Source organism: Emys orbicularis, chromosome 13, assembly GCF_028017835.1.
Source record: "Emys orbicularis isolate rEmyOrb1 chromosome 13, rEmyOrb1.hap1, whole genome shotgun sequence".
NCBI lineage: Eukaryota > Metazoa > Chordata > Testudines > Emydidae > Emys > Emys orbicularis.
In genome coordinates this window covers 6,444,499-6,498,252 of record NC_088695.1, presented here as the reverse complement: position 1 = coordinate 6,498,252, position 53,754 = coordinate 6,444,499, and the positions used below count along the sequence as shown (strand labels likewise).

The 53,754-nt window shown below is 52.6% G+C and overlaps 2 protein-coding genes across 2 annotated transcripts; both read right to left on the bottom strand.

The window, feature by feature from the left end:
• Window positions 1-24,856: 24,856 nt before the first annotated feature.
• On the bottom strand, window positions 24,857-32,234 carry LOC135888211 (zinc finger protein 585A-like). The gene is made up of 6 exons (XM_065416021.1): window positions 32,201-32,234; window positions 28,654-28,767; window positions 28,214-28,335; window positions 27,699-27,865; window positions 26,545-27,614; window positions 24,857-24,957 (listed from the first exon to the last, which is right to left on the bottom strand). Exons 1-6 carry the CDS (start codon window positions 32,232-32,234, stop codon window positions 24,857-24,859), a joined length of 1,608 nt encoding a protein of 535 aa, XP_065272093.1.
• Window positions 32,235-41,489: 9,255 nt separating this feature from the next.
• Window positions 41,490-45,226, bottom strand: LOC135888210 (zinc finger protein 485-like). Its single transcript, XM_065416019.1, has 6 exons — window positions 45,151-45,226; window positions 44,718-44,831; window positions 44,345-44,398; window positions 43,707-43,924; window positions 43,271-43,625; window positions 41,490-41,590 (listed from the first exon to the last, which is right to left on the bottom strand). The coding sequence occupies exons 1-6, from the start codon at window positions 45,224-45,226 to the stop codon at window positions 41,490-41,492; spliced, it is 918 nt and encodes a 305-aa protein (XP_065272091.1).
• Window positions 45,227-53,754: the final 8,528 nt, after the last annotated feature.

Below are 53,754 nucleotides of genomic sequence, written 5' to 3'. Positions count from 1 at the left end.
AGGCTCCTGGGCTACAAGAACACAGCCAGGGTCGGGGAGGTAAGGACACTCGGCCAGGGCATGGCACAGCTCTGCAGGGCAGGTGGCTGCCTCCTGGAGCCACGCGACGGAGTGGCCGTTCTAGGCCAGGATTTGGAGCCTGGTGCTGGGCAATCTGCTGAAGCCTCACATCTGCTTGGTTTCAGGTCTTTGGCAAATTCTTCTGCGAGGGGCAGAGAAGATTCTTCCTGCAGACAGCAGTGCTGGCCATGCACGACCCCCTGCTGCGTGTCAGCCAGGCTGGGCTGCTCCTCACTTACTCCCTCCTGGGGCAAGCCCAGCAGCTGATGGGGAACAAGGTGAGCAGCTGCATTAGACTCAGGAGATTGGGGCGGGGCCCAGGCCTCATTCCCATCCTCTGGCCATTCGCCGGCCTGGCAGCAAGGCGACTGGTGGGGAATGAGAGTGAGAACAGCTGCTCCTGGGAAGGGAGATGAATTCACCTCCATGAGCAGGAGGGAGCCAGCTTGTCCCCGGAGCAGTTCCAGCCCAGCTCTATAGCAAGGCTAATGAATGACAAGCATTGCCTCAGCACGGACGTCTGTTCTTGGGAAGGGCAGCAGAGTCCTCTACGTGCCCTCTGCGAGCCTCTCCTGTCACCCGCGCCACCACCCAGAGTTGTTCCCGTCACTGGCAGCCTGGGAGGCCAAGGACTGAGGGGTGATGGCGATTGACCGGGCAGTTCTGAGGCACATGGGCGGGGGAAGCTCGTCCTGCTGCTGGCAGGGCTGGACTCGCTCTAGAGAGAACGGGAGGATTCACTTAGCAGGGGCTGCTGATCTGCCCCATTCACCAGGGCTGCCATTCTGCGGCTTCAGCCTCAGTGGCTGGGATGACTTGGGGAAAGGTCTCAAGCTCCCCACATCCCACTTCACTGCTGCCAGAATCCCTCTGCCCCCCGCCCCGCTAAAGCCCCCTCCCTGCCCAACCTGGGTGGGGGTGGAGGAGAGGGGTCGGAGAACTTGAGCTGTGGATTGGCGGTGGAACAGCTGTCAGGGGCACTGGGCGGGAGGTGTCAGGAGCTCCCCCTACAAGGAGGGGGGTTGGCACTGGAGGTCCCTAGAAAGACTCCATTCTGGGAGTCAGGAGGGGGACTCCATCCCTCAGAGGTGCGCGGGTGCTGGGTGGAAATGCTGCTGGTCCCAGGTGCCCTTAATTCCCCCTGATTCCGCGGGGCCTCTGAGTCTCTGACAGGTCCTCGTTCCCTTGCAGCAGGAGGACGTCACGGCCAACATAATGGACCAACTTTACATCATCCGGCACTTGCGCCAAGTGCCGGAGGCGCTGCAGGAGTTCTGCCTCCAAGGCCACCAGCAACTCGCGCTCCCTCTAAACGGGGAGTGTAGTGAGACTGAGTGGCCTCCCTCCGAGCAGGAGAGCGAGGGCCCCCCTACACGCCCCTTGGAGGGCGGAGACTATATCGCCCCACCTCCCTCGCCTGTTGGACTGTTTGTTGCCTGGCCACCGGGGCCTCTGGTGCACTCTCTTGAGACTGAGTGGCCTCCCTCCGAGCAGGAGAGAGAGGGATCCCCTACACGCCCCTTGGAGGGCGGAGCCTATAGCGCCCCGCCCCCCTCACCGTAAGGACCGGGGCGTGGGGCCGGAAATATAAAAGGCCGGCCCTGCACCACAGTTGGGGGACAGCCTGCAACAGAGGAGGACACTTGGCCTGTTCTCCAGAGGCCCCTAACCCTAACCCTAACCCCAGGCATGGACGAGGCCTGGCCCGGAGTACCCACTGCAGTTTACCCCAAGGAGCCGGAAGAGGCCTGGAGGCCACAGGTACCAAACCCCGGGGAGGCAGGAAGTAGCCCAGGGGCAGCCCAGGAGCTGCTGGCTGCAGAGCCCGGCGCGACTCAGTCGGCGTGTTGCGGCTGGATCCCCGCCGACGCAGGGGCAACCAATCCTGCCCCTGCCAGCGCCTTGGGCTGGGACGCGGGGGAGGAGGGTGGGACCGCGTCCCCCTGCCACCCCACCCCGGGTGGCTGACCCCCTACACGGTACAAGGAGGCTGTAGCCCAGGACAGGAACTCTTTGTTGGCTGGCCAGGGGGGCCCCGCCCAGGCTAGAGCCAGCCCTATCAAGTCTGTCTGTTTGCTGGCTGCCAGGGTTCCACCCAGGCCAGGGCCCGCCCTGGAAGTTTGGTTGTTTGTGGGGTGCTTGGGCCCCGCCCAGGCCTGAGCCACCCCCGATACACTGTGTTGAGGGGCTGACCACTTGAGCGACCTCAGCCCAGCAGCGGCGGCTCTACCATTTTTGCCGCCCCAAGCAAAAAAAAAACCAAAAAAACAACGCTCGGACTGCCAAAGAGAGCAAAAAGAAAACCAAAAAACCCCCAACCACTTGGACTGCCGCCACCCGAACTGCCGAAGCAGAAAAAAAAAACCAACAATGCTCAGACTGCCGCCACCCGAACTGCTGAAGTGCAAACAACAAAAAAGTCGCCTGGCCTGTGCTGCCCCAAGACTGGACGGAATGCCGCCCCAGGCATGTGCTTCCTCCGCTGGTGCCTGGAGCCGGCCCCGCAGCCTGGTTGGGACAGCTGATCGCTGAGGTGGGGCGGCTGCTCCACCCCCATGTGAGAGGGCGCTAGAGTAGGCCAGAGCGGCTGCACAGGCTGGCAGCCAATCAGAGAAGGGCCAACTGAGAGCCAATCAGGGACGAGATTAGAGCCAGCCAATCAGGGCTAGGCTAGGCCCTATATAATGGCTGCCAAGGAGAGCAGCAGGTAGTCTGTCCCAGAACTTCATGGGGGAAGGTCTGTCTCCAGAGCAGGAGACCAGCACCTCGGGCTGGGCAGTACTGCACCTGGCCATCCGATGGCCGAGACAAATTGTAACCGGCCCTTGAGACAAGGGGCTAGACTTTGGGGGTTGCGGTTGGCCACCGAGGCAGGTGCAAGGACTGTTGCTAACCCCCGCCCCCTGGAATGGGGTGAGGATGGACTAGTGGGCACTGCTGGAGGGGCAGTGGCCTGAAGGACACAGTCAAGCGGTGAGCAACGCGGGGCCAGATGCCAACGGAGGACAAGAGACGGATGGGACGCTGCCAGCAGAGGGCGTTCCCCATGGACTGAGCTAATTCCCGGAGTGACCAGCGGGAGGCGCCATGGTGGTGAGTCCCAACCCCGTCAAAACTGCCCAGCCCTATTGTGGGCCCACTGCTACCCTGCAGACTCTGGTCCAGACCAGACTGGGCCAGCCGGAGTGGCCTCCCTCTGAGTGGGAGAGCGAGAAGGAGAGCTAGTGGAAGGGGAAATGGAGCCCCCTGGCACTCACAGAAACTCTCTCCCCTCTCTGTGGAGCAGGGTTCTTCCCTCTGCCCCCCAAATTCCTTCATATGGGGCAGGACCTCTTTCCCTTGCACCCACTCCCCTCCCCTCTTTCCTTGGTCTACCCCCCTCCCATTCCCGCTGCGCCCATGCAGAGCTCTCCCTGCCCCATGTGGTGCAGAAAGGCCCTTGTGTCAGGGCCACAGCCCCACTGGAGCTCGGAAAGCTCCACTTTTGAGGAGGTGGGGGTGGGACAGAGGCTCAGGGCTAGCTTCATCTCCTGCCCTTTATTCTCCCCTTGGCCCTTCTATGGGGTCTCTAGGTGTGACAGGAATAGGAGCCTCCTTCCCAGCTGTCTTCCAGGCCCTGGGATCTGGCACCGCCTCCCAGACGGGCGCATCCTGTAGCTGAGCCACGTCAGGGAGCAGTGGAGACAGGTCACCTCGTCCCATCCAAGCAAGCAATGCTGGCTCTCAAAGAGGCTTAGATGGAAGACCCCAGTCCCTCATGGAGGTAAGAGCCATTTACTCCTTGGGGCGTGTGGGTCTCTTGGGGGAGAAATGGCATCCCCGATGCATAGCCTGTCTGGGAGCTTCCTCGGTCCCTGGCTCCCAGTTCTGGGACAGAGCCTTCGCCATCATCCTACCACCCTAGTTTTGTTCCTAGGAAGGGGCTCTCCAGAGACGTCCTCGAACCTGGACTCCTGAGAGCATTTCTGGCAGGAGACTCCAGCCCCTGGGGCATGAAGAGAGCATCGTGTAGTCTTGATCACCTGGCATCTCCGGTCTCCAGCAGAACGAGCAAACTCCAGTTCCAGGCCCTGGGGCCTGTGTGTCCTCAGTCCCTCTGGAAACCAGGTTTGAAATGGGGAGCAAGGACCCCAGGCCACGAACAGTCGGAGTGGGCAGAGCAGGCCTGTAACAGGGTGCTTTCCCCTGGGCTGCACAGCCTGGGGCCTAGCCAAGCTGATTATAGATTGAGCCCTAACTGAGAGGCAAAAGGAGAGGCCAGCCCCTCCCACCTCCCCTCCCCCTGGAGCGTCGCTAAACTATCAAAAATGAATACAGTGGAGTCACATCTTACGCGGGGGTTAGGTTCTAAGGTCAGCGCATATCAGGGTTCCTTCCCCACTCTGAATTTCAGGGTACAGATGTGGGGACCTGCATGAAAGACCCCCTAAGCTTATTTCTACCAGCTTAGGTTAAAAACTTCCCCAAGGCTCAAATTCCTTTCTTGCCTTAGTAGCGCTGCCACCATCAAGTGATTGAAATATTCAGGGAGGGCCACTTGGAGCCCCACTTTTCCCAAATATCCCCCCAAGCCCCTACACCCCCTTTCCGGGGGGGGGGGGGGTGCTTGAAAATAATCTCCTCACCATTTGGTACTGGTGAACTAAGACCCAAACCCTTGGGTCTTAAGAACAATGAAAAATGAATCGGGTTCTTAAAAGAAGAATTTTAATTTAAAGAAAAGGTAAAAGAATCACCTCTGTAAAATCAGGATGGTAAGTACTTTTGTTGTTCTGTAAAGACTCAGAAACAGAGAGGATTTCCCCTCTAGGCAAAACTTTAAAGTTAGGAGTGTTCCACCAACCCGTTGCCACCCGGGATCCCAGCCGCCGGCCTTGCTCAGCCTCCTGCCGGCCTCGGTGAATGGAACCCCTGGCCAGTAGCGGGTTGAGCGGGGCCGGCGGCTGGGATCCCGGCTGCCAGGAACCGGTGGACAGAACCCCAGACCGGCAGAAAGCTGAGCAGTTCAGCCCGCTACCGATCTGGGGTCCCAGCCGCCAGCCCCACTCAGCCTGCTGACGGTTTGGGGTTCCATTCACCCAGGCCAGCAGGAGGCTGAGCGGAGCTACCGGCTGGGACTCCGGCTGGCAGCCGGCTGAGCAGGGCCGGCAGGGGGAGCCGGCGGACAGAACCCCAGACCGGCAGCAGGCTGAGTCCGCGGCCGGTCTGGGGTTCTGTCCACTGGCTCCTGCCAGCCGGGGTCCCGGCTGCTGGCCCTGCTCAGCCCACTGCTGGCAGGGCTGGCTCCAGGCACCAGCATTCCAAGCAGGTGCTTGCAGCGGCAGTCCGCAAGGGGCGGCAATCCGTGTGTTTTTGCCGCTCCAAGCAGCGCGCCGAACTGCAGCCGCGGGGGCAGTCCGTGTACAGTTAGGGCAGCACGCGCGTTTCCACGGCGGCGGCAATTCGGTGGCAGCTTCTATGTTCAGCTGCCTGCGGGGGTGATTCGGCAGCTTCTGTCTTCCAGGTGAAGACAGAAGCTGCCGCCAAATTGCCGCTGCCGCGGAAACGCGTGTGCCGCCGTAACGGCACACGGACTGCCCCCGGCATCTGCGGCAGCAATTCGGCACGCTGCTTGGGGCGGCAAAAACAGTAGAGCCAGCCCTGGCTGCTGGCCCCACTCAGCCCGCTGCCGGCTGAGTGAACGGAACCCCAGGCTGGCAGCAGGCTGAGCGGTGGCCGGGACCCGCAGCCTGCCATTTAAAAAAAAACCTCAGCTTGCATCCCACCTTTGGCATGCATGTGTTAAATTGAGGACCCGTGTTCTAGTGTATACAGCGTACACTGTGTGTACTGTACTTTATGATTTTCACTATACGCAATTTTCCTGTTACACGCTGACGTTAGAACCTAACCCCCGCGTAAGATGTGACTCCACTGTAGTGTAAAAAAATAAAAAATTGGGGCACTGCTTTTTGGTGTCCCCAAATCTTGGTGCCCTAGGTGGCCGCCTAGTTCGCCTAGTGGTTACACCGGCCCTGGAGGCCAGGGCCCCAAGAAGTTAGAAAGAAAGGAGAAGGTGTCCTCTGACACAAACCGCCATGAGGCAGGCAAGGTGGAGGTGGCAGGGCTGGCCATGGACTTTGCAGACCCTCCAGGAACACACCTTGTCGGGTGCTGCGGGGAGGTGAAGGAGGAAACGGTTGGCCCAGAGATGAAGCAGACTGAAGTAGGGACAAACACAAGAGTGGAGCAGTCCATGGTGGGCTCTCCGACCCTGATGGAAAAGGTTTTGGCGGATGCAGCGGCAGTAGCAAAAAGGCTACAGAAGAAGCTAAAGGCTTCAGAACAGGCTCTGCAAGCAGCTGTTAATGAGACTGAGCGGCTGCAGGAAGAGCGCTGGGATACTGCAGAAGAGGAGGATTGCCTCTCCATTCTGGGGAGCGAGCTGGCAGTGGAGCTGGAGACACTGTGGGTGCAGGCGGTACAAGCACGCAGCCGGTGACAGCGACGAGATGCCGAGGGATGAAGCTTGGAGAAGAATAGAACTTGCCCTCATGTGGGCCAGGTTCTAAGGAGGAGCATATATGACAGGGGGGCTTGGCCTGTGGGCAATAAAGCCTGGAGCTAGGCCCAATGGATTACAGAGTGAGCTCCACCTGAGGGGAAGGCCAGGGGAAACCGCAGCAAAGGTACAGGAGCAGGCCTAGCTGTTCGGTACAGGGCCTTGGGGCAGAACCTAGAATCCAGGGTAGGACTGGTTCTCCCATGGTCTCTAAGGAAGGGGACGTACAAGGCCAGAGAAAGGGCTACCAAGGCCGGCAAGGGCAAGTCGAGCCAAAGTCAGGCTGAGGAAAAGCCCCGAAGGGACGGAGGACCTTGTTTTGGTTAAAAACATGTTTGGACTCTTGGTTTGGGACGAGCAACCCAGGAAGGAGTGGACTAAAAGACGGTCACCTGGCTGAAGGGCTGAGTTCCCAGGCAAAAAGCTGCCTGAGTGCCCTAGCGACTCTGGCCAGGTCACTCTCCCCCCTGGTGCCTCACTTTCTCTCTTTGAAATGGGGATCATCCTGTCCCACATGAAGAAAGTGTTTGAGCCTCTGCTCTTGCTTCCCAAATCCCTGCCCTCCTTGCCCCACACAGGCCTCTGCCCTGTTCCTCAAACTTCCCTGCCCATGTTAGTGCCTGGGTCGCCTGCAACTGCAAGGTCTCATGTCCAGTCTCCTGCCAGCAAACTGAAACCACCCCTAGATCCAGAATAGGAATCGCAGTTCCTGTGCGCTGCCCTGAATGGAGTCTAGACCATGGGCTTGGGGAAGGCCAACACTCACATCCAGGTAGATCCTCAACCTACTCCTCTGTCCCAGGAGCAGGAAGGCCTCTGGTTCCAGCTCTCTTGGTAGCTGGAGCTGCGGTGGGCCATTGGGCCACCCGTAGTCAGGGCAGTCAGTGCAGAGCAGTGTTTAACCAGTTACCAATCCATGAGAGGACCTTATGATGTACCGGTAGAGCACAATAATTCTTCATTGAATCAGCTGATTCAATTGCTTATTCTTTGGGGTTCAGACCCTCTGTTCTCCCCCTGAGGTGACAGAACCCTGACTATCACATCTGTCTTTCAGGCTCTGTCCCAGCCTCTCACACAGATCTATCCTGCAGCCAGCCCAGCTCAGGGAGCAGTGGGGACAGGTCATCTCATCCTGTCAAACCAAGCCACATGGGTCCCATTGAAGCTCAGATGGAAGATCCCATGCACCTCCTGGAGGTAAGAGCCATTCACTTGTCCTGCCACTTGGGGGTCTTGCAAGAAACGGGGGGCTCCTGCTACATATCCTGGTTGGGAGCTTTCCCTGTCCCCGGATCCCGGGCCTGGTACAGAGCCCTATTTCTCATCATGATATCCTCATTTTATTCTCAGAGGATGTGTCCAGGATCCTGCTGCAGGAGGTTTGAGCAGGGAGAGAACTCACTGTCACCACCCAGGGGTCTTCAAACCGGGTCTGCAGGGTTACCTCGGACCCATGAAGTTCAGCCCCAGTTTGAGGCTCCACTCCTGAGGTCCTATTGGAGGAGTCCCAGGAAAGCTCACTGGCCCCCTGGCCCTGCGTAAGACAGCAGCAGGAACACAAAGCTGACTGAACACCAGGCCTGCTCCCGGTTCTGGACCGTGTGCTACCTCGTTCTGCTGCCGCTCCCCTGGCTTGATTTCCTGGCATCTGATTTGTGGTGGTGATCGCAAGTTTGTCTTTTGCTGCTGATCGTCCAGTATCCTGACCCAGCTGACTCTCAACTCCTGTCATGTGAGTGTAGACTCTGGCTCTGACTAGTAGGTCTGGCTGCCCTTGACCCAGCCGGGACATTGGCTTTTGTACAATTTCTCCAATGCCCTTTTCTGCTCTCCAGCAAGATACACCAGTCCCTTGGCTCCCAAAGTCCTAGTTGCCCGCTAGTCAAGGGCTGAGGAGTAGTGCTTGTATTGCCCCCACCCCGGCTGCTTTTCCTATGGGAATCTCCCTAGCGCAGAGGAGAAATCTGCTCTTCTCTTAGGATCAGTCCCCCCCTGGCCTCAGCTCAGCTCCTTTGTTTACCTGGGGCCAGGGACGACTTTTGAAGCCCTCAGCGTGTGGGTGGAGGTGGGAGCAGAGGCTGAAGCTCCAGCAGTTTCCACCAAAGAACACCACCGTGTCTTTCTATGGTCCGGCTAAGACTCCCCATCCGTCTTGGAGCTGAACACCAGATGGGAGCTGATAGATTGTCTGTGGTGGGCCATGTTCTTGTGTGGGATGGAGCTGTGTGCCAGAGAGGGCCAGGAGCAGATGCACCACACCTGGCCGGGACCGGGCTAAACAGCCTTTAATGCTAGGGGAGTCAAACCATGGCCACAATACAGACTCCCTGGGCATCCACGGAGACTGAATCTGGGCCCTTCACCACCAAGAGCACAATTCCTTCCAACTTGAGTCATGACGCTGGTGACCCCTGCCAGCCCCTCTGAGGGGGGTCAGTATTATCCCTGTTCGCTGGGGCATAGGGATACAAAGCAACTGGCTGCAAGGTCACACACGACGTCCCTGACAGAGGCAGGAAGGAACTGTGGGAGTGATACCAGTCCAGCTCCAACCACTAGACTCCACCCACTTCCAAAGTCAGAGAACACAGGAGCCCTGACTCTGACACTAGGCCTTAAATGACAAGACCAACCTCCCTCCCACTCAGGAAGCCATAGAAGGGACCATTTGCTGAGCTCCCCTTGGCAATGCTGCTGTCAGCGACCATTGCTAGTGGGTGCCAAGTGCCTGAGCAGGGAACTGCTTGAGAGCCTCCTAGAGACTCGCAGGTGTTTGACTGTGACCCTCAGGGAGCCATGGCAAGAGACTCTCCGGCTCTAACAAAGGGTTTCTGTTCTCCTAGACAGTCAGCCAATGAGGCCAGTTTGCAGAATGTGGAAGAGCCCTTTGGCGAGGGGTTGGAGGATTCACCATGAAGGTGGCAGCAGCGGCAGTGCCTGGGTCCCCATGGGCCAAGCCTCCACTCCTGACACTCCAGGCTAATCTCCCCCTGCTCTCAGTGGGGCTTGGCTTTAGCTGCTGCGCCTGTGAGCCTAGACCAGGGGTCTCAAACTCAAATGACCATGAGGGCCGCCTGAGGACTAGTTCATTGGCCCGAGGGCCGCATCGCTGACACCCCCCCTCGCTGTCCCCAGCCCTGCCCCCAGAGGGGGCAGGAGGGGTATGGCAGGGGCTCAGGGCGGGAGTTGAGGTGCAGGGGGCTCAGAGCAGGGAGTTGGAGGGGTGAGGCAGGGGGTTGGGGTGCAGGGTGCAGTAGGGGACTCTGGGCAGGGGGTTGGGGTGCAGGACGGAGTGTGGGGTGTTGCAGAGGGTGGGGATTCAGACGGGGCTCAGGGCAGGAGGTTGGCTGCAGAAGGGGTTGGGGATGCAGCAGGGGGCTCAGGATAGGGAGTTGGGGTGCAGGAGGGAGTGTGGCAGAGGGTTGGGGTTCAGACAGGGGGCTCAGGGCAGGAGGTTGGGGTGCAGAAGGGGGCTCAGGATAGGAAGTTGGGGTGCAGGAAGGATGTGGGATGCGGCAGGGGGCTCAGGGCAGGGGGTTGGGGTGCAGCAGGGGGTTGAGGTGCAGGCAGGAGGCTCAGGGCAGGGGGTTGGGGGGCAGAAGGGGTGGGGGATGCAGAAGGGGGCTCAGGATAGGAAGTTGGGGTGCAGGAAGGATGTGGGATGCGGCAGGGGGCTGAGGGCAGGGGGTTGGGGTGCAGCAGGGGGTTGAGGTGCAGCAGGGGGTTGAGGTGCAGGCAGGAGGCTCAGGGCAGGGGGTTGGGGTGTGGGGTGCAGGAGGGAGTGCGAGGTGTGGCAGAGGGTTGGGGTGCAGGCAGGGGGCTCATGGCAGGGGATTGGGGTGCAAGACGGCATTGGGCTCTGGCCCGGAGCCGCTTCCCTAGAGAAATAGCCCCGCAGGCCGTGTGTTTCAGACCCCTGGCCTAGAGAGAGCACTCAGGGATTTCCATCACCCTGCTCAATGGCAAATGCAGCCAGCCAAAGAAGTGAAGACGAATGGAAGTGAAGGAGTAAAGCTGGACCATCCGCTGAGCTGCTGCCATCAAGTGAGCAGAGCCGGGGAGAGAAGAGGGAGAACGCGAAGGTGGCTGGCGGCAGTAGGGAGGAGAAGCAGTTTGGGAGCCGGGAGAGGAGAAATAAATCGTTAATGACAAATGCTGCAGGCTCTCTTGTGTGGTGAAGGGTTGACAAGGGGTCTCTTTACCATCACGCTAAACTTTAAAATAGCTGTGTAGGATGGGGGGGGGGGGGGTCTATAAAGGTAAGAGGTCACTCTAGGGGCTTGAAGTCCCAGAATCTCGGGCTATTGCCTCCTTCTACCAGCTGATCTGAACCCAGCAACTCCCTCAGATGGTAGCAGTAGTGAGCTCTTGTCCTCCTTTTCTGGACCAGCCACCAGAAAAAGCACACAATACATGTGGCCAAGGCAATAGAGGCAGTGTTGCCTGATCATATGGCTCTTGTGGGGGAACACGGCAGGTTACTCTGGACTAGGTAGGAGCCACATGTCTCCAAACCTGCACATTCCGAGGCTCCAGAGACCTCTGTCCAGATCCCAGAGCTTCCTCAGAGTCCTAAAGAGCCAGATGGAATCTGGCCTCTCTCCCCGCACCGCAGCAATCCAGAAAAAGTTCTGTGTAGACATGTTGTGTCCTCTCCTACCACACTCCCCTGGTGGCGACTAATGCAGTCCCAGAGTCCAGGCTCGGTGTCAGGCATTCCTCTGGGCTGGGACAAGCGGGAGGACGTGAGCTGCAATGGATCCTCCTGTGCATGGGCTGAGTGGGCAACCTCTCTCCTGCCATCTCTGCTTTCCAGCCCACAGGCAGGAAGGAGAAGGTGATGCACTTACCCCAAAGGCGGGGGTGGGAAGAAGCCGAGTGAAGAGGCGATCAGAGTGTCATCCCATAGCATTCCTCCTAGAGTCTCTCCAACCACCACCTGGCTCCTTCCTGCCGTAGGCCGCAGCCCCTAGGCTCCACAGGGAATTTCTGAATTAACCCTCTAGAAAGCTGCCTCTGACTTCCGACAAGCTCTCCCACGGCCCTGTCACGAGAGGTAAGGAATAAGGTCCTGCCTCCCCCAACTGCTCGGGGGAATCCTCTCCGAGAATCAGTGCAGGGCTTTATGCAGCTCAACAAACAGATCCCTATGTGTGGTGGTGTCAAGAAGCTGCACCCCCCGGGCAGCTCTTTTTAGAGCAACATTAACTCCCACAGGGATTTCTGCTCTAAATGCTCCAGGCCTGAGGGAAGGATTCTGTGGAAAACAGGCCTTTCCCTTGCTCCAATCCAGGCTCTGCTGTTCTGATGCTGCAGAGGCTTGAGGGTTCCTGGAGAGCATGCTGCAACGCCCGCAATCCCATGGGGCCTCAGCCCTCGGGACATGTTCTCTTTCTCCCCCAGCACCTTGCAACGGAGGGAAGAAAGGGACACGGGAGATGGAGTCTCTCACTGCAGGATGGGTTATCTGTAAGCCAGGAACACCAGTGTGGACGCAGGGGAATGCTGTGCTGTGGTGTATGTGCCCTGCAGGATATCACTCGTGAAAGGAAGCAACACTGCTCTTGGCAGCGGCATCTGGGCAATAAGGAAGAGGAGTTGGAAATTCTCCCTGGGGAGGGGAAATGGGGAAACCCGGGGGGACGATGCGTATGACTGGAATTTTCCTGTCGCTGGTTACAGCCCATTGAGGTAGGGGAGAGAGGGTACAAAAAGTGGTGAGCAGGGAGGCGGTTCTCAAGCTGTGGGTCAGGACCCCAAAGTGAGTTGCAACCCCATTTTAATGGAGTCACCGGGGCTGGCTTAGACTTGCTGGGGCCTGGGGCCAAAGTTAAAGCCCAAGCCCCACTGACTGAGGCCGAAGCCAAAGCCTGAGGGCCTCAGCCCTAGGCAGTCAAGCTCAGGTTGCAAGCCCCTTGTCTGGGGATGAAGCCCTTGGGCTTCGATTCTGGCCTCCCCACGCAGGGTGGGGGGACTCGGGCTTTGGCTTTCCCCCCGCACCTGGGGTTCGAGAGGGCTCAGGCTTCGGTCCCCCCTCCTGGGCTTGTGTAGTAATTTTTGTTGTCAGAAGGGGGTCGGAGTGCAGTGAAATTTTAGAACCCCTGCATTAGACACATCATTACCTGGTTTACATTATTGAGAACCCCAGGACCTCGAATGGACAGGGATCAATCTGCTAACTAACACAGCCCAGCAGATGAACCGGTGGGGGGTTGGCACAGTTCACTGAATCCAAACCAGAGAGCAGGAAATGTTTCTCCTTTTGCACCTGTCTGTGACTTGTGAGAAGAAATTAGGTTAGCCCGGGGGACTTCCTATTGGGAGACAGACGGGGGAGGTCTCACGTAGCCAGGAGTAAATCGTCCTTGGAGATTTTGAAAAATTATAGATACTTTTCTAATACAAAGTTTTGTCCCCAACTAGGGGTGACTCTATTGTGGGCCTCCTTGTGGTGGATAACGATGAACTGATCACTGGACTGGATGGCCGTGGTTGCTCTGGGGCCAGTGATCATGACTTGACTATTCTATAAGGAGGTTTTGGAACAAATTGATAAATTAAACAGCACTAAGTCACCGGAACTAGATAGTATCCACCCAAGAGTTCTGAAGAAACTGAAATGTGAAATTGCCGTACTAACTAACTGTGGTATGTAACCTGTCCTTTAAATCAGCTTCCATACCAGATGCCTGGAGGAGAGCTAATATGACACCAATGCATAAAAAACGCTCCAGAGACGCTCCCCGCAATTACAGGCCACTAATGCTAACTTCAGTACCAGGCAAATTGGGTGAAATTATAATAAAGAGCACAATTATTAGACACAGAGATAAACACAATCTGTTGGGGGAAGAGAGAACGTGGTTTTAGTAAAGGGAAATCATGCCTCACAAATCTACTAGAATTCTTTGAGGGAGTCTACAAGCATGTGGATAAAGGTGATCCCGTGGATATAGTGTACATAGATTTTCAGAAAACCTTTGACAAGGTCCCACCCCAAAGGCTCTGAAGCAAAATGGGATAAGATGGAAGGTCCTCTCTGGGATAGGTAACTGGTTCAAAGGCAAGAAAGAAAGGGTCTAAGTGGTCAGTTTTCAGAATGGAGAGAGGTAAATAGTGGTGTCCCCCTGGGGTCTGTACTGGGACCAGTTCTGTTCAACATACTCCTAAGTGATCTGGAAAAAGGGGTAAACAGTGAGGTGGCAACATTTGCAGCTGATACAAACCAACTCAAGTTAGTTAAGTCCAAAAGAGAGTGCAAAGTGTGACAAAGGGATCTCACCAAACTGAGTGACTGGGCAACAAAAAGGCAGATGAAATTCAACGTTGATAAATGCAAAGTAATGCACATTGAAAAACATGATCCCAACTCTACATCTAAAATGATGGGGTCTAAATTAGCTCTTACAACCTAAGAAAGCTCTTGGAGTCATTGTGGATAGTTCTCTGAAAACGTCCACTCAATGTGCATCGGCAGTCAAAAAAGCGAACAAAATGTTGGGAAGTCATTAGGAAAGGGATAGATAGCAAGACAGAAATGTAATATTGCCTCTCTATAAATCCATGGTATGCCCACAGCTTGAATACTGGAGCTGGTCCCCCATCTCAAAAAGAATTGGAATTGGAATTGGAAAAGGTACAGAAAAGGGCAACCAAAATGATTAGGGGTATGGAACAGCTTCCATATGAGGTGACATTTCTCCGTCCGCAAATGTGGGAACCGTTTTAAAATCGAGATCCAATCAATTACAACACGTCAGGGAAGATTCTAGGCATCAATGATCTGATCATTGGGTTGATGGCGGTAAACAGATTCCCATAAGGCTCCCTCCCTCCCTCTTCCCAAGAGCCACCCTTATCCGCTCTCCCCTTTCTGCTCCTGCATCCTCTGCAAACTTTCGAAGACGGATGCCTCGTGATGGCCTTCGCTCATGGGGATGTTGCCTAGTGGTCAGGGTTTCGGCCCTTTGGGGGGGAAGGGCGCGGCAGATGGTGGGGGAGCCCAGGGCTATTGTCCAAAGTTTGCAGTTTATCACAGGAAGCTCTGAAGGGTGCTTGGCACCTCTTCGCAGCCGGGCGTGGCATGGCAGCTCTCTCCTTCTTGGGGTGGCAGCTGCCTCTGTAACGCTGACAGATCTCGGTCGGCGACTCGTCGGTGGCCGGGATCGAACCGGAGACCTCTGGAGCTTAGTGCATGGGCCTCTACAGCATGAGCTAAAAGCCACCTGTCTGTTAGCTATGGCTGTAGAGAAGACTCGTTTTATCTCTCAATCTAAGTGGTCTTGGTACCACTAGCTGGGACACACCACCACACCCAGAAGGTGTGTGGTTACATACTTCCCCTAGCTGAGGAAGGGCGTCCTGAGTTCCCAGTTGTAATCCCGGACGACCCCTGGAACGATGCGGCCTCTGGCGGGACCCTACCGAGAGTATCAATTCCGGACCAATTGCTTGGAGCAGGGCAGTCACAGCCCAAGGCTGGGTGTCCTTTACTATTAAAGCACGCCACACCAGCCATGCAGAGAGGACTTTGGTTTTATCCCACTGGCTAATCGGACGTCATACAAGCAATTCCTTCAGAATTTCCAGTTCCCTTGTATCACCACCAGCACCACTCCTTATGGGGATGAACGGTTATGAAAACCAAGACCCCAGTAAAAGAAAAAAGGTTCTTTCAAAGGACCAAGCCCCACATCCAGGTCAATAGACAAGTCAGATCTTACCCACAAATCACACTGTTGCCAATCCTTTAGCATCTAAAATCTAAAGGTTTATTCATAAAAAGAAAGAAATAGAGAAGAGAGTTAAAATTGTTAAAGGAATCAATTACATACAGAAATGGCAAAGTTCTTGGTTCAGGCTTGTAGCAGTGATGGAATAAACTGCAGGCACAAATCAAACTCTCTGGAGTACATCTAGAGATTTGGATGGTCATTCAGTCCATTGTCAGAGCTTCAGTTTGTAGCAAAGTTCCTCCCAAATGGAGGGGTTTCCAGGGCCTTTTCTATCCTCTGCCGTGTGGAAGGACCCCTTTGTTCTTACTGTGGAAAAGCACAGCAGCAAGGTGGAGTTTGGAGTCACATGGGCAAGTCACATGTCCATGCCTGAGTCCGTTCTTTACAGGTAGAGCAGCCATTGCTCACATGCTACCTTGAACGTTCCCAGGAAGGCTTCTCATACGTGGATTGGAGTCTCCCAAGCTCCATTGTGAGTTAAGTGATTCTTGATTGGGCACTTCATCAGAAAATTCCTTTCTCAAGAAACTGACCAAATGCTTCACGAATGCTACTTAGAACCAAACACATTGCAATACAAGTGCATAGCCAATACTCATAACTTCAAATACAAAAGTGATACACACGTACAGACAGCAGCATCATACCCAGCAAATTACAACCTTTCCATAGACACCTCACATGACCTCCTTCGTACAAGATTTGGTGCAACTCTAGGACCTTGGCTGCAGCAAGGAGCGATACGGTCACAGTTCATGTCAATAAAGTCACAACCCCTCACTTAGAACACCGAGAGACCCCGGTCGTCAGCGGGCAGGATCGAACCTGGGGGCTTAGTGCATGAGCCTCTCCAGCATGAGCGAAAAGCCAACGGGCTATTAGCTAAGGCTATGGAGCTGACTCCTTTAATTCTCTCTCTAGGTGGTCTCAGCGCCACTAGCTGGGACAGAACACCACACCCTGGTGCAACAGGAGCAGGTCCTCCCTTCCCTCGGGGCGAGGGACCTTCAGGCACTTGCTGAGGGAGAGATCCTGCTTCCTTCAGTGCTTCTCTCCCGGGTACGAGCAGGGCTGGACGGCCTTTTCTCCCTGTGCTGTGGGGAGCAGGTCCTGGGGGCTAAGCGTCTGAAGACGCTCTCAAGGACTCATTTTTAAACATATTTTTGATCAGTGAATTGGGAGATAACGTAGAATCACTGCTGCTAAGATTGGCGGGTGACAAAATACTGCCGAGTGGTAACGACTGATGAGGAGAGCGGGACGGCGAGTTATATTCCCTGGTGGAGCCCAGGGGCCCGGCTCCACCAATATTTGGGGCCGGGTCTCCCCCCCGGCCTCACCTGCCGCCCCCACGCGCCTTCCCCTTGCTGCCCCCACGCACCTCCCCGGGGCCCCGGAGCAGAGCGTCTCTGCTTCTCCTGTGCAGATCCATGCTGCCTACCTGGATCAACTGCCGCCTCAGGGTCCTAGTGCCTCCTTTCTCCCTGAGCCTGAGCCTGCCCCCTTCGGACCCTTCCCTTTTTCGGCAGGAACTTCCACCAGCACAGCCCTTCACCCCCGCGCCCGCAGTCACCGCTCCTGCCCCACACTAAAATCTAAAGGTTTATTCATAAAGAGAAAAAGATATAGATGAGAACTAGAATTGGCTTCTGCGTACAGACAGCGGCTCTCGTCTTCCACAATGTGGACTCTGCTCTAACCACTAGACCCCACGCCCCTCCCAAGGCTGGAGATAGAACCCAGGAGTCCTGACTCCCAGGCCCCCCTGCTCTAACCACCACTCCCCTCTCAAGGCCAGGGATAGAACCCAGGAGTCTGGGCTCTCAGCCCCAGCCCCCCCCCCCCCCCCCCGCTCTAACCGCTAGACCCCACTCCCCTCCCAAGGCTGGGGATAGAACCCAGGAGTCCTGACTCCCAGGCCCCCCTGCTCTAACCACCACTCCCCTCCCAAGGCCAGAGATAGAACACAGGAGTCTGGGTTCTCAGCCCCAGCCCCCCCCCCCCCCCGCTCTAACCACTAGAGTCCACTCCCCTCCTTCCCGAGGATAGATAGTCCTGACTCCTAAGCCCCTAACTCCTGCTCCAGCTGGGGAGGGAGGGGGGGCTATAAATTCTGATAGCTCAATTCACACCCCCTGGCACTGAAGGACCCCACTGAGCTGAGGCTGGGGGGCCGCAGGGGTGGGCTGGCTCAGCTGAGTGGAACAGCCCCTGGGGCCCTAATAGGGACCAGAACCGGGTTACATTGCAGCTCCCGTGAGCCCAGCAATTGCCAGCCGCTACGGAGCCCCTACAACGGTGGCAGAAATAGAACACCCTGGCAATGACTGACAACGGCCTCCGCCCATCACAGCGTGGCAAGCGGGACTAATAGCCTAGGAAACGCTTTGATTGATAAAAGCTCCCCTCTTCCCCACCCCCCCTCACAGGAGGGAAGCCAGCTGTTTATCCTGCTGCCAGATGTTTCAGGGTGTTTTCCACTGCGAGCGGAGGGGGGAGCACAGGCAGAATGAACGTGTGTGAGTCTGAGGTGCACGCAATCGGGTCCGTCCACAGCCAAACACGAGTCCTGACGGTATCAGAACTGGTGTTTCACCCACGCCCCAGATTCCCGCGTGTGTGGTTTTTCACCGAGATCAGGGCCCCCGTCATGCTGGGCAAACCTCCCCCGCCCTCCTCAAGTGAAATCAGTGCCCCCCGCGTGCCCAGTACTGCATGGACCCGACTTGCCCTTCCCTGACTGAGACTGGGACCCCCGTCATGCCAGACACTGCATGGACCCCCCCAGCCAAACCCAGATCCCCCACTGCTCCAGGTGCTGCACAGACCCCCCCCTCCCCGACCAAGATTAGGGCCTGCCATGTTCCAGACGCTGGGCAGACACACAGTGAGAGACAGTCCCTGCCCCGCAGAGCTGACAGTCTAAACAGACAAAGGAGAGTTCTCCCCATTTTATAGATGGGGAAACTGAGGCCCAGATGCAGCATCTGAGGCGGAGCTGAGAACAAAACCAAGATCTCCTGGGTCCCAATCCAGCGCCTCACTACTTGGCCCAGTCCCCACTGGTTCTCTTGACAGGCCAGGGTCATTCCCCTTCCACCTCTCTCTGCCAGTGATAAAGCGTCCGTCACCTCTGCCCCATCCCTGCGTTCGATCTGGCTGTTTGCAGAAGACTGAGTAAACTAAACCCTGGTTCTTTCCCTCCGCCCCTCGGAACATTTTCCCCCTCTACTAAAAAGGACAGCAATTCACTCCAGACCCTTCAAAAACATTTTTAAAAGAAGTTTCAAGGGCCTCCAAATGAAATGAAAAGTAGTTTCAAGTGCTCCGCTGTCCTCCAACTGAAAAGTAGTTGTCAGTGCCCCCCCCCCCCCCCCCAATTCCTTTGCCAAATGTTTGCCATTTTATAACCACATTTCCCTATATTTTTTAAAAACTCCCCAGTCTCGGTATCTTTACAGTCGCTCCTAGAAGCACTAAAGAAGGATCAACAGCCCACAGCGCCAGGCGCTGTACAAACCAGGGCCAAGACGACAAACCTTGCCTCTGAGAGCTGAGCAAGAGCTCTGAGCTCCTGCGAAACCACGTTGTAGCCACTTGGCTGGTGGGTCCGGCTCACTGAGGGTTGCCAGATTTGGGAAGAGGAATTCCCCCAGCTCAGACAGGCAGGGGCCCTGGGGCAGACTTCACCTCCCTCTGCAGCGTGGATCACCTGGGCACATCTCAGCTAATCCGTTTCCTGGCACCGCGAGGGCCTCAGGCATTGGGGCCCCCTCAGTTTTGCCTGTTCTCTGCCTGATCCCACTCAACACAGAGGGAACTGGGTGAAACTGACCGGCCTGCGCTCTCCAGGTCAGACCGGATGATCTCAGGGTCTCTCTGGATCTACCAAACAAACTGGGGGAGCTGGCAACACACAGCACAAAGGGGACAGGCCGGAAACAGAGATGCCAGGTCATCAGCAGGGCTGAGGCAGCAGGAAAGGACTAAGCAGAGAGTGCACAAGCACAGGGCTCTCCCATGGAGTGGGAAAGCACACAGGGCCTAGGAGGCTGGGGTATGCCCCATGGGATAGGCACACAGGGCTGCAGCATGGCATAGTGGGGTGGGCACAGCACAGGGGGCAGCAGGGTGGAACACAGCGCATGGGATTGGGGCAGCAGAGCTATTGCACGGGGGGCTGGGGCAGTTGGGGGATAGTGCACAGGGAGGGCAGGAGCACGGATGTCACTGCACAGGGAGGCTGAGGAAAGGGGGCTATAGCACAGGGGTGTTGCAGCAGGGAGCAGGGGAGGTTCATGCAATGGGGCTGGGGCTGCAATAGGAAGCACGGGTCATGCAATGGGGCCGGGCTGTTGCAGTGGGGAGCAGGGGTTCCAGTGGGGCAAAGGAGAGTCATGCACTGGGGCCAGGTGTTGCAATGGGGGGAGGGGAGTCATGCAATGGGGCCGGGGTGTTGCAGAAGGAGCTGGGGTTGCAGTGGGGCAAGAGGGGAAGTCATGCCATGGGGCCGGGGGCTGCAGAGGGGGGAGGGGGAGTCATGCCATGGGGCCGGTGGTGGGGCAGGGGGAGTCATGCAATGGAGCCGGGGCCTGCAATGGGAAGCAGGTGGGTTGCAGAGGAGCGAGGGGGAGTCATGCCATGGGGCAGGGGGTTGCAATGGGGGGAGGGGGAGTCATGCCATGAGGCGGGGGGTTGCAATGGGGGGAGGGGGAGTCATGCCATGGGGCGGGGGGTTGCAATGGGGCCGGTTCCCCCCTTGCACCTGGAGGTGAAGACCTTGGAGCAGCTGACGGAGGGGCTCAGGTCGCACATGGCCCGGTCCCCGGGGTCCCGCTCCCGCGAGCTCTCCGCGTGCAGCGCATACAGGGAGAGCGCCAGCCCCAGCGCGCACAGCACGAGCCGCAGCGCCCGCTCCCAGCCCGGCGCCGCCATCGCCTGCTGCCACCGCGCGCCGGGCACGGGCTCGCCCCCACTGGCGCGCGCACCTGCCAATCAACCAACGGCTCCGGCCCATTGGCTGCCTTCTCAGGAGGTGGGACAGGGAACCAAGGGATTCTGGGACTTGTAGTTTTATGTACCCAGTGGAGGAGACGGGAGCGCTATGGCGCTTATGGGGGGGGGGGGGGGGTCTAGTGGTTGGACCAGAGCCCTGGGGTAGCAGGGGGCTCCGGGGGCTATTTAAAGTGCCGGGGCTCCAGCTACCTCTGCTGCCTCGGTCCTCTAAATAGCCGCGAGAGCCCTGCAGCTTTCCCAGGGCTCGGGCAGCTATTTAAAGGGCCAGGGTGGTAGAAGCAGGGGGGGCCCTGCCCGGCCCTACCTGCAGCCAGCCCCTGCCCTGCCTCCAGCCCCGCACCCCCTGCCCTGCCCGCACCAGCCCCTGCTTGCAGCCAGCCCCTGCTGCAGCCCCTGCCCTGCCCTGCCTCCAGCCCCGCACCCCCTGCCCGCACCAGCCCCTGCTGCACCCCCTGCCCCGCTGCCAGCCCCGCACCCCCTGCCCTGCCCCCACCAGCCCCTGCCTGCAGCCACCCCGCACCCCCTGCCCCCACCAGCCCCTGCCTGCAGCCACCCCGCACCCCCTGCCCCCACCAGCCCCTGCCTGCAGCCAGCCCCGCACCCCCTGCCCCCACCAGCCCCTGCCTGCAGCCAGCCCACCAGCCCCGGCTGCACCCCCTGCCCTGCCTCCAGCCCCGCACCCCTTGCCCTGCCTCCAGCCAGACCCTACCTCCAGTCAGCCGCTGCCCTGCCCCTGCCCTGCCCGCACCAGCCCCTGCCTGCAGCCAGCTCCACACCCCCTGCCCGCAGCCAGCCCCTGCTGCACCCCCTGTCCTGCCTCCAGCAAGGAATATATGTAATATATCATTTTGTTTTTATTTATATAGTTATGGAAAGTAAATAATACATGGAAGAAATGAAAGGGGTTTTTACGTCTTTTTTTTTTTTAGTCATCCCTGTTGGGGCCCCGCCTAAAATGTTCAAATTGGGCCCCGCACTTCCTAAAGCCAGCCCTGGAAAGGACTATTCAAGTTGAATGGCCCATCAAGGTACACTTAGCTCACAAGGAAGACACCCAGCTGCACCTAATGGACTTCCCTGTGAACGTTCAAACTAGAGTGTGGGTAATAGCTTCTGCTGTGATTAAGCAAAATTATGCACGGACCTGTGACTCCATACTCCATCTTCACCTGTCACGTTCCACAGTAAGAACAATGGGATTCCCTCCACATGGCAGAAGCTATAAAAGGCCATGGAATTTTTGGAATCACCTCCATCAGGCCCCTTTCCTGCTCCAGCCTCTTTCCTGCTCAAACCTCTGGACTATGCACTTACACGAAAAGGAGCGTTCTAACCGGGGAACGGAGGACCTTCCAAAGATTTGGAAGCAACCAGAGACTTGGTTTATTCCATCACTGCTACAAACCTGAACCAAGAACTTTGCAATTATTGTATGTATTTGATTCCTTTAAGCAATTTTAATTCTCACCTTTCTTTCTTTCTTTCTTTCTTTCTTTCTTTCTTTCTTTCTTTCTTTCTTTCTTTCTTTCTTTCTTTCTTTCCAGGGCCGTCCCTTGGGGGATATGGGGTCTGGAACAACCCACCCCTCACCTCCATCACAGGCCCCAACCCTACCCCACCCCCTCCCACCTCTGCTCCGCCCCCTCCCTGCCCCCTTCCACACCTTCCCCCAAACCTCCTCCCCCGAGCGACGTGGCTGGTAGCCGTTGGAGTAGAGCATCCTGGGGCCGGTTTCTTCCATTTCCCACCGATGCCAGTGAGTGCGGGAGTGGGCCCGACCTTGCTGCCAGCACCGGCCTCCCGCTAATCCCCCATACTTCCCTGGGCCTCTTTCTTTCTTTCTTTCTTTCTTTCTTTCTATAACTAAGCCTTTAGATTATATACACAAGGATTGGCAACGGTGTGATTTTTGGGTAAGATCTGAGTGTGTGGCAGGTCCTTTGGGATCAGAAGAACCTGTTATTTGAGGAGACAGGTTTTAAAGAACCACTCAGCTTTCAATCCAGTGTTTTGGGGGGTGATACAAAGACTGGAATGCCTCAGGAAGCTGCTTTTTTGACTTCTTGTTAGCCAGTGTGGTGAGACAGAAGTTTACTGTTGTGGCTGGTTCGGTATATCTTTTCGGAGAAAAACCACCAGCATTTTGGGGTGTATTTACCCTGTTTCTCAGCAGTGTGACCTGAATTTGGTATTCTCAGTTGCAACCCACAATGGTACGGTTACAGATGGGCAGCTTTTCTCACTTGCAGCCTCCCTGCAGAAGGAACCCGGACACGGCCCGCCGACTGATCAACCCCTCTGAGACTTGAAAAACTTCTCTCCGTGTTGGACTGCTTAAAGCTTTGCTTTGCGCTGCCTCTCCAGTCACAGGCCACCTGCACTGGTGCAATACGTGGGGTTGTCTCGACTGGCTAAGGCAGACTTGTAGGAGACAGATGGCAAAAGGAGAGAGACAAGTAAGGTGAGGAAGGAGAATGAGGCCTGAGGGGAAGGGTGACAGCAGAACCCTAATCTCCTATCCCAGGGGGTGTTTAGGATTTAGCCAAAGCCAGTGCACTTGAGGATGTTGGCTGGTTCCCCCTCTCCGATTAGCCCTGTTCTCATGATGAAAGATGAGCGGGATGATGAAAGACCAGTGGGGCCATGCTGGGTCCCAGGAGACGGTGGGTGAGACATACCCCAGGGTACAGTGCGGACTGTTGAACTGCTGAATTCTCCATCCCAGGACATGTTTTACACTGCTTCCCTGGGTGAACAACAAACCCCTCCATGCTCTGCTCACACCCAGCCAGCCACCAGATTCAAAGTCACTCCCAGCGATACAGCACTGTGTGCGACTAGCCAGCCAGTGATGAATTAAAGTACATAGCTACCCCAGCCAGTTCTCTACTCCCAGCCTTGCACCCCAACTGTGCGTCTTCTACTGTCCAGTCCGTACACTGTGGGGTACAAGCTCATCAGTGCCTCATCCCAGCAAAGGATGGTGATTAGGGAACAGCCTGGTTATCTCAAGTGAAATCCCCCGAACTCTTCAATGAAAACACACCGGTTGGGATAAAAACAAGTCTATTAACTAGAGCCAGGTAGGTTTTAGGGATCACAAGTGAGAAAGGCATGAAACGTCTGAATTGGTTACAACAAAAATAAAAGGTAAACACGCATTTTAAATCCCAAACTTTACCAAGCTAAGGAAGACTTGTAGCAAATAGCTTTTCTCACCCCACCCGATGTTGCAGGCAGTTCACAGTTCTTAGTACCCAGCCTGGATTTCCTTCCAGCCTTGGTCCGCCCTCCCCACTCCAAGGGCCCTGTTGCCTTTCAAGCCATCTTGTTGCCTTCTCAAAAGATGGGAAAGGAGAGGTGAAAATGGAGGCATTTCTTCCTTGTTCCTTTGTACCACTCTCCTCTTTGAAGTTCACCCCCCAGTCGTGGGGCAGGCGACAATCAGTCTGTGGCCTTAGTGAGCGTCCAGCCGTCCTTCTGGTGAATTGTAACTCTCTTGTTCCCAGCTCCACAGCTGGTGAATGGCCGGCTAAGCAATTACTGGCCACTTAGCACCTGGCTCTGAGGAGCTAGTCTGTGGGCATTTTCCAGATTTCCAGCATGGTTCAGTAACAAACCCATAGCAAAATCTCATAACTCCATACACAATGTTGATGCACACAATTTAACAGGACAATAATATGCAGGAGACCATCACTTTTCATGGGACACCTCACAGGGCTTGTTCTTTGTACAAAATGTATCATCATTTTGTAACAGTGGTGACCATAATAGCGTAGACCAGTAGGTCTCAAATTTCTTTCATCAGGTCCCCCTTATTTGTGTCTGTTGTCATTTAAGCCCCCTACCCGAATCCCACAAGTAGATATACAGCCTCCTGGCTCTGAACCAGCCCCTCTCAGTGGTGCTGTCTGAATGCAGAGGGGGCTGGGAGAAGGGGCAGACGGGGAGAATGAGGAGAGGCAGCACCTCTCTACCCCGATGCTCTCCCTCGCCTCTTATCCCATGATCCCCAAACACTCAATAGCCCTGTGACGCAGCAGGGAGTATTGACCTGGGAATCTTGCAGGGGAGTTTTACTGGGACTGTGTGGGATGGGAGACTTTCCTTGAGGGAAGATACCTGAGAATGTAACATGAGAGCCCAGGAGGGGGTTTGGACACCTGCCCAGGAAACTGGACAAAGTCTGGGGGAGGAGCTGGGGGGAGGGTGGGTGAGACGGCTGGAGGGGGTTTCAGTTTTGGAGCTGGCTGGGGAAATGGGGGAAACCCCAGGACTGGGGCCTAAGCTCCCTACCCCCCAGAAGGACTTGGCTGAGGTGTCCTCGTTGTATCTACAAGCTCTGTTTTGGACTGTGTTCCTGTTGTCCAATAAACCTTCTGTTTTACTGGCTGACTGAGTGTCACGGTGAATCGCAGGAAGGGGTGGGTGCAGGGCCCTGAATCCCACACACTGTGTGACAAGCCCCAGCACACAGCTCCCCTATTCCTAGGGTCTCTCACACCTTTGTGGATTCTCTAATGTTTAATGAGGTGCGGTAGCTGAAGGAAACTTTACCCACAGGCAAGGCATTTATGAAGTTGTGACCAGGGTCCCGGGCTGGCGGGACACACAGAGATTGCTCAGTTAGGGCAAACTGCAAAGAATGGGCCGACAATCCTCAAAACTAGTGGCTATTTCACTACTTAGATTCACCAAGCCAGCAACAAAACAGCTATCCCCTTTTATCCCCTCTGCCCCTCATTATTCCTGGGGTTTGCTCTACAATAGCTTATTGGCAACACAGAGGCCAAAGAACAGCTCCCTTAAAGCAACCGGGCCTTGGGATCACTCCCAGACAGTGCAGTTAAACATGATGGGGATTACTGAAAATCTTCATCATATAAAACGTTCTATCAATCCCGAAGGATCAGAAAAATCACCCAGCAAGTTAAACGATCATGCAGAGATCAATAGAGTCCTTAGGTCAGTTTCACTGTAGAGATGGTGCATTAAAATTGCAAAGCGTCTGTTTTAGAATCACTTCATCAGGTGAACAATAGGCTTTTCAAGTAACCTTCTATTTCCTAAACATCACTGGTAATTAATTACATAGATTAAAATTAGGTAAATATCCATAAAGCAGTTAATAGACATTATTACTCCCAAGTTTTATCTATATGTTAATATTTCCTTTCCATCTCAGATTTAACAAAATACAACCCTATACAGGAACACTTTGGTTACACTGTTAACCTCTAACAAGATGTAAGTAAACGTAGACTATTACAATTACTAGCTTCTTCCAGTTCTTTAACCATAAAAGTTTACATTTCAAAGCTCTAGCTTATCTAATGTGGAATGGCTCTAATTTCCATTTACACACATTTCTAACATGTGTTCTAAAGGTTGAATCTAGGTCAATTAGCCTGCAAGTTGCTTAACCGTTTCTGGCCATGTGTCACAGAAGTTTAGATCCTATGTGGATTCTCCCATGTTTAGTGAGGTGTGATCTCTGTGTGTAACTTTTCCCACAGTCCAAGCACTTATGGGGTCGCTCTCCAGTGTGGATTCTCTGATGTCCTATAAGATGTGATCTCCGTGTGAAACATTTTCCACATTCCAAACACTTATGAGGTTTCTCTCCTGTGTGGATCCTCTGATGTGCTCTAAGATCTGACCTCTGTATAAAACCTTTCCCACAGTCCAAACACTTATGGGGTCTCTCTCCTGTGTGGATTGCCTGATGTTTAACAAGGGATGACCTCCGTACGAAACATTTTCCACAGACTAAGCACTTATGGGGGCTTTCTCCTGTGTGGATTTTCTGATGTAAAACAAGGGATGATGGGATTCTGAAACATTTCCCACAGTCCAAACACTTATGGGGTCTGTCTCCCATGTGGATTCCCTGATGTTTAAAAAGATCTGACCTCTGTATGAAACTTTTCCCACAGACTAAGCACTTATGGGGGCTTTCTTCTGTGTGGATTCTCTGATGTAAAACAAGGGATGATGGGATTCTGAAACTTTCCCCACAGTCTGAACACTTATGGGGTCTCCCTCCTGTGTGGATTCCCTGATGTTTAAAAAGATCAGACCTCTGTATGAAACCTTTCCCACAGTCCAAGCACTGATGAGGTCTCTCTCCTGTGTGGATTTTATGATGTAAAACAAGGGATGAGGTGCTAATGAAACTTTTCCCACACTCCACACACTTGTGAGGTCTCTCTCCTGTGTGGATTTTCTGATGTTTATCACGGTCTGATCTCTGTAAGAAACTTTTCCCACAGTGCACGCATTTGTGAGGTCTCTCTCCTGTATGAATTCTCCGATGTTTAACAAGGTCCGATCTCCGAATGAAACTTTTCCCACAGACTAAGCACTTATGGGGGCTGTCTCCTGTGTGGATTCTCTGATGTAAAACAAGGTATGATATGATTCTGAAACTTTTCCCACACTCCATACACTTGTGAGGTCTTTCTCCTGTGTGGATTCTCTGATGTTTATCAAGGTCTGATCTCTGTATGAAACTTTTCCCACAGTCCATGCACTTGTGAGGTCTCTCTCCTGTATGGAATCTCTGATGTTTAACAAGGTCTGACCTCCATATGAAACTTTTTCCACAGATGAAGCACTTATGGGGTCTCTCTCCTGTGTGGATTGCCTGATGTTTAACAAGCGATGACCTCTGTATGAAACTTTTTCCACAGTCTAAGCACTTATGGGGGCTTTCTTCTGTATGGATTCGCTGATGTAAAACTAGGGATGATACGATTCTGAAACTTTCCCCACAGTCTGAACACTTATGGGGTCTCCCTCCTGTGTGGATTCCCTGATGTTTCAAAAGATCAGACCTCTGTATGAAACCTTTCCCACAGTCCAAGCACTGATGAGGTCTCTCTCCTGTGTGGATTTTATGATGTAAAACAAGGGATGAGGTGCTAATGAAACTTTTCCCACACTCCACACACTTGTGAGGTCTCTCTCCTGTGTGGATTTTCTGATGTTTATCACGGTCTGATCTCTGTATGAAACTTTTCCCACAGTGAATGCATTTGTGAGGTCTCTCTCCTGTGTGGATTCTCCGATGTTTAACAAGGTCTGATCTACGAATGAAACTTTTTCCACAGACTAAGCACTTATGGGGGCTTTCTCCTGTGTGGATTCTCTGATGTAAAACAAGGTATGATGTGATTCTGAAACTTTTCCCACACTCCACACACTTGTGAGGTCTTTCTCCTGTGTGGATTCTCTGATGTTTATTAAGGTCTGATCTCTGTATGAAACTTTTCCCACAGTCCATGCATTTGTGAGGTCTCTCTCCTGTGTGGAATCTCTGATGTTTAACAAGGTCTGACCTCCATATGAAACTTTTTCCACAGACTAAACACTTATGGGGTCTCTCTCCTGTGTGGATTCTCTGATGTTTAACAAGGGATGACCTCTGTATGAAACTTTTCCCACAGACTATACACTTATGGGGTCTCTCTCTTGTGTGGATTCTCTGATGAGTAATTAGTTCTGACTTCCAAATGAAACATTTCCCACACTGAAGGCATTGAGAGGGTTTCTCTTCTGTGTGGCGTCTCCCATGGTTATTAAGGTCCAAGGGATTATTGAAGCTTTCCCCATGGTCCGAGCATTGAAGGGGTTTCTCTCCTGTATGGATTGTCTGATGTGTTACAAGCTGTGAGCTCAGAATGAATCTTTTCCCACACTGCAGGCAGTCCCTGGGTGTCTCTTCCTTGGGGTTTGTCTGCTGTGCTCTGGGATCCTTGTCTCCTCTCCCACAGTTAGTAGATTCATAGACTTTCTTCCCTGGGTGGTTTCCCAGCAGCCTCTCTGACCTCTGCCAATTTTCCCAGGCTTCTACCTGTTCCAAGCACTGGGAAAAATTCCATGCAGCACTTCCCATAAAGGTCTCCCGTGGTTCCACTTTACCAGGAACTTCTGCATCATGATTCTCCTCTTCATTCTCACTCACTCTCTCATCACCTGCTGGGAGAGAGAGACAATCCAGACAGGAGTCATTGTGCTGGAGAGAAAGAGGAATAGCACCAAGGGAAAACCCAACACAAAGACTGAGGAATTGGATTCTGCCTCTTCTTCTCACCCAAACACTCACAGGGAAGGAAACCTGGAAAGGAAACTCCTGCAGCTAACAGGGTGGGTGGAAAGGCATGAGTGATATATGCTGACTACAGTGTTTCCTTGGGTGAGAGGAGGAAGAACTGAGGGCATTACTCACACCATATTTTTGGGATTCTGAACTTTTTCCTTCATTCCCCAGATGGTTTCTGTGTCAGCCCTCACCTGTGCGGTCGCCTCTCGGGATCTCCCTTTCTTCGCAGGCCTGGAGATCGGGCACCCACGGCTCTTCCCCTCGTTCCAGCCGGGCGATCAGTTCAGGTTTGGGAATGGGAAATCCTGCGCAGGGGTGAAATCAGACCAGATCAGGGTGTTACGGGACGCTCCATATGCTTTCTGAAAATATGCTTATCGATATGAATATGACATAACTGGAACATGCTTTGTGCAAAAGGTCCCATGTAAGGGATCATTGGAAAAGTTGTAATCTACTGAATATGGTTTTCCTATTTGTATGTATGTATCATTCTTATATTTACAGTTAGGAATATGAAGTACAAATCTAAGGTCCCATTGTAATTATGCTAAGTGAGGGTCATTAAAGATACTTGATTGCTGCATTTATCCAGAACAATGGGCTGAGAATGGTTTTGTTTACCTGTAAGTCCTCCTGTGTAGGTGAGGATCAGCCCATGAAAAATGGAGACTGGGGTCTTACAGAAGCATGGGACCATGTCACCTGATACTGGAATCCATTTTAAACCGTGGACTTTTCCATAAGGAACTGGGAGGGGATCAAGGGGATCAAGCTGGAACAAAGGACTCCCGCCTTTTGCTAAATCTATATAAGGGGGCTGCCAGTCGTGGTGAGGAGACCCCTGCTTATCACCCAAGATGTCTCCTGGAACTAATGGATACTGAACAGCGGAAAGGATTGGGCCCAGATTAGAAATAAGTCTAGTCTGTGAAAGAAGGTTACTGAAACTTTTGTGAGGGCGAGAAACTATTATTTGTAACCAGTTTCTAGTGTATTAAGCTTAGCCTTGCATGTTTGTTTTATTTTGCTTAGTGACTTTCTTTGTTCTGTCTAACAGATGTGTTGGAGCATAAGCTTTCGTGGGTGAATACCCAGTTCGTCAGACGCTGACAAAGTGGGTATTCACCCACGAAAGCTTATGCTCCAACACATCTGTTAGTCTTAAAGGTGCCACAGGACTCTTTGTTGCTTTTTACAGATCCAGACTAACACGGCTACCCCTCTGATATTTGTTCTGTCTTTTATTACTTAAAACCACGACTTTTTATACTTAATAAAATCTCTTTTGCTTGTTAATAAACCCAGTGTAAGTAGTTGTTACTGGGGGGGCAAACAGTTTGTGCATATCTCTCTTTTAGTGATAAAGAGGGTGAACACTTAGGAAGTTACCCTGTATAACATGTATACAGAGTAAGATGGATTTATCTGGGGTTTAGATCCTATTGGGGCTGGGTATCTGAGTGCTGGAGATAGGTATCTTGCTGTGCTGTTTTCAGTTAAGATTTGCAGCTTGGGGGTGTGGCCCGGACCGTGAATCTGTGCTGCAGCAGGTTAGCGTGTCTGGTTCAACAAGAGAGGGTACTGGGGGCCCAAGCTGGCAGGGAGAACAGGCTTAGTGGTCATTTCAGCACATCAGGTTACAGTCCCAAGGGGATCTCTGTGACTGAACTCTTCGCACAGGGCGCATGGAGCATTGGGGGAGTGTCTGTCACAAAGGGCACTGTGGAAACGGAACCTGTCCCCGTGCTGTGCTGGTGGGAATATGGAACCTAAGAGGACAGGAACATGGTCACTGAGCCGCCTTGGGGGAGGCAGGCGTCTGGGGAGGTGACGGGAATTTTTACACCCTCACTAGGAGTTCCCAGGATCTGTGTGTGATGTAGTGCAGTCTATATGGTTTTATAAAAATATGGTAATGAGTGAATATAATGTAACTGGGATATGCTTCATGCAAAAGGTCTCTTGTAAGGTATCATTACAAAATTTATAATCTACTGAGTGTGATCATCCTATTTGTATAAATGTACCACTCTTGTATCTGGGACTAGAAATATGAAATATTATTCTGAGGGCCGATTGTAATTATGCAAAGTGTGGGCCATTAATGGTCGTTTGGAATCTTAATGGCTCCCATCAACTAGGACAATTGACTGGGGCTCTGTTTGCAGGCAGGCCTTCCTGTGAGTCAGGCTGGGAGGAATGAAGGCTTGGGGTCTTACAGTGACATGTGATCCTGTCACCTGAACTGGAATCCATCTTTAACCTGGTGCTTTTTCAGTAAGGGGGAGGTGGAAATCCAGAGAGAGACAAAGGATTCCCGCCTTATGTAAAAGATATGTAAAGGGGTGGAACAGAACAAAGTGGGAGAGACATCATGAAGAATCCCCTAGCTACCACCTGAGCTGGAACAAGAGCTGTACCAGGGGAAAGAATGGTGCCCAGGCCTGGAAGGTGTCCAGTCTGAGGAAAAAACTTACTGAAGCATCTCTGAGGGTGAGATTATCCAAATTCAGTTTGATTAGACATAGATTTGTGCATTTTATTTTATTTTGCTTGGTGACTTACTTTGTTCTGTCTGTTACTACTTGGAACCACTTAAATCCTATTTTCTGTATTTAATAAAATCACTTTTTACTTATTAATTAACTCAGAGTATGTATTAATACCTGGGGGAGCAAACAATTGTGCATATCTCTCTATCAGTGTTATAGAGGGCGAACAATTTATGAGTTTACCCTGCGTAAGCTTTATACAGGGTAAAACGGATTTATTTGGGTTTAGACCCCCATTGGGAGTTGGGCATCTGAGTGCTAAAGACAAGCACACTTCAGTGAGCTGTTTTCAGGTAAACCTGCAGGTTTGGGGCAAGTAATTCAGACCCTGGGTCTTTGTTGGAGCAGATGGTGCTGAAGTCCTGAGCTGGCAGGGAAAACAGGAGCAGAGGTAGTCTTGGCACATCAGGTGGCAGCTCCCAGGGGGTTTCTGTGATCGAACCCGTCACACTGTGCTCTCTGGGGGACTTGCTGACGCACACCCAGCTCTGGCATTAAACCTCTGCCTATTTCTAAACCTGCAGAGCCCAGAGCCCTCCCCATGGCTGGAGCTATTTCCAAGAAGGGAGGTCAACAGGGAATTGAATCTATTTCCCCATGTTAAGTATCCTCACACCTTTTTGTCAACTGTCTGAAATGGGCCATCTTGATTATCACTACAAAAGCTCATCTTAATTATAATAGCTCATCTTAATTAATTAGCCTCTTAGAGTTGGTATGGCAACTTCCACCTTTTCATGTTCTTTCTATGCTATGTATATATATCTTCTTACTGTATGTTCCATTCTATGCATCTGATGAAGTGGGCTGTAGCCCACGAAAGCTTATGCTCAAATATGTTTTTTAGTCTCTAAGGTGCCACAAGTACTCTTGTTCTTTTTGCGGATACAGATTAACACGGCTGCTACTATGAAATGTGTCTGACTGGGAATCAATACAGACAGGACAATGAATGAATTCTGTCCCTTTGAAACCTGGAGGGGTGGGGATGAGCTGGCATGTCCATTAGGTTTTGACACCTGTAACCCATTGGAGAGGGCACGGAGATGCAGGTCTCTCTCACGGCAGCTGTGCATTATGCAAAACATTCCCCTCAGATCTAACAGACCAGGGAAGAACCTGACCAGAGTCCGACACGCAGACCCCACGGCTTCTAATAACCGAGGGGACGGGAATCCCTTACCCAGCGAGGTCACCGTCTCGTAATTCTCCTGCATGACATCCCTGTAGAGGGCTCTCTGAGCGGGGTCCAGCAGAGCCCCCTGCCCCTGGGTGAAATACACAGCCACCTCCTCGAAGGTCACCGGCATCTGAAACAACAAGAGTCCCCCACTCAGCACCTGCTGCCCCAGCCACAAACCCGCTATTCACAGGGAAAGGAAAAGAACTCGAAGCTCTGGGAGGGCCGGAGTAACAAACTCAGACCCCTACTGTTCAGAGCAGCCAGGAGGCTTCAGGGGGTGGGGAGAAGGTGAGAGCTCCTTGTCCCCCCCAGCACACAGAGCATGGCAGGGTCTTCTCATTTCCCACACACCTGCCAGCCACAGGCTGATACGGGAAGCAGAGCTCTGAGCTGGGGACAGGGACAGGAATCCCAACAGCTTCCCTTCGTATTTCACAGCAGTCTCAGGCCCTCTGGCCAGTGGCTTCAGGCTCCAGTACTGAGTAAGGGGGTTGTGTCCTGTTTTTGAATTGGGCGAAAGTCCCTCTCCCCCACTGCCGCCAATGGGCCTACTCAGAAAATCAGCAGGTTTATCACACCCTGTCTCCTCCCTGCTTCTCCCTCCCCCCGCCAAGCAGCTCCCTGAAAATCCCCTACCTGAGCTGGCTCCATTACAGCCATTTCCCTTCCCTGTCTCCTGGAAGACGGGCCAATCTGGAGCGAAACGTGGATGTGATTCCTCAGCCTGTTGGGGTAAGAGAGGCGATGGGGGAGATTACAGAAGGGCTGGAGTCCATGTCACACCCCGATTCCCCCCAGCCTCTTCAAACCCCCCCAGTAACAGCATCTCTGAGCTAAATACTAAAAAAAGAGCAGAATCACTTTGGGGGATTGCCCCCATTGCAGTGTAAACCCCTCTCCCTTAGCAATAGCCGGAGCCCTCTGGTGGCAACACCTGAAGAATGAGCTGCCCTGGACTCCCCCGGCAAACCCCAGGGACAGGCAGACAGAGGCTGATCCCATTGGCCCATCTGCACTCACCCATGGCCAGAGCCAGCATTGACTCCGGTCTGACACCGGTGTGGCTGAGATCTGAATCCTGCATGGAAATCAGATCAAGACCCAAGGCAACCCCCAACACTCAGGAATCAGAGTCCCAAAGATCATCAGCTTGTCTCTTTTTTTAAAGTGGCAGTCTGTATCAGCGAAAAACAATGAGGAGTCCTTGTGGCACCTTAAGACTAACACAGTTATTTGGGCATAAGCTTTTGTGGGCTAGAATCAGAAAAGTTATGCCCAAATAAATGTGTTAGTCTCTAAGGTGCCACAAGGACTCCTCGTTGGTTTTTCTCTTTTTTTTAATAAATCCAATGTAAGCTGGGAGCAGTGTGTGTGCGCGCAGGAAGGGAGGGGGTCGCATGTGGATATTTGCCTTGTAACTAGGCACTGCTGGGGAAATGTAACTTGGACAGACGGCATTGTCTGTTACCCTTGTCGTACATGGGGATGGTCATATTGGTGTGTCTGTGACTGCGATGTTCACAAAGGTGTGAGGCAGAGTCTAGCAGGTGTAACAAAACTATATTAAGCTCACTTCACTCATGTGATGAGTTTTGAGACCAGCCTGTGAAATCAATCAACTCTGCCCTCAAATTACAACATTACAATAGAAACAGGAACCGTTACAGTGTCACCGTGAGATGCGATTGCTGAAGCTACTCACAACTATTCATATTTCCCATGATTATTTGCCATTAAAAATATGAATTCCATGGCAGAGTGACATCCCTCCGCACAACGCTAATGAAGTTGAAGATGAAGAGCTCAGAGTAATGAAAATAATGTTTTTATAAGGAACTAATGTACAGGAGTGAAACTGCCCAGACTGGATTCCAAGAGGAGTGAAACTCAGGGGAACAGGGACAGTGGCTAGGACACACTGATGAAGCGCTGGGCGGCTTTACGCAGACACAGGAACTGAGACCCGGATTCTTTAAACACTGGAGGCATGTGTGACAGTGAGATCTTTGGGGGGGGGGGGGGGGCGGGTCTGTAAACATTTCACTGGATCAAGTCTCCTTTAGCAGCTCAGTAAAATCTTATACAGGGGGAGAGCGGCCCTGTCTGGGCTCTGCGATGCACTGGGCCTTTAAGGACACGGCCCTGGGAAATGGGAGCTGAGATCCTGGGAAGGGGGGAAGAAAAGCCCCCCCCCTCCCACTTTTTTTCACCACTGTAGCTGGCTCAGCCCATCTGGGGGAACTTTTATCCCCTCTGCCCCTCATTATTCCTGGGGTTTCCTCTCCGCCCTGCCTGGCAGGGCCTGTACCCCGGCTCTCACCCCCCTCTGCTCCCCACGTGTCTCTGTTCCGGGGTCCCCCCGCCCCACACACACCGGGAGGGGGCGGCAGCTTTCCCGGGCCCAGGGCGGGAATCGCAGCCAGCTCCGCTGGGAGCAGCCTGGGGCCAAACCTCCCCCTGCAGCCCGGGAGTGACGGGGGGGGGGGAGCGGGTCTCTCTCACCTTCCCTCCGAGCGGGGCCCCCTGGGGCAGGGGCCGGGCCGGGAAGGGGCCTGGCCAGGCTGGGGGCTCTGCCCTGGGAGAGGCTCCCGGGGAGCAGCGGGAAGGGCCCTGCTGGAGATTCCCCTCTCCCGGCTGCAGCCAGGGCTCCGGGCTCCCAGCACCAGCCGCCGGGGCTCGGGGATCTCGCTGGGAGCCAGAGTCACCGCAGCGGCTGCGAGTCACTTCCTGCTGCCGGGCCTGACCCCAGCGATCGCTCCCCGCAGAGCCGCCTCCCAGCTGCTCCTGGGTCCTAGCGATCAACCCAGCGCATTGCTCACCGGAATATGTCACCCAGGCAAACCTGCATTTGGTGCCCTCCATTGGCTCCCCACTAACCCTGCCCCCTCCTGGACCCCCAACCCCGGGTGAAGGGCAATGTACCGTGCCCCCTTCACCCCAAACCCTGCTCCTCCTGCACGTGCCCCCTCCTTTACCCCAAACCCTGTACCATGCCGTCTTCACCCCAACCCCTGCTCTGTGCGTTCCCCCTTCACCCCAACACCTGCACTCCCCTCCTATGGCCCTAACTCCTGTACTGTGCCACCTTCACCACAACCCCTGCACTGTACATGTACCCTTCACCCCAAGCCCTTCACTCTCCTGTACCGCTAACCCCGGCAGTTTTCCCCCTCCACCCCAACACCTATACCCCTCCTGCACCCCTAATCCCTGCTCTGTGCATGCCCCCTCACCCAAGTCCCTGCATTCCCCTCTTGCACCCCAACCCCTGCACTGTGAGTCTCCCCTCACGCCAACCCCACATCCGCCTCCTGCACCCACATGGGGAAACTGACCTGGATGCCTAAGGCAGCTGGCATTGCTGCTGGCTGACTGGCTGGACTGCTGCTTCTCCACCCTGTGTACCCCTAGGGGGCTGTGAGGTGGGGGAGTCAGGAGCCCCATCAGGTGTCCCTGCATCTAGGTCACTTTCCCCAGAGGGCAGAAGAGCAACAGTTTCTGTTGTCTCATAGACAGCCCAGGTGGGAAGTAACCTGGGTGCAGGGAGCCCTGGTGTTATGTTTGGGAGGGGGGAGGGAGTGTGTGTGTGCCCGAGTGAGTGTGGGAGCGCACTGTCTCTTTAAGAAACCATTCAGCGTTAGGAACCTGAAGGCCTGTTCAGACACAAGCAGGGCCGGCTTTAGGAAGTGTGGGGCCCGATTCGAACAGTTTCGACGGGACCCCGGCAGGGATGACTAAAAAAAAAAAAACATTAAAAAAACACGTGGGGCTTGTACTCACCGGGCCGCACTCCTAGTCTTTGGCGACGGGTCCTTCACTCGCTCCGGGTTTTCGGCAGCACTGAAGGACCCGCCGCCAAAGTGCCGCCAAAGACCCGGAGCGAGTGAAGGACCCGCCGCCAAAGAGCTGGAGTGCTGCCGGATGAGTAAAAATTAAAAAGGTGCCTCTAGCCAGGGAAGGGATTCTCTGGCATTTGTCCCCCACTCTGGGCGTCCCTGCCACTGGGCACGGGGCCCTCTTAGGCGCGGGGCCCGATTCGGGGGAATTGGTGGAATTGGCCTAAAGTCGGCCCTGGACACAAGCAGCTGCCAGCAGCTCCAAACCCACAGAGGCTGCAGCACCCACAGATTCCCCCTGTGCTGTCACCCCAGCTGATTGGAGACCGGTACCCAGGTGGGGAGTGATACCCTGACTTCAAACGCACAGCAGACAGGAGGAGCTCCCAGTCCAGAGTGGCCAGGGGCTCCACGGAGGAGGGGGGGGGCAGGAGCAGTAGAGCAGGGGAAGGGAGGGGCAGGGCACCCCTGCTCCAGATGAACTACATGGCTCAGCTCCTCCTCCAACAGCCCCCTGCAGCTGGGGTCTCCCCCCCCCCCCACCTCAGCAGTATAGGTGGGACCGTGGGAATCAGGCAAACCCAGTGCAGGATGTCCTCTTTGGTGGGCCGCCTGCCCGTAGTGTCCACCCCAAGGGCAGTCCTGAACCCTGCCCCTGATCCTGCCCCTTGCAGCTCCACCTCCCCCGGGTTTGGGCGGTGTGATGCTCTGAATAAAATATCACCATATAGATCACTGTTGCGACCACTGTTATATATTTGCCACAAATCTTGTACAACTTGTGGCATGTGAGACGTCTACAGAAAGGTTACCATTTGCTGAATACGATGATGCTATTTGTTCGCATGTATCATTTCTCTATCTGAAGATATAAATATTAGCCACACACCTGTATTTCAAATGTTGGCCAATGTGGTTCAAACCTCTGGACGATGCACTTATACTAAGGGGAGCATTCTAACCGGGGAACGGAGGACCTTCCAAAGATTTAGAAGCAACCAGAGACTTGTCTTAAGCAGGGCTGGCTCCAGGCACCAGCCGACCAAGCATGTGCTTCGGGTGGCACCTTGTAAGGGGCGGCCAATCTTGGGGTGGCGGGGGGCGCTCGTTTTTTTGTTTGTTATTTTGTTTTGGTTCGGTAGGGCCGCGCTGGGGGGGGGGGTTTGTCTTTGTTTCGGCCGTGAGGCGCGAGGCGGGGGAGAGTTAGGCAGTGCGGTGCTCGGTGGCGGCGCGGCGCTGGGGGGGGGGGGGGTTGTTACTGCGGCGCGGCGTTCTTTTTTTATGCTTGGGGTGGCAAAAAAGTTAGAGCCGGCCCTGGTCTTAAGCCAGTGGTTTATTCCATCACTGATACAAACCTGAACCAAGAACTTTGCAATTATTGTACGTATTTGATTCCTTTAACCAATTTTAATTCTCATCCTCTTTCTTTCTTTCTTTCTTTCTTTCTTTCTTTCCAGGGCCGTCCCTAGGGGGATATGGGGCTTGGGACAACCCTCCCCGCCCCTCCATCCCAGGCCCTGCCTCTACCCTGCCTCTTCCCACCCTTGCTCCGCTCCCTCCCACCCCTTCCCCCAGACCTCCTTCCCCAAGCGATGTGGTTGGGAGCCGGGGGGTGGGGGAAACGGGCTGGGACCAGTTTCTTCCATTTCCCACCACTGCCAGTGTTACCTCACAGGGGAACCAAGGTAACTCTATAAGTATAGTGGTGTCAGTATCAAGAGATAAGACAAGCCCCTTTTACTCAGAAGAGCAGACCCACCCTCGGCCATATCTGTCACCTGCGGACTGGTACACAGACAGATCTCCCTCCTCTTCCCTATGTGTAGTGTGAGAAATAAAGCCTGACTATAAGTAAAGTTAGAAAAGAACAGGTAAGTGTATTGAGGGAATAAGTACAATGAGGGGAAGGGGATCAGCATGAAATTAACGGCAGCTATGGAAATTAACACAAAACAGTGAAACAGCAGCTTACGACAGGAGCATGAAGCTCAGGTCCAAAATACAAAATCACCCTGGCAATAGCCACGTAAAACCCCGACTAAAGAACCCGAATTATCTCCCTAGCAGCACGTCTGCGGCGGCGGCGGTGAATCCCCAGACCTGCACTCGTTGGGTAACTGGAACCCGCCGAGGAGGAGCACTGGAGAGTCCCTCCATGGCGACCGGGGTGGAAGAAGTGGGCCGAGAACCCTCTGGGGACGTCGTCCCCAGGAGCAGGCGCAGGTGAGGTGGAATGTCGTCTTCTCTCTTCTCGTCACTTCAGGAAAGGGGGCATCCTTCGACCACGCACCGATGCCGTGAAGGCCTGAACCGCGCACGCACAGTCACTAGGATGGACTGCACCACTTGTCCGTGGTCACAGTTCTTTTATGCAGCCTGCGGTGGGAAAACATGGTACGGTCCCAGCAAAAGCGGGAAATAGTCTGAGGTAAAATTGTTCTTGAGATCACCCAGTGGCGGGAAAAACCAGTTTGATGAAGGATGCTCTAGGCCAGGAAGACAGGGCACAAAGGGGGTCACAAGATGGAGTTTACAAAATGGTGGTTCAGACTCCATTTTGAATTGCTGCTCTGTCCTTACAAATTACATATTGAGTTTAACATACACATATATGAATAAGCTGTAAAAGTATAACAAATCACACCCAACACCAGTGACTGCGGGAGTGGGCCCGACCTCTGCTGCCAGCACAAGGTCCCCTGCTAATCCCCCAACCTGCCCTGGGCCTCTTTGTTTCTTTCTATAAATAAACCTTTAGATTGTATATACTAAAGGATTGGCAACAGTGTGATTTTGGGGTAAGATCTGAGTGTGTGGCGGGTCCTTTGGGATCAGAAGAACATGTTATTTGAGGAGACAGGTTTTAAAGAACCACTCAGCTTTCAATTCAGTGTTTTGGGGGGTGATACAAAGCCTGGAATGCCTCAGGAAGCTGCTTTTATGACTTCTTGTTAGCCAGTGTGGTGAGATAGAAGTTTACTGTTGTGGCTGGTTTGGTATATCTTTTGGGAGAAAAAGAGCCAGCATTTTGGGGTGTATTTACCCTGTTTCTCAGCAGTGTGACCTGAATTTGGTATTCTCAGTTATGACCCACAATGGTACGGTTACAGGTGGGCAGCTTTTCTCAGCATTAAGGGTGCATCATGCATACAAGCTTCTGCTACCAGGGCTCAGTCTCACTTGCAGCCTCCCTGCAGAAGGAACCCGGGCACGGCCTGCCTGATCAGCCCTTGTGAGACTTGAAAAACTTCTCTCCGTGTTGGACTGCTTAAAGCTTTGCTTTGCGCAACCTCTCCAGTCACAGGCCACCTGCCCTGGTGCAAAACATGGCGTTCACTCAACTGGCTAAGGCAGACTTGTAGGAGACAGAAGGCAAAAGGAGAGAGACAAGTAAGGTGAGGAAGGAGAATGAGGCCTGAGTAGAAGGGTGACAGCAGAACCCCAATCTCCTATCCCAGGGGGTGTTTAGGATTTAGCCAAAGCCAGTGCAATTGAGGATGTTGGCTGGTTCCCCCTCTCCGATTAGCCCTGTTCTCAGGCTGTAAGATGAGCGGGATGATGAAAGACCAGTGGGGCCATGCTGGGTGCCAGGAGATGGTGGGCGAGACATACCCCACGGTACAGTGCGGACTGTTGAACTGCTGAATTCTCCATCCCAGGACATGTTTTACACTGCTTCCCTGGGTGAACAACAAACCCCTCCATGCTCTGCTCACCCCCAGCCAGCCACCGGATTCAAAGTCACTCCCAGCGATACAGCACTGTGTGCGACTAGCCAGCCAGTGATGAATTAAAGTACATAGCTACCCCAGCCAGTTCTCTACTCCCAGCCTTGCACCCCAACTGTGCGTCTTCTACTGTCCAGTCCGTACACTGTGGGGTACAAGCTCATCAGTGCCTCATCCCAGCAAAGGATGGTGATTAGGGAACAGCCTGGTTATCTCAAGTGAAATCCCCCGAACTCTTCAATGAAAACACACCGGTTGGGATAAAAACAAGTCTATTAACTAGAGCCAGGTAGGTTTTAAGGGATCACAAGTGAGAAAGGCATAAAACGTCTGAATTGGTTACAACAAAAATAAAAGGTAAACACGCATTTTAAATCCCAAACTTTACCAAGCTAAGGAAGATTGGAAGGAAACAGCTTTTCTCACCCCACCCGCTGTTGCAGGCAGTTCACAGTTCTTAGTACCCAGGCTGGATTTCCTTCCAGCCTTGGTCCACCCTCCCCAGTCCAAGGGCCCTGTTGCCTTTCAAGCCATCTTGTTGCCTTCTGGAAAGATGGGAATGGAGAGATAAAAATGGAGGCAATTCTCCCTTGTGCTTTTATACCACTCTCCTCTTTGAGGTTCACCCCCCAGCCGGGGGGCAGGCGACAATCAGTCTGTGGCCTAAGTGAGCGTCCAGCCGTCCTTCCGGTGAATTGTAACTCTCTTGTTCCCAGCTCCACAGCTGGTGAATGGCCGGCTGAGCAATTACTGGCCACTTAGCACCTGGCTCTGAGGAGCTAGTCTGTGGGCATTTTCCAGATTTCCAGCATGGTTCAGTAACAAACCCATAGCAAAATCTCATTAACTCCATACACAATGTTGATGCACACAATTTAACAGGACAATAATATGCAGGAGACCATCACTTTTCATGGGACACCTCACAGGGCTTGTACTTTGTACAAAATGTATCATCATTTTGTAACAGTGGTGACCATAATAGCGTAGACCAGTGGGTCTCAAATTTCTTTCATCAGGTCCCCCTTAATTGTGACTGTTGTCATTTAAGCCCCCTACCCGAATCCCACAAGTAGATATACAGCCTCCTGGCTCTGACCCAGCCCCTCAGTGGCGCTGTCTGAATGCAGAGGGGGCTGGGAGAAGGGGCAGACGGGGAGAATGAGGAGAGGCAGCACCTCTCTATCCCGGTGCTCTCCCTCGCCTCTTATCCCATGATCCCCAAACACTCAATAGCCCTGTGACACAGCAGGGAGTGGGGAGTATTGACCTGGGAATGTTGCAGGGGAGTTTTACTGGGACTGTGTGTGGGATGGGAGACTTTCCTTGAGGGACGATACCTGAGAATGTAACATGAGAGCCCAGGAGGGGGTTTGGGGCCAGGTGACACCTGCCCAGGAAACTGGACAAAGTCTGGGGGAGGAGCTGGGGGGAGGGTGGGTGAGACGGCTGGAGGGGGTTTCAGTTTTGGAGCTGGCTGGGGAAATGGGGGAAACCCCAGGACTGGGGCCTAAGCTCCCTACCCCCCAGAAGGACTTGGCTGAGGTGTCCTCGTTGTATCTACAAGCTCTGTTTTGGACTGTGTTCCTGTCGTCCAATAAACCTTCTGTTTTACTGGCTGACTGAGTGTCACGGTGAATCGCAGGAAGGGGTGGGTGCAGGGCCCTGAATCCCACACACTGTGTGACAAGCCCCAGCACCCAGCTCCCCTATTCCTAGGGTCTCTCACACCTTTGTGGATTCTCTAATGTTTAATGAGGTGCGGTAGCTGAAGGAAACTTTACCCACAGGCAAGGCTTTTATGAAGTTGTGACCAGGGTCCCGGGCTGGCGGGACACACAGAGATTGCTCAGTTAGGGCAAACTGCAAAGAATGGGCCGACAATCCTCAAAACTAGTGGCTATTTCAATACTTAGATTCACCAAGCCAGCAACAAAACAGCTATCCCCTTTTATCCCCTCTGCCCCTCATTATTCCTGGGGTTTGCTCTACAATAGCTTATTGGCTACACAGAGGCCAAAGAACAGCTCCCTTAAAGCAACCGGGCCTTGGGCTCACTCCCAGACCGCACAGTTAAACATGATGGGGATTACTGAAAATCTTCTTCATCATATAAAACGTTCTATCAATCCCGAAGGATCAGAAAAATCACCCAGCAAGTTAATGATTTCTTTAGTTCTGACCGAAATACACGCTTACAGCCAGTTCTTATTAAGTAAACTAAGATTTCTCACAACAAGAAAAGAGAGAGCGTGTGGGTTAAAAGATCATGCAGAGATGAATAGAGTCCTTAGGTCAGTTTCACTGTAGAGATGGTGCATTAAAATTGCAAAGCATCTGTTTCAGAATCACTTCATCAGGTGAACAATAGGCTTTTCAAGTAACCTTCTATTTCCTAAACATCACTGGTAATTAATTAAATGGATTAAAATTAGGTAAATATCCATAAAGCAGTTAATAGACATTATTACTCCCAAGTTTTATCTATATGTTAATATTTCCTTTCCATCTCAGATTGAACAAAATACAACCCTAGACAGGAACCCTTTAGTTACACTGTTAACCTCTAACAAGATGTAAGTAAACGTAGACTATTACAATTACTAGCTTCTTCCAGTTCTTTAACCATAAAAGTTTACATTTCAAAGCTCGATCTTATCTAATGTGGAATGGCCCTAATTTCCATTTACACACATTTCTAACATGTGTTCTAAAGGTTGAATCTAGGTCAATTAGCCTGCAAGTTGCTTAACCGTTTCTGGCCATGTGTCACAGAAGTTTAGATCCTATGTGGATTCTCCCATGTTTAGTGAGGTGTGATCTCTGTGTGTAACTTTTCCCACAGTCCAAGCACTTATGGGGTCTCTCTCCAGTGTGGATTCTCTGATGTCCTTTAAGATGTGATCTCCGTGTGAAACCTTTTCCACATTCCAAACACTTATGAGGTTTCTCTCCTGTGTGGACCCTCTGATGTGCTCTAAGATCTGACCTCTGTATAAAACCTTTCCCACAGTCCAAACAATTATGGGGTCTCTCTCCTGTGTGGATTGCCTGATGTTTAACAAGGGATGACCTCCGTATGAAACGTTTTCCACAGACTAAGCACTTATGGGGGCTTTCTCCTGTGTGGATTTTCTGATGTTTAAAAAGATCTGACCTCAGTATGAAACTTTTTCCACAGTCTAAGCACTTATGGGGGCTTTCTTCTGTGTGGATTCTCTGATGTAAAACAAGGGATGATGGGATTCTGAAACATTTCCCACAGTCCAAACACTTATGGGGTCTGTCTCCCATGTGGATTTCCTGATGTTTAAAAAGATCTGACCTCTGTATGAAACTTTTTCCACAGTCTAAGCACTTATGGGGGCTTTCTTCTGTGTGGATTCTCTGATGTAAAAGAAGGGATGATGGGATTCTGAAACATTTCCCACAGTCCAAACACTTATGGGGTCTGTCTCCCATGTGGATTCCCTGATGTTTAAAAAGATCTGACCTCTGTATGAAACCTTTCCCACAGTCCAAGCACTGATGAGGTCTCTCTCCTGTGTGGATTTTATGATGTAAAACAAGGGATGAGGTGCTAATGAAACTTTTCCCACACTCCACACACTTGTGAGGTCTCTCTCCTGTGTGGATTTTCTGATGTTTATCACGGTCTGATCTCCGTATGAAACTTTTCCCACAGTGAACGCATTTGTGAGGTCTCTCTCCTGTGTGGATTCTCCGATGGTTAACAAGGTCTGATCTACGAATGAAACTTTTCCCACAGACTAAGCACTTATGGGGGCTTTCTCCTGTGTGGATTCTCTGATGTAAAACAAGGTATGATGTGATTCTGAAACTTTTCCCACACTCCACACACTTGTGAGGTCTTTCTCCTGTGTGGATTTTCTGATGTTTATCACGGTCTGATCTCCGTATGAAACTTTTCCCACAGTGAACGCATTTGTGAGGTCTCTCTCCTGTGTGGATTCTCTGATGTTTAAGAAGGTCTGACCTCCATATGAAACTTTTTCCACAGACTAAACACTTATGGGGTCTCTCTCCTGTGTGGATTCTCTGATGTTTAACAAGGGATGACCTCTGTATGAAACTTTTTCCACAGACTAAACACTTATGGGGTCTCTCTCTTGTGTGGATTCTCTGATGAGTAATTAGTTCTGACTTCCAAATGAAACATTTCCCACACTGAAGGCATTGAGAGGGTTTCTCTTCTGTGTGGCGTCTCCCATGGTTATTAAGGTCCAAGGGATTACTGAAGCTTTCCCCATGGTCCGAGCATTGAAGGGGTTTCTCTCCTGTATGGATTGTCTGATGTGTTACAAGCTGTGAGCTCAGAATGAATCTTTTCCCACACTGCAGGCAGTCCCTGGGTGTCTCTTCCTTGGGGTTTGTCTGCTGTGCTCTGGGATCCTTGTCTCCTCTCCCACAGTTAGTAGATTCATAGACTTTCTTCCCTGGGTGGTTTCCCAGCAGCCTCTCTGACCTCTGCCAATTTTCCCAGGCTTCTCCCTGTTCCAAGCACTGGGAAAAATTCCATGCAGCACTTCCCATAAAGGTCTCCCGTGGTTCCACTTTACCAGGAACTTCTGCATCATGATTCTCCTCTTCATTCTCACTCACTCTCTCATCACCTGCTGGGAGAGAGAGACAATCCAGACAGGAGTCATTGTGCTGGAGAGAAAGAGGAATAGCACCAAGGGAAAACCCAACACAAAGACTGAGGAATTGGATTCTGCCTCTTCTTCTCACCCAAACACTCACAGGGAAGGAAACCTGGAAAGGAAACTCCTGCAGCTAACAGGGTGGGTGGAAAGGTGTGAGCTATATCTGCTGACTGCAGCCCTGCCCTGGGTGAGAGGAGGAAGAACTGAGGGCGCTTATTTACACCTTATTTTGGGGTGTCTCAACTTTTTCCTTCATTCCCCAGATGGTTTCTGTGTCAGTCCTCACCTGTGTGGGTGCCTCTCGGGATCTCTCTTTCTTCACAGGCCTGGAGATCGGGCACCCATGGCTCTTCCCCTCGTTCCAGCCGGGCGATCAGTTCAGGTTTGGGAATGGGAAATCCTGCGCAGGGGTGAAATCAGACCAGATCAGGGTGTTACGGGATGCTCCATATGCTTTCTGAAAATATGCTTATCGATATGAATATGACATAACTGGAACATGCTTTATGCAAAAGGTCCCATGTAAGGGATCATTGGAAAAGTTGTAATCTACTGAATATGGTTTTCCTATTTCTATGTATGTATCATTCTTATATTTACAGTTAGGAATATGAAGTACAAATCTAAGGTCCCATTGTAATTATGCTAAGTGAGGGTCATTAATGATACTTGATTGCTGCATTTATCCAAAACAATGGGCTGAGAATGGTTTTGTTTACCTGTAAGTCCTCCTGTGTAGGTGAGGATCAGCCCATGAAAAATGGAGACTGGGGTCTTACAGAAGCATGGGACCATGTCCCCTGATACTGGAATCCATTTTAAACCGTGGACTTTTCCATAAGGAACTGGGAGGGGGTCAAGCTGGAACAAAGGACTCCCGCCTTTTGCCAAATCTATATAAGGGGGCTGCCAGTCGTGGTGAGGAGACCCCTGCTTATCACCCAAGATGTCTCCTGGAACTAATGGATACTGAACAGGGGAAAGGACTGGACCCAGATTAGATATAAGTCTAGTCTGTGAAAGAAGGTTACTGAAACTTTTGTGAGGGCGAGAAACTATTATTTGTAACCAGTTTCTAGTGTATTAAGCTTATCCTTGCATGTTTGTTTTATTTTGCTTAGTGACTTTCTTTGTTCTGTCTAACAGATGTGTTGGAGCATAAGCTTTCGTGGGTGAATACCCAGTTCGTCAGACGCTGACGAAGTGGGTATTCACCCACGAAAGCTTATGCTCCAACACATCTGTTAGTCTTAAAGGCGCCACAGGACTCTCTGTTGCATTTTACAGATCCAGACTAACACGGCTACCCCTCTGATATTTGTTCTGTCTGTTATTACTTAAAACCACCACTTTTTATACTTAATAAAATCTCTTTTGCTTATTAATAAACCCAGTGTAAGTAGTTGTTACTGGGGGGGGGGCAAACAGTTTGTGCATATCTCTCTTTTAGTGATAAAGAGGGCGAACACTTAGGAAGTTACCCTGTATAACATGTATACAGAGTAAGATGGATTTATCTGGGGTTTAGATCCTATTGGGGCTGGGTACCTGAGTGCTGGAGATAGGTATCTTGCTGTGCTGTTTTCAGTTAAGATTTGCAGCTTGGGGGCGTGGCCCGGACCGTGAATCTGTGCTGCAGCAGGTTAGCGTGTCTGGTTCAACAAGAGAGGGTACTGGGGGCCCAAGCTGGCAGGGAGAACAGGCTTAGTGGTCATTTCAGCACATCAGGTTACAGTCCCAAGGGGATCTCTGTGACTGAACTCTTCGCACAGGGCGCATGGAGCATTGGGGGAGTGTCTGTCACAAAGGGCACTGTGGGAACGGAACCTGTCCCCGTGCTGTGCTGGTGGGAATATGGAACCTAAGAGGACAGGAACATGGTCACTGAGCCGCCTTGGGGGAGGCAGGCGTCTGGGGAGGTGACGGGAATTTTTACACCCTCACTAGGAGTTCCCAGGATCTGTGTGTGAGGTTGTGCAGTCTATATGGTTTTATAAAAATATGGTAATGAGTGAATATAATGTAACTGGGATATGCTTCATGCAAAAGGTCTCTTGTAAGGTATCATTACAAAATTTATAATCTACTGAGTGTGATCATCCTATTTGTATAAATGTACCACTCTTGTATCTGGGACTAGAAATATGAAATATTACTCTGAGGGCCGATTGTAATTATGCAAAGTGTGGGCCATTAATGGTCGTTTGGAATCTTAATGGCTCCCATCAACTAGGACAATTGACTGGGGCTCTGTTTGCAGGCAGGCCTTCCTCTGAGTCAGGCTGGTAGGAATGAAGGCTTGGGGTCTTACAGTGACATGTGATCCTGTCACATGAACTGGAATCCATCTTTAACCTGGTGCTTTTTCAGTAATGGGGGCGGGGGTGGAAACCCAGAGAGAGACAAAGGATTCCCGCCTTATGTAAAAGATATATAAAGGGGTGGAACAGAACAAAGTGGGAGAGACATCATGAAGAATCCCCTAGCTACCACCTGAGCTGGAACAAGAGCTGTACCAGGGGAAAGAATTGTGCCCAGGCCTGGAAGGTGTCCAGTCTGAGAAAAAGCTTACTGAAGCATCTCTGAGGGTGAGATTATCTGTATTCAGTTTGATTAGACATAGATTTGCGCATTTTATTTTATTTTGCTTGGTGACTTACTTTGTTCTGTCTGTTACTACTTGGAACCACTTAAATCCTATTTTCTGTATTTAATAAAATCACTTTTTACTTATTAATTAACTCAGAGTATGTATTAATACCTGGGGGAGCAAACAATTGTGCATCTCTCTCTATCAGTGTTATAGAGGGCAAACAATTTATGAGTTTACCCTGCGTAAGCTTTATACAGGGTAAAACGGATTTATTTGGGTTTAGACCCCCATTGGGAGTTGGGCATCTGAGTGCTAAAGACAAGCACACTTCAGTGAGCTGTTTTCAGGTAAACCTGCAGGTTTGGGGCAAGTAATTCAGACCCTGGGTCTTTGTTGGAGCAGATGGTGCTGAAGTCCTAGGCTGGCAGGGAAAACAGGAGCAGAGGTAGTCTTGGCACATCAGGTGGCAGCTCCCAGGAGGTTTCTGTGATCGAACCCGTCACACTGTGCTCTCTGGGGGACTTGCTGACGCACACCCAGCTCTGGCATTAAACCTCTGCCTATTTCTAAACCTGCAGAGCCCAGAGCCCTCCCCATGGCTGGAGCTATTTCCAAGAAGGGAGGTCAACAGGGAATTGAATCTATTTCCCCATGTTAAGTATCCTCACACCTTTTTGTCAACTGTCTGAAATGGGCCATCTTGATTATCACTACAAAAGCTCATCTTAATTATAATAGCTCATCTTAATTAATTAGCCTCTTAGAGTTGGTATGGCAACGTCCACCTTTTCATGTTCTTTCTATGTATATATATCTTCTTACTGTATGTTCCATTCTATGCATCTGATGAAGTGGGCTGTAGCCCACGAAAGCTTATGCTCAAATATGTTTTTTAGTCTCTAAGGTGCCACAAGTACTCTTGTTCTTTTTGCGGATACAGATTAACACGGCTGCTACTATGAAATGTGTCTGACTGGGAATCAATACAGACAGGACAATGAATGAATTCTGTCCCTTTGAAACCTGGAGGGGTGGAGATGAGCTAGCATGTCCATTAGGTTTTGACACCTGTAACCCATTGGAGAGGGCACGGAGATGCAGGTCTCTCTCACGGCAGCTGTGCATTATGCAAAACATTCCCCTCTGATCTAACTGACCAGGGAAGAACCTGACCAGAGTCCGACACGCAGACCCCACGGCTTCTAATAACCGAGGGGACGGGAATCCCTTACCCAGCGAGGTCACCGTCTCGTAATTCTCCTGCATGACATCCCTGTAGAGGGCTCGCTGAGTGGGGTCCAGCAGAGCCCCCTGCCCCTGGGTGAAATACACAGCCACCTCCTCAAAGGTCACCGGCATCTGAAACAACAAGAGTCCCCCACTCAGCACCTGCTGCCCCAGCCACAAACCCGCTATTCACAGGGAAAGGAAAAGAACTCGAAGCTCTGGGAGGGCCAGAGTAACAAAATCAGACCCCTACTGTTCAGAGCAGCCAGGAGGCTTCAGGGGGTGGGGAGAAGGTGAGAGCTCCTTGTCCCCCCCAGCACACAGAGCAGGGCAGGGTCTTCTCATTTCCCACACACCTGCCAGCCACAGGCTGATATGGGAAGCAGAGCTCTGAGCCAGGGACAGGAACAGGAATCCCAACAGCTTCCCTTCATATTTCACAGCAGTCTCAGGCCCTCTGGCCAGTGGCTTCAGGCTCCAGTACTGAGTAAGGGGGTTGTGTCCTGTTTTTGAATTGGGCGAATGTCCCTCTCCCCCACTGTGGCCAATGGTCCTACTCAGAAAATCAGCAGGTTTATCACACCCTGTCTCCTCCCTGCTTCTCCCTCCCCCCGCCAAGCAGCTCCCTGAAAATCCCTTATCTGAGCTGGCTCCATTACAGCCATTTCCCTTCCCTGTCTCCTGGAAGACGGGCCAATCTGGAGCGAAAAGTGGATGTGATTCCTCAGCCTGTTGGGGTAAGAGAGGCGATGGGGGAGATTACAGAAGGGCTGGAGTCCATGTCACACCCCGATTCCCCCCAGCCTCTTCAAACCCTCCCAGTAACAGCATCTCTGAGCCAAATACTAAAAAAAGAGCAGAATGACTTTGGGGGATTGCCCCCATTGCAGTGTAAACCCCTCTCCCTTAGCAATAGCCGGAGCCCTCTGGTGGCAACACCTGAAGAATGAGCTGCCCTGGACTCCCCCGGCAAACCCCAGGGACAGGCAGACAGAGGCTGATCCCATTGGCCCATCTGCACTCTCCCATGGCCAGAGCCAGCAGTGACTCCGGTCTGACATCGGTGTGGCTGAGATCTGAATCCTGCATGGAAATCAGATCAAGACCCAAGGCAACCCCCAACACTCAGGAATCAGAGTCCCAAAGATCATCAGCTTGTCTCTTTTTTTAGAGTGGCAGTCTGTATCAGCGAAAAACAATGAGGAGTCCTTGGGGCACCTTAAGACTAACACATTTATTTGGGCATAAGCTTTTGTGGGCTAGAATCACAAAAGTTATGCCCAAATAAATGTGTTAGTCTCTAAGGTGCCACAAGGACTCCTCGTTGGTTTTTCTCTTTTTTTAAATAAATCCAATGTAAGCTGGGAGCAGCGTGTGTGCGCGCAGGAAGGGAGGGGGTCGCATGTGGATATTTGCCTTGTAACTAGGCACTGCTGGGGAAATGTAACTTGGACAGACAGCATTGTCTGTTACCCTTGTCGTACATGGGGATGGTCATATTGGTGTGTCTGTGACTGCGATGTTCACAAAGGTGTGAGGCAGAGTCTAGCAGGTGTAACAAAACTATATTAAGCTCACTTCACTCATGTGATGAGTTTTGAGACCAGCCTGTGAAATCAATCAGCTCTGCCCTCAAATTACAACATTACAATAGAAACAGGAACTGTTACAGTGTCACCGTGAGATGTGATTGCTGAAGCTACTCACAACTATTCATATTTCCCATGATCATTTGCCATTAAAAATATGAATTCCATGGCAGAGTGACATCCCTCCGCACAACGCTAATGAAGTTGAAGATGAAGAGCTCAGAGTAATGAAAATAATGTTTTTATAAGGAACTAATGTACAGGAGTGAAACTGCCCAGACTGGATTCCAAGAGGAGTGAAACTCAGGGGAACAGGGACAGTGGCTAGGACACACTGATGAAGCGCTGGGCGGCTTTACGCAGACACAGGAACTGAGACCCGGATTCTTTAAACACTCGAAGCAGGTGTGACAGTGAGATCTTTGTGGGGGTGCCTGTAAATATATCACTGGATCAAGTCTCCTTTAGCAGCTCAGTAACATCTTATACAGGGGGAGAGCGGCCCTGTCTGGGCTCTGCGATGCACTGGGCCTTTAAGGACACGGCCCTGGGAAATGGGAGCTGAGATCCTGGGAAGGGGGGAGGAAAAGCCCCCCCCCCCACTTTTTTTCACCACTGTAGCTGGCTCAGCCCATCTGGGGGAACATTTATCCCCTCTGCCCCTCATTATTCCTGAGGTTTCCTCTCCGCCCTGCCTGGCAGGGCCTGTACCCCGGCTCTCACCCCCCCCCCCCCCGTCTCTGTTCCGTGCTCCCCCCGCCCCGCACACACCGGGGGCTGGCGGCAGCTTTCCCGGGCCCAGGGCGGGAATCGCAGCCAGCTCCGCTGGGAGCAGCCTGGGGCCAAACCTCCCCCTGCAGCCCGGGGGTGACGGGGGGGGGGGGGGGCGGGTCTCTCTCACCTTCCCTCCGAGCGGGGCCCCCTGGGGCAGGGGCCGGGCCGGGAAGGGGCCTGGCCAGGCTGGGGGCTCGGCCCTGGGAGAGGCTCCTGGGGAGCAGCGGGAAGGGCCCTGCTGGAGATTCCCCTCTCCCGGCTGCAGCCAGGGCTCCGGGCTCCCAGCACCAGCCGCCGGGGCTCGGGGATCTCCCCAGGAGCCGGAGTCACCGCAGCGGCTGTGAGTCACTTCCTGCTGCCGGGCCTGAGCCCAGCGATCGCTCCCCGCAGAGCCGCCTCCCAGCTGCTCCTGGGTCCTAGCGATCAACCCATGTCTTGCTCACCGGAAAATGTCACCCAGGCAAACCTGCATTTGGTGCCCTCCATTGGCTCCCCACTAACCCTGCCCCCTCCTGTACCTCCAACCCCGGGTGAAGGGCAATGTACCGTGCCCCCTTCACCCCAAACCCTGCTCCTCCTGCACCTGCCCCCTCCTTTACCCCAAACCCTGTACCATGCCGTCTTCACCCCAACCCCTGCTCTGTGCATTCCCCCTTCACCCCAACACCTGCACTCCCCTCCTATGGCCCTAACTCCTGTACTGTGCCACCTTCACCACAACCCCTGCACTGTACATGTACCCTTCACCCCAAGCCCTTCACTCTCCTGTACCGCTAACCCCGGCAGTTTTCCCCCTCCACCCCAACACCTATACCCCTCCTGCACCCCAATCCCTGCTCTGTGCATGCCCCCTCACCCAAGTCCCTGCATTCCCCTCTTGCACCCCAACCCCTGCACTGTGAGTCTCCCCTCACGCCAACCCCACATCCGCCTCCTGCACCCACATGGGGAAACTGACCTGGATGCCTAAGGCAGCTGGCATTGCTGGGGGGGGGGGGGGGGTTGTTACTGCGGCGCGGCGTTCTTTTTTTATGCTTGGGGTGGCAAAAAAGTTAGAGCTGGCCCTGGTCTTAAGCCAGTGGTTTATTCCATCACTGATACAAACCTGAACCAAGAACTTTGCAATTATTGTATGTATTTGATTCCTTTAACCAATTTTAATTCTCACCCTCTTTCTTTCTTTCTTTCTTTCTTTCTTTCTTTCTTTCTTTCTTTCTTTCTTTCTTTCTTTCCAGGGCCGTCCCTAGGTGGATATGGGGCTTAGGACAACCCTCCCCGCCCCTCCATCCCAGGCCCTGCCTCTACCCTGCCTCTTCCCACCCTTGCTCCGCTCCCTCCCACCCCTTCCCCCTGACCTCCTTCCCCGAGCGATGTGGTTGGGAGCCGGGGGGTGGGGGGAACGGGCTGGGACCGGTTTCTCTTCCATTTCCCACCACTGCCAGTGTTACCTCACAGGGGAACCAAGGTAACTCTATACGTATAGTGGTGTCAGTATCAAGAGATAAGACAAGCCCCTTTTACTCAGAAGAGCAGACCCGCCCTCGGCCATATCTGTCACCGGCGGACTGGTACACAGACAGATCTCCCTCCTCTTCCCTATGTGTAGTGTGAGAAATAAAGCCTGACTATAAGTAAAGTTAGAAAAGAACAGGTAAGTGTATTGAGGGAATAAGTACAATGAGGGGAAGGGGATCAGCATGAAATTAACGGCAGCTATGGAAATTAACACAAAACAGTGAAACAGCAGCTTACAACAGGAGCATGAAGCTCAGGCCCAAAATACAAAATCACCCTGGCAATAGCCATGTAAAACCCCGACTAAAGAACCCGAATTATCTCCCTAGCAGCACGTCTGCGGCGGCGGCGGTGAAGCCCAGACCTGCACTCGTTGGGTAACTGGAACCCGCCGAGGAGGAGCACTGGAGAGTCCCTCCATGGCGACCGGGGTGGAAGAAGTGGGCCGAGAACCCTCTGGGGACATCGTCCCCAGGAGCAGGAGCAGGTGAGGTGGAATGTCGTCTTCTCTCTTCTCGTCACTTCAGGAAAGGGGGCATCCTTCGACCACGCACCGATGCCGCGAAGGCCTGAACCGCGCACGCACAGTCACTAGCATGGACTGCGCCACTTGTCCGTGGTCACAGTTCTTTTATGCAGCCTGCGGTGGAAAAACATGGTACGGTCCCAGCAAAAGCGGGAAATAGTCTGAGGTAACATTGTTCTTGAGATCACCCAGGGGTGGGAAAAACCAGTTTGATGAAGGATGATCTAGGCCAGGACAGGGCACAAAGGGGGTCACAAGATGGAGTTTACAAAATGGTGGTTCAGACTCCATTTTGAATTGCTGCTCTGTCCTTACAAAGTACACATTGAGTTTAACATACACATATCTGAATAAGCTAGAACAGTATAACAAATCACACCCAACACCAGTGAGTGCGGGAGTGGGCCCGACCTCTGCTGCAAGCACCAGGGCTCCCGCTAATCCCCCAGCCTGCCCTGGGCCTCTTTCTTTCTATAAATAAACCTTTAGATTGTATATACTAAAGGATTGGCAACAGTGTGATTTTTGGGTAAGATCTGAGTGTGTGGCGCATCCTTTGGGATCAGAAGAACCTGTTATTTGAGGAGACAGGTTTTAAAGAACCACTCATCTTTCAATTCAGTGTTTTGGGGGGTTATACAAAGACTGGAATGCCTCAGGAAGCTGCTTTTATGACTTCTTTTAAGCCAGTGTGGTGAGACAGAAGTTTATTGTTGTGGCTGGTTTGATATATCGTTTGGGAGAAAAACCACTAGCATTTTGGGGTGTATTTACCCTGTTTCTCAGCAGTGTGACCTGAATTTGGTATTCTCAGTTGCAACCCACAATGGTACGGTTACAGGTGGACAGCTTTTCTCAGCATTAAGGGTGCATCATGCATACAAGCTTCTGCTACCATGGCTCAATCTCACTTGCAGCCTCCCTGCAGAAGGAACCCGGGCACGGCCCGCCGACTGATCAGCCCTTGTGAGACTTGAAAAACGTCTCTCCGTGTTGGACTGCTTAAAGCTTTGCTTTGAGCTGCCTCTCCAGTCACAGGCCACCTGCACTGGTGCAAAACATGGCGTTCACTCAACTGGCTAAGGCAGACTTGTAGGAG

What these genes read in the sequence shown, in the direction of transcription:
- LOC135888211 (XM_065416021.1), bottom strand. Translation starts at nt 32,234, where the DNA reads ATGCAGGAGAATTACGAGACGGTGACCTCGCTGG. An exon ending in CGAGACGGTGACCTCGCTGG is followed by an intron (nt 28,768 to 32,200) that starts GTAAGGGATTCC and finishes ACCCCTGCGCAG; the next exon opens with GATTTCCCATTCCCAAACCT. An exon ending in TTTCCCAGTGCTTGGAACAG is followed by an intron (nt 27,866 to 28,213) that starts GTAGAAGCCTGG and finishes TTCATTTGGAAG; the next exon opens with TCAGAACTAATTACTCATCA.
- LOC135888210 (XM_065416019.1), bottom strand. Translation starts at nt 45,226, where the DNA reads ATGGTCCCATGCTTCTGTAAGACCCCAGTCTCCATTTTTCATGGGCTG. An exon ending in GAGAGAGACCTCACAAATGC is followed by an intron (nt 43,626 to 43,706) that starts GTTCACTGTGGG and finishes AGACCTCACAAG; the next exon opens with TGTGTGGAGTGTGGGAAAAG. An exon ending in GTGCTTGGACTGTGGGAAAG is followed by an intron (nt 41,591 to 43,270) that starts GTTTCATACAGA and finishes GTGTCCCGCCAG; the next exon opens with CCCGGGACCCTGGTCACAAC.